Consider the following 72,089-nt stretch of genomic DNA (forward strand, 5'->3'; position numbering starts at 1 on the left):
CCGACTCAATAGGAATCCCTAGTCTTATATCAAACTGGGGACTAACGAAGAATCGTGCATCATATACATGCATGGCCAGCAGGAGGTGGCCCAAACATCCAGTTTTTGGATAAATTTTTTAGCAACGATCAGCTCAAGAGTCTCAAAAGATCGGGACACATCAAGACCATTCAACTCCTCAAACCCACATCATGACAAGTTATAACTTAGGGACTAGGAGACTAGAGATCGGCCTTCAAAATCATGAACGAAACTTATCTGTGACTCGATATATCAAAGTCCCCCTCTTTTCATCCTCGTTGAATATGTCACAGTTAACATGCTCTCTGCAATCAGGTGGCCATGTTTCCGATCCTGACTAAAGATACGAAGATTCAAATCTGAATATTTTCATCTGTTTTAGGGTTTTATACGCGTGCACCGGGACTTGGGTTTGCAATGGGTTTAAAGAGGAGTCTACAGTTTCCACTCTACTCAGACGCGGCTTATACTTTAGCCACATAACTCGACGAGCTAGGAAAATGGGTATATAATTTGACAACACACCCTTGATAAGAAATACCCGTTTATGTCTCTCCTGCCACGTGTTCAAATGGCATGATGTTTCAAAATACGATCCAAGAGATATCATCAAAACACTTGAAGGAATTGTTGTTGAATCTCTGGATTCCCGAGTTCAAATTCACATGTGCTTACTACTGAATAAATAAGCTTAAAATCTATATTTGTCACTACTATATGAAAGGTGAGTCTCTTCGGTTCGTTAGTTGGGTCAACCACTGAAATGGGATGTCAAACGAAGTTTCTACAATCTCCGGAGTAAAGATCGCGCAAGGAAGAACCTTCTACTACGAATTTTACTTAGGGTTTTCATCCAATCGCACAACAACAGAGCTATCTAGGGTTTGCAAAAATTAAGAACTCATGAGGGTCTTCTTACTTTACAAGACGCATACAGAAAAGGTCCAAAAAGAGGAAATATCAACTCTGAAGAACAGAGGCTCCTAAAGAAAATCTCTTGATTCATGTTCAACTGCTTCACTTTGGCCTCTGGATCTCGATCCGACTGCTTAGCATGTCCCATATCTTCATCTACCATGTTTCATTCCAGATTAAGAAACTCTCTAAAATACGAGGAACTGAACTCAACTCACCTCGATGGATCCGGACAGAATTGAGTCACTCTCGCAACCAACTCATATTGAAAGTAAAGATTCTCACGGGTTTTCACTAAGCTTCCCAGGTTTACAAGATCATCAGAAGCAAGACCGTTTGGAGTTATCATTCTCATGATATAATCTTTCGGTAAGAGACATGGGTTCCATAAAATTACCCTCACGCCGGTAAGTTGTCTCTGCACCCGAATCTCTTACTGAAATCCTTCAGAAATTGTTGAACCCCGCCTCATCCACATTCTCCCAAGGTCTAGCTCGTTCTCACCATGAAGAGTAATCTAAAAACAAAGAGAAGATCAGATAAGGTTGCAAATTTCAAATTACATATGCTAAAATCAAGGGAGAAACAACACATGACTAGGGTTTGATTTACATGAGGACCGACCTTTCCCCCTAAAACCTTGTCCTCCTACAATCCCTTTAAGCTTTGTCTCATCCAATCCCTTCAAGCCTTGTCCTCCCTTAATCTCTTCAAGCCTTGTCTTCTCCTAATGCATACCCTCATGCCTAGAGTCCTTTACTTGTCGATAAATCCATCTCACATCTCATGATATACTCGTGGATTTTTTAGGGTCCGCACTTTAACAAAGGATCAAGGAAAAATATGTTTTCTTCACGACAAAGGGTATAAATATAAAATCAAGTGATGGGCATGTCTCTGACCTAGGGAGGCAAAACTCACGACCTATTCTAATCTAAGGAGTCTTAATGAGGTCATAAAACTCTAAGGAGCATGTTTGAAGCGTTGGGACATGTCAAAAGTCCGAACAACATAAGGATTCCCTTCCTAATTCGGATTGCTATACACCGCAGCGGGGAGACGTGAAAACTGATGACAATACATGAGGAATTTAAGGGTACTTTCTAAACAAATATGTTCCTATATATCTTCCCAACAACATATCAAAAGGGCGCCTCAAACGGATAAACGGGCTAGGATATGTGGCCCCAACACCAAAGTAACTGCAATATGAAAAACTCCTGAAATTTTATACGGGATTTCTGAAGTCAAGAGTATACATGGATTTGATTGGCCAAACGAACTCAGAACCGAGTAATTCTTTTTGCATTAGAAATACTATCCCCTTTTCTTTCAAAATTGGGGTCGGGGACTCAAATTGGATTCCGTATGAAGAATTCACAATGATGTTATCTAAGCGTCTTAAATCTGAAGTTTTCTGATGAACTCCTAAACGAAGAAAATTCTTAAAAATTAGGATTACTTTTATTCATTTAATGGTCGAAGAAGTATGCATCAGAGATAAGTAAGGATATATAAAGTTTAAGACTTACTGAGGATGCCGCAATGAAGACCGAAGGATGGGTATCTACATCAGCAAACTCAAGATGATAAATACTTTTGTTAACTTCTATGTCATCAGTTTGAAGATTAGTATCGTTTTGAAAGAAAAGAAAGTTTATCATATATGCAAAAAAAATATGTTATCACTCAGCACGCCATTATTAAGAACCCGATTCAAGTACACCAAGCATTAAAAGTTAGCACGTGAATTTCCTTCAGAGTGCAATATAAATCCTACTTCAAATAAAAGGATGAATCTCACTTGAAAAAGGAAACCAACTTCAAAAAGCGTACAAGACATGTTCTACTTATTTCTATCCTTACCCAAGCATGCTGAAGTTTCTCCACCTCATTGAACGCAGACTTATCAAGAAAAAAGGTAGAAGTAAACACAGAAGTGCCCTTAGTTCGATATTTTGGCTATTTTGAAGAAAAGGGGATTTGGCTAAGAGAAGTGATCAATTTCTTATCCAATCATGGAACCAGACCCATACACACGGATTTCAAGTTACCTCAGCGTCCAACTAGAGTTCAAGCCAAGCACGGAAAGGAGTTTTAAGAGAAGGCAAATGAATTCAACTTAAACAAGGAATTCTATTGTGAATAAAATTCATGGAACATACTGTACCGGTTTCTAAACCTAGAACACGTCCAAAATACTTATCTTTTCAATTTGATTTCAAAATGGAAGCCTTGAAGTAAAAGGAAAAAGATTTGGAGTTAAAAGAGGAAATTAGAGGAATTTTGATCAAATAAGGAAACTGAGGGTTTTCTTTCTTCTAAAAATTCCTCCAAACCGTGGACAAGCCCTTTTAATGCGTGAGGATGCTATCCTAGGCCAGTGGGACGTGATTTATTCTCTCAGAATTTTTTCAGAGGGATCAAAGTCGAAGAAAATAAGGGTTTTGACGAAAATAACCCTAATTTCAAGAATTTGGTGAAAAAAGGGATTTATTCTAAAAGAAAGGGGACCGAGCCTCTCCCACTCCCTTGGACGGTTCTCTAGGCATCTATAAATACCTTCTATCTCATTACCCTTCAACAAAAAACGAGCTCATAAGGGATTTTGACCAAAATACCCTTATATTGCAATTTTGATTATTTTCAAAGAAGAAAGCCTTAATACAGCTAGAGACCGACCAATCTATCATATAATAATTAAAAAGGCCTCATACAAGTGAATATTGAATTCTCTAAGTGTTTGAAGAAGAATGGAATAAAAAAGGAATCCAGGAAGGCAAAATTTCGGAGAAAATAAAGGGAATCTGGCTCAAAACAGGTAATTCAGATTCATGATTTCCAAAACCAGGACCAGAGACGCGCCAATACCTCTTTCATGACGTGACTCTGCCTATGGAGGCTCCATGTTTCTCTCATGCCAAAAGGGAGATCAAACTCATAGTGGTTTTTGATGAAAATACCCTTAGTTTCAAAGTTATGTACTTTCTCTAATAAAGAGGAGTTTGATTGGCACAAGGAATTAAACAAGCTCTCATCACACAAGGTGCCGACCCCACAAGATAGATGCACGCATTCTAAGCCTCGTCAAGACTCTTCAGAGTGTCTGAAAGAGTCAGACGCGAAGAAAAGAGAAATTAGGGTACAATACATACCTGGATTCAGAATTTACATGGAATAAGGACTATGTTATTTCAAAAGTAAGTATCCATATTTTATCACGGCCCTTCACCAACATCAAGGCCAGGCAGGAACCATTCAAGAAATTCTATCTTCCCCACATGCTCGCCTATTCAGAAACTCAAGGATGCACAAAGAGAAAAAAATTAGGGTTTTGGCCGAGTAAACCCTAATTAACAAATTCCATTCGTTCAAGACGGAAAATTTTGTCTCATCAAGACTTCATTATCATGTCATTAAAGTCCGACACAAAGTCCCAGGAAATTCCAAGGTCCAGAGTCGATTCCAAGATCATAGTCATAACAATCGAAGGCTAAACATCAATTCAGGGATTCTACAAGACAAAAAAGACGAACGAGTTGTAATTGCGTACGAATCATTTGTTACCATCTATATACTCATCATAAAACAATCAAGGTTCTACTCTGAATAGGGGACTTAATATAGATGGTGAAATTTGGACAAGGGGAAAAAGTGTCATTTCAACCCTATAGACACAATTCAACTCTCACGGGAGAGATTAAGCCCTTGGTCTTCAAGGCATCCTTAGCCACGATTTCTGGCACACGTTCCCACGAAACACTGCTGATCGTGATGCCGTGATTCCTAGGGCACATCCTCGAAGAGATACTGCTGGTCACGTAGGCTATGAAGAGTGTAAAACATCCCCGATAGACTTATGAACCAGAACAGACACAATTCCAGCATGTCTTCGCGACACGCAGATGATTGTGATTCCATGATTCCTAGTATACATCCTCAACGAGATGCTGCTGGTCATGTAGGCTCTGTAGATGCGTAAACACGTCCCCGGCGTACTTATGACATAGAGCGGATATTTGCATATCTCCTGTAAGAACGACTCACCCTATTTGAGATCAAGGACTGATTCCTAGTACATCATCGCGAGATACACTGGTCATGTCTGCTCTAGGCTCTGGATCGACTTACCGAGGTTTCCGAATAACTCCTAGGACATCCCCGCGAGATACACTGGTTATTCTGCCTCTGGGCCCTTTGGACAGACTCCTAGAACATCCTTTCAGGATGCACTGGTCTTTTTGGCATATCATATGGACACACAGTTGATTCCTAGCACATCTCTGCAAGATAAGTTGGTCAAAGACAATTGATCCAAAGTCTCGCAGAGGCATTAATTGGGCGTACAAAGCCTTTTTCTCTCTTAGGACGAGTCCCAACTGACTATAGAGAGATTCATATCCGTTAAGAAAAACGTCGAAAAGATTTTGATCCGTCTGCAAAATCTCGGAGAGATTCAAATCTCTTCGCAAAATCTCTCCGCAAAATCTCAGAGAAATTCAAATAAAATCTCGTGAGAGATTAAAATCTCTCTGCAAAATCACGGAGAGATTTTGATCCGTCTGCAAAATCTCGGAGAGATTCAAATCTATCTGCAAAATCACGGAAAGATTTTGATCCGTCTGCGAAATTTCAGAGAGATTCAAATCTCTCTGCAACATCGCAGAGAGATTTTGTTCCGTCTGTAAAATCTCGGAGAGATTCAAATCTCTCTGCAAAATCTCTCCTCAAAATCTCGGAGATATTTATATGATAGGCACACGCCTTACCTAGTGCTCAATCCTATTTCACATCCTCTCAAACAGACTCACGGATAGTAAATTGTGCCTGAACTATACATGTCTATCCAAAAACGTGGATAGGCTCTCTTGAGCTCCGCATGATCAACAAAGGGACCCAAAAACAATAATACGGTCTTTACATGACATATTTGACCAGCCATGTAGAGAGGGAAATCAACCTCAGCTCCTCTCACACTCTGCAGACGATTCCTGAGGAATTCCATGCCTTTTCATGTGAATCATTCTAGTCATTCTCACAAACCAGAGAATATCTCTCTATCTTGGCCAACTCGGCTAAAGAGAATATTTCTCTCTCAACACATCATCACAAAGGCTGACTCAGCTTCACACAAATAGGGGGATATCAATTAGGGTTTTGTACTGGCGGTCTACGACACGTGTGAGGAATACCCAGCTTATTTCTCACCGCAGAAGAGAGTAATGGCAGTGGAATAATGAGATAAACTCAACCTAGTTTATCCCTATTCCTGAAGATACGGGAGAATTGCTCCGCACGACACGGAAAGCAATCCTTATCTTCACCGACTTGAGATTAGAGAATTTAGCTATAAATAGGTCATCTATTTTCCAAGCTACGATCATCTTTTTCATAATCTCTCAGAGCAATAACTTGTTCTCTGATCTTTCTCTTCATCTGCTTCCCTCCTTAAGACCAGCCATAATCCTTCTTCCATGTGACTGAAGCATACTTTGAACAGCCACTGTGCATGGTTTAGGCGAAGACTGTTCGTGCTCAACCTCCCGTGACTCACTTTCAGAAACCCTAGAATCCCATTTCTAGCCTCTCTCAGATTTTAGATAACTACATCAACTACAGATAAAATAGTTGGATTTGGCTTCACGGATCCAAAATGAAGTCTTCAAGTTGTTAACCTATAATAGTTTTGGAAAAACCTAGGTTAAAGGAGAATAAACTCTTGTTTCAACTAGGACACAGGAAAGTGTCGGGATTAGGTTTTCCAGTTGCAAGAGTTCTCCCTTATGTAGTCTTTCAATTCAGTGTTTGATTTCAATCAAAGCTAAGATAGCTTAGTAACAAAGCATTCAATATTCACTGTTAGATTGATTTAAGATTCAAGCTAAGTCTTCTTAAAACCAAAGCAATATCTCTCCACCGTTAGATGGTCTTAGCTTGTTACACACAAATGAAATATACCTTCATTTAGATATGGGTAACCGTACCTAAACTTGTATATTGAGTTGGCTCAATAACAGTTAACCGAAGTTAGCCATATTAACGCTTTTGTCTTAACCACGTTCATCTAACACATCTAGATCAACTATGATGATCAATCAATCATGAAATATAATCAAATGAATCTAATTTTGTTTCACATAGAGTTGTTCAATTGTTCACTATCTAATAGAAATATATATGAACCAATTGAAACAAAATCGGATTGATTCGTAATCGTACAAAGTACTTATATAAGAATCAATTCATGAGCATTAAGGCACGTTTGCAAAGATTGCATTCTCTAATTGATAAATGTATTTGTTCATGAGTATGAAAGACATACTTAACCGATTTTATAACTTTAACCACTAAGTTTGCGAAAAGGTACGCAAACTATAACTTCCGGACTTCGGTCTTGTCCAGCCGTTTGCAAATGGTTATGCAAACAGCAGTCCCTGACCTAACTCAGGTAGAACCATTCGCATACTGGTATGCAAACAAGGTTCCCAGACTTTACAGTTAAAACCGTTTGCATACTAGGTATGCAAACAAGGTTCCCGGACCTGAATCATACCAAAACAGTTTGCATACTAGGTACGCATACTGTATTGTATACAACCAAAGGTTTTTGTTCTAAACTCCCACTTCAATCATTGAAATATACTTAGAAGACGATAATAGCTGTCTCAAACAAACTATTAGCTTATAAGTAATTTTCAAGTGATCGAATGATCAATACGAAACTTTCCGAGTCGGCATCAAATGATTGTCTCACACAAATCATGTAAGATGTTTCAAGGAAATTTTTCACATGATCATCTTTTGACTTATTATTTAGTTTCCAACAAATAAATTGTTCCCAACTAAACTCGTCAAGAATATGATGAACGTAGCTAAAGCAAAAAAAGCTTCCAACACATGTTTCTAGAAATAGATAAGCGAGATAAACTCGGCTCGAAATATCAAATGTGTATAATATAAAAGTCTATATAGTTATACGACTTAGTCTCATTAGGAGATAGAATAGAATAGACTTCTGAGTGATAGATAAGTTTTAGTCTCCACATACCTTTTGTTGATGAAGTTCCTCCAATCTCTCCTCAGTAGATATTCGTTTTCAATTGATGAACACCGTGAAGTCTAAAGCTCAACTACACATTTTATCCTAACCGAGACATAGCTATAAGTAGACTAGAAATCAAGACTTGTAGTTTTGATCAACTAAACTTGACAAACAAGCTTGAGATAGCAACGCTTGCGAGTTCGACCGAGCAATTCTCTAAAAATAACTTTTATCTCCTCATAATCTGGCATATGCATAAGAATAGTGTTATCGTCATCAGTAACCAAACAAGGTATCTCAGAGATTATATCTTCATTAATAACGAGTTTAGTAGTAGAAGACATATTAGTAACACTTCCTTAATCTGAGATCTACTTTCAACCCAAATGTTATTTTCATCTTTGATAGCATGAATTATGTTTCTCAACGCTCTAGTTCTCACTAGACCATGAAAGTAACCAGTGTTTTTATCTCCTAATTTGATTAGTGTGTCACCACTTTTTATTTTCAAAAAATATTCATTTATATTATACCATTTTTCCACCTCCAGACTCAATTTCTCAAAGTTTCAGACTTATCTGCAGCAGACATGTTGTTACTAAAGTTTTCAAACTCTTTTTTAGCATGTTCAAGTCTGAAATGTATATTACCAAAATAGTTGAAAAGACGAGGGTACCCAAATATACCACAATATTTTTGTTTCAACCTGTAAGTCCTCTTACCGAAAGTGATCATTTATGGACAGAGTCGAGACAATATAACTAATCGATTCATACTATGTGTGATTGTCCATGAATATGAGATCGAGACAATACGACTACCAAAGTGTGATACTTGATAATAGGTTCGGACTTAACCAAACTCTATAGGATTACTATCAAGTATATCGGAGTTAACGTTTGTGTATTTTACTTTAGTATAATAAAAAAACTATAATACGAAAATCAAAGCAAAAGACACAGCAAGATTTTGTAAACGAGGAAAACTGCAAGTGTAGAAAAACCCCGGGACCTAGTCCAGAATTAAATACTTTCAGAATTAATCCGCTATACAAAATCTATGCCAACTTCGTATAGTTGAGACCAAGCAACTACCCCTAGTTCACTTAGTTTCCTCAGTATCCCTGTGTTTCTGACTTCGAAGGTCATTCACTGGTAAAATTCCTTTGGATCGTATTCCAAACAGTAAGGAACAACAAATTTGTTTGGTAACAACTCTTTTGATTCTTTCAGGATAAAGATATCTCAAGTCATAAGCAAAGTCTCTTCCGTTTAATCTAATAAACTCCTTTGCCTGGTTAGATCAATTTATCCAATAATTACTAAAGCAGTTAAGTTTAAATTCGCAATCAATCAGTATAGATCTCAACGAGAAAATATTAAGTGATGCGATCTCACGCAACTAATCAATCAAATAAATCCGATTCAAGTTGGATACCAGCCGATCAAGGTTTGTGCACACACAAAGATATGAGAACTAATAAGAAATCTTCTTCGTCTTCAAATCTTCTTTAAAATAAAAACCTGCGCAATACTACTTGATTATCTTGTGATCAATCACACACAGAACGAAGTCTTTAATAATGGATTATCACAAGATGTATTTAGATCTAACAACAGTTCTAAACATCCCGTCGATACTTCGATCTAGTTTGATTAAATCTTATATCAGAAGAGAAGATTCTCAAGAATAAACAAACTAGGTGCAATCAAAGTTTCAACAACTGTTAGTCAATCAAATCAATGGAAAACTAATAACATTGCAATTATCTAGTTTCCCACCAACGGTACTCGTAGAGCTTCTTGATCTCACATAAGTCTTTAAACAAGCGGTCGTAAGAGATTTCACCTAATTAGGATACTTTCCTCTCTGAATAGACGGCTCCACCAGAAACAACAAGAAATGAAGTTTGCCTGTCCCTTAGGATAGTTTGCTAGAAATGCAAACTTAGGTACTTATAGACCAAGGATGTTTGGACATCAAGGAATTCCCAAAATCGAAAATATTCTCAAGATATGCAATGGATGGCAAAATTCGGTTTTCATAATTCTAATAAATGCTTATCCAAAATTTCCGAAATCTCTCAATAGAAAATTTACAATTAGTAAATGCACATACTAATTTTTATTCTCTAGATATATGCATTTAATTGCTGGTAATTAAAGCATATAAAACCAAAAACCTTAATTAAAAAGATTCTCAATTTATTTCGGCACATGATCTCCTTGAGTACTAAGGAATATATTTGAACGATAAATGATAAGAGTTACTGTTCGTGTTCAAAGTATGTTGACATCTCTTTACTGTAAATCCTTATTCATATTTACATGGATTTATACTCTTGGAATCGGTTATACCGCACTTCCAAACAAGTTTAGAATTGGTTCATATGTATTCCAAGATAACTATATGATTGATCAAATTTCAAATCATATACATGGGTTCAATCTGTTCTACTAATCACTAGGATCAGTTATACCTTAATATGGAAATACTTGTGATCAGTCACACAAGTTACCAGGACCGGTTAAATCAGTTACCAGGATCGGTTCCATATTCCCATAGTATTGCTTGTGATCGGTCACACCAGTTACCAGGACCGGTTACCAATTACAAGAATCGATTACTCAACACTCTATAATCGGTCACACTAATTACTAGGATCGATTATACCAATTAATAGGATCGGTCACACCAATTAAAAATATTGATTATACCATCTCATGGTGATTACTTAGGATCGGTTACACCAATTAATAAAAACCAGTCATATCAAAGCATAAGTCAGGCATTGTGATTAGTTATACCAAGATACATAACATAGTTACGATTGGTTCTGCCATCTCCACATATTGGTCATCCAAAGATTTGCAATGAATAGCCGAACCAATAAGCCTGATGATTTCCCTTTCGATTCACGAAACAAGTTCATGAATGTACTTCCTTTAAACAAATGTAAAACATTGTTTCCTAGGATGAAATCTTCACCATAACCCATTCACATAATCGTAAGAGTGTAACAAGATTATATCAATATTTACGAAGTTCAAAAGATAAGAATTATACTTCGTAGTCTAATTCCCTAATACTATGATGATAGAAATATGACCATGTCACATCACTAGAGTATTATATTATATGTATAGTACATCTTTGCAGTTATGTTTTCAATATAGCACGACTTGAAAGATACGTTAGGAATGAAACAGTTCAAGTCAATATTACTAACATCAAGTGGAATGATGATGTCGTCGTTGTAGTTCGCTACTTCTTCACATTCTTCAGGTCTTCGGAGTAATACTTGTATGTCTCAACATTCCTATACTTTCTAGTCTAACCAAAACGAAGTTGACTCTAGTATATAATCAAGCGACTCTAGATGAGTTTTGACACACTAAAATATGACAACCAAACTTGACATACCAAAGCTTGGTGAATTTAACCGAGCTATGCTATAACAATATCCCCCTTTGTCAATTTTAGTGACAAAACTCTTATTACATATGGATAAACAAATTACATAAGAATTCATTTTACATACGTTTGATTCCAAGTTTCAACAGCACAATAACCTGCGTATATTCAATGAATAAATGTCGTTGTTGACATTTGAATAACAAAGGCTTTTACTTCCCCTAAAGGTAAGCTAGGTAAATATTCAATCCGAACATCTTTGTTATTCCCCTTTTTGTTGTCAGAATACTACAACAATAATATGATATGTTTCTCCCCCTTAGTCAATGCTTTACTCTTTCGTTAGATATAACGTTTAAGCATAATTGTCCTTTCCTTAGTGACTGCAAATCACTTGTTTACTCCATATATTTTTCCCCATTTTTGTCATAAAATGAAAAATGTTCGAGCACATAAAGTACAAACCGAAAGGATCTTACAAATCTAAAAGACTTGTAAACAACCTATAAGAGTTAAGCACGAAGGTTTCATATACTACTTTAGATAAAAAAATATTAAAACCGAAACTACAAGTAATTTAGTTTTAATATCACATCAAGGAAACAATTGCCCGAAGAAATTTTCCCTAATAGTTTAACAAATCGACTAAGAAACTTAATTCCCTTGTTAAACTGATTGCGTATGCACTAGGATACGACCAAAATAAAGATCAGAATTAACTTTATTTCTTTCATCAGGCTCTAATTATTCAGACAATAACTTAGACCTTTCTTTTTAGACAATACAAACACTGGGTTAGTTAACTAGTTTTTCTTGTCAAGGCACTCGATTAGGATTGAATAACCGAATCCTCTAATTTGATAAGTCTAACTAAGATCAGAATTAACTTAGTTTCTCTTATCCCGAATCGATTTGGACTAAACAAATGATCCCGTATTTCGTTAAGCCATAAAAAATACATACAAACCAAAATAAATTGACTTGCACAATTATTTTTATAACCGGAAGTAATTGAAACAAACATGGACATTATAAAACCGCAATTGCACCGAACTTCGTTAAGCAAAAACACTTGATACCAACAATAAAGAAGATAAAAAATAAGACAAATAAATTGACACAGTTTTTCCTAACCGGAAATAATTGAATCATACATACACAATAGTGGAACATATCAATTATACCGAAATTTTGTTAAGCAAAAGAAAAATATATGCAATATAAACAAGCCTTTCTTAAACAGGAAAACGATTAACTAACAAATTCGTTACCTCAGATTTTGCAGCCTCTTCTCCCCAGAAAAATATATCATTAAGCGCAAGTTCAAATAAGTACTCTCCCTCAGTGTATTGTCATCCTCTCGCAAGAACAAAAGAACAACAACAAAAGCAACCTTTACCAGAGAAAGGTTGAAACGGTTTTAACTAATGCGTGCCAATAGCAAAAGCTGAAAACCCGAAACACATATGTTATGCTAAACACAACTCATGTAAACATAAATTGATTCAACATATTGTGACTTTTTACATATGAGTTTCAATCGGAACACCTTATGATCCTTTTATAAAGCCTACCAACATGGGATAGAACTTAATCCCGCTAAATTAAAAAGCCACACAAACCATAAGGGTCACATCATATGAGATCGAATATTAAGGTTGATGAAAACCTAAATCATACATCCCATAAACCGAGTACACATAGCAAAAATATAAACATTCATTCACGGGCTATGTAATCGGTAACTATCACGAGAAAATTATAAAATAATAATTTTAATTATAGGTAATGATAGTTTTATGCAGAATAGACCTTATACAATACTTGAAGTAAATCAAAACACTGATGTTTATTTTCTGTTTGAGATTTTAAGAAGTAGAACACTCCTTGTCTTCAAGTTCTTTTTGACATTCTTTTCTATTTCTGATTCTTGGTTACCTTTTCCCTTCTGCATCAATGTTCAGAATACCTTTCAGAGTTTTTGGATCTTTTCGAGTAGCAAAGGCTAGCTGTTTCTGAATACAATCTAATTGTCTACCAAGATTTTTAAGATGGACCAGAAGATTTTTAGACTTGTTGTTAAAAATCTGTGATTTTACTTCAAGGATTTTCTTTCTGGTTTGACCTCAAACCATCTGACTTATGGTATTTTTAGAGACAACATTAGTGTTTCTCATGTTATCAAAGTCATCTCCCATGATTGCTTCACAAATTTTGGTAATTATACATGGAAAACCTAAATACCTCTTGATTCCTGGAGATGAAATAGAATCTGATATCTTGATCATTTGACTGATAATGATTCCACATAGATCGATTTGAAAATCTTCTTTCATCAGAAAGTAGACAAGTTCTGTGAAATCCTTATTCCAAACAGACTTATCTCTTATACTTGCAAATAGAGCTGCTATAACAAGTTTTCCGAAAACCCTTAAGTAAAGATATATCTTTGGTTGGTAATCTACCATCTTCCCGGTCAATCTTTTTTCTAATGAGACGTGTTTAAATGGTATCATGTTCAATTTCAACTCCGGTAATCATGTGATTACATTCCACATTGTACTTGATGATGTTTGAAATCACCTTACGATCGACATAGTAAATACCACAACCTACAAGAGTAACAAAGGTAAGTTTTTCATGATCAATATTGTGAATATTAGCATAGAAAATTCTTACCAAATCAGGTAAATATTTTTCAAAATCAAAAAAATTCCCAGTTTCGATCTTGAACAAACTTCACATAATCATTATATCGGACTTCTGGATCAAATCTCTTTTCAGCGGTGAACTCTATTCTTTTGAGAGTTTTGTATTTCTCAAAACATGAACTATCAACAAAGGAGGTGACTTCATGTTTATCTTTTATTTTGTAAGGAAATCTAATCCTTTCAATTTCATCGTATCTAACAAGATCATTAGAAGATTTGTTATTTCTTGATTTCCTCTTTCTCATTTTTTCAAGTTTTGAAGAAATATGGAAAACCCTAGTTTCTGTTTCGAACAACTTCTCCCAAGATGTTTGTGAAAACAACACACAATAATCTTCTTTTACAGGGAATGAAGATCACAATTTCGGAAATAACTAGTTTTAGGAAATCCTTTCAAAATCGGAAATCTTAATTTGTGTGGAGACAACTCCGATTTTGCAACTAGGTACTTCTTTTGGAAAACCGATTTTTCTTGGAATAGATCTATATTATGGATCAATTCTATATTTATGTCCAAGTATTTGTTAATTCTAAAATTACCAGAGCTTGATAATTTTTGAAATTCATTTAAGATTTTTCCAATAGAGTATACAAGAATACAATTGAACATAACAAGATATTTGTAAAAAATATCTTTAGAATCACAAATCCAATAATACTTTAAAAGATCACTTGCTTCATTAAAACAATTGTGGGGTGTATGAAGCAATCCATTGTTAATACAATTATTAACTGAAAGATCATTCTTGTAATATTACAAAGATCCCAAAGTTGCATCCTAATTAGCGATACATTGACAGTTTTAGATCTGAATATATACACATATATATTTTGGTAACCAATCCAAAATATATATTTAAGATCCCAAATTTTTCAAGAACAAAATAGTCATGGTTCATACATAGAAAAATCTTATGTGAAATATTATGCATTTTCGAGATAAAACATGTCACATAGAGTATTGTATCATTGTTACTAAACTGGTTAGTATTTAATATCATGAGATACAATTCTATGACAGCCGAGGGATTATGTAAGTCGGTCAAGACATACATAGACCTAATCCAAATTCCTAACAAATTTAGGAACAAGAGTATCATATACTTCATTCATGTCTTCCACCACGAGTCTTTGAAGTAGTCAAATCCTGCTACTACGTTAACTGAATCAATCATTATGTTCAGTTCTTATAGGTTGGATCGCACCAAACACAGATTGCTAGATCTTTTCGTGTTTTCCCTGTTCTGATACCAATTGAAAAGACGAGGGTACCCAAATACACCACAATATTTTTGTTTCAACGTATAAGTCCTCTTACTGAAGGTGATCGTCTATGGACAGAGTCGAGATAATACAACTAATCGGTTCACACTTTGTGTGACTGTCTATGGATACGAGATCGAGATAATACGACTACCAAAGTGTGATACTTGATAATAGGTTTGGACTTAAACAAAATCTACAGGATCACTATCGAGTATATCAAAGTTAATGTTTGTGTATTTTAATTTATTATAATAAACAATTATAATGCGACAATCAAATTAAAAGACACAGTAAGATTTTGTTAACGAGGAAAACTGCAAGTGCAGAAAAACCCCGGGACCTAGTCCAGAATTAAATAATATCATAATTAAGCCGCTATACAAAATCTACACCAACTTCTTATAGTTGAGACCAAGAAACTACCGCTAGTTCACTTAGTTTCCTAAGTATCCCTGTGGTTCCGACTCCAAAGGTCACGCGCTGGTACAATTCCTTTGGGTCGTATTCCAAACAGTAAAGGAACAACAAATCTGTTTGGTAACAACCCTTTTGATTCTTCCAAGATAAAGATATCTCAAGTCTTACACAAAGTGTCTTCCATTTAATCTAATAAACTCCTTTGCCTGGTTAGATTAATCTATCCAATAACTACCAAAGCAGTTAAGTTTAGATTCGCAATCAATCAGTATAGATCTCAACGAGAAACTATAAAGCGACACCGATCTCGTGCAACTAATCAATCGAATAAATCCGATTCTAGTTGGATCCCATCCGATCAAGGTTTGTGCACACACAAAGATATGAGAAATAATAATAAATCTTCTTCGTCTTCAAATCTTCTTTAATCTTCAATAAAAACCTGCACAACACCACTTGAATCTCTTGTGATCAATCACACAAAGAAAGGAGTCTGTTAACAATGGATTATCACAATATGTATTTAGATCTAACAACAGTTCTAAATATCACGTCGATACTTCGATCTAGTTTGAGTGAATCTTATATCAGAAGAGAAGATTCTCAAGAATAAACAAACTAGGTGCAATCAAAATTTCAACAACCGTTAGTCAATCAAATCAATAGAAAACTAGTAACACTATAATTATCTGGTTTCCCACCAACGGTACTCGTAGAGTTTCTTGATCCCACAGAAGTCTTTAAACGAGAGGTCGTAAGAGATTTCACCTAATTATGATATTTTCCTCTCCGAATAGACGGCTCCACCAGAAATAACAAGAAATGAAGTTTGCCTGGCTCTTAGGATAGTTTTCTAGAAATGAAAACTTAGGTATTTATAGACCAAGGATGTTTGGACATCAAGGAATTTCCAAAATCGAAAATATTCTCAAGATATGCAATGAATGACAAAATTCGGTTTTCCTAATTCCAATAAATGCTTGTCCAAAATTTTCGAAATCTCTCAATAGAAAATCTCCAGTTAGTAAATGAACTTACTAATTTTTATTCTCTAGAAATATGCATTTAGTTTCTGGTAATTAAAGCATATAAAACCAAAAACCTTAATTAAAAGATTCTCAAATTATTTCGGCACAGGATCTCCTTGAGTACTAAAGAATGTCTTTGAACAATAAAAGATAAGAGTTACCGTACGTGTTCAAAGTAAGTTGACATCTCTTCACTGTAAATCCTTATTCATATTTACATGGATTTACATTCTTGGAATCGGTTATACCACACTTCCAAACAAGTTTATAATTGGTTGACCTGTATTCCAAGATAACTATGTGATTGATCAAATATCAAATAACATACATGGGTTCAATCGGTTTTACGAATCAGTAGGATCGGTTATACCTTAATAGGAAAATACTTGTGATCGGTCACACAAGTTACCAGGACCGGTTACATCAGTTACCCGTATCGGTTCCATATTCCCATAGTATTGCTTGTGATCGGTCACACCAGTTACCAGGACCGGTTACCAATTAAAAGGATCGATTACTTAATACTTTGTAATCGGTCACACCAATTACTAGGATCGGTGACACCAATTACTAGGATCGGTCACACCAATTACAAATATCATTCATACCATCTCATGGTGATTACTTAGGATCGGTTACACCAATTAATAAAAACCAGTCATACCATGTCATAAGTCAGGCATTGTGATTATTTATACCAAGATACATAACATAGTTACAATCGGTTCTACCATCTCACATATATTGGTCATCGAAAGATTTGCAATAAATAGCCAAACCAATAAGCCTAATGATTTCCTTTTCGATTCACGAAACAAATTAATGTATGTACTTCTTTTAAACGAATGTAAAACATTGTTTCCTAGGATGAAATCTTTACCATAACCCATTCACATAATCATAACAGTATATACAAGATTATGTCGATGTCATGTATACGAAGTTCAAAAGATAAGCATTATACTTCGTAGTCTAATTCCTTATTAATATGATCATACAAATATGACCATGTCACATCACTAGAATATTATACAATATGTACAGTATATACAGCTTTGCAGTTATGTTTTCAATATAGCACGACTTGAAATATACGTTAGGAATGAAACAGTTCAAGTCAATATTACTAACCTTAAGTGGAAGGATGATGTCGTCGTTGTAGTTCGCTACTTGTTCACATTCTTCAAGTCTTCAGAGTAATACTTGTATGTCTCAACATTCCTAGACTTTCTAGTCTAACCTAAACGAAGTTGACTCTAGTATATAATCAAGCGACTTTAGATGAGTTCTGACACATTAAAATATGACAACCAAACTTGAAATACCAACGCTCGGTGAGTTCAACCGAGCTATGCTCTAACACTGGTTTTTATTCCATAACTTAATTTCTTTTTTAGTTTTAGACATTTTTTTAACTACTTGAAAAGCCGGAGAACCATCATGACAAGTTAACCAAGATTTATTTATAACATCAATACAAGATTTATCTTCAAGCCAAGTACTAAAACATTTAAAAGGTTTCGCTCCATATCTCCTATCATGCTTTGTTCTCAAAATTATTGGACCATGATCAGAAGCTATTGGGATAAGGTGGGGTACTCTGACATCCGGAAGCAAATAAATCCAATTGTTGTTGTCTAGACTTGTATCTAATCTTTTTTCAATTAGCTCACTACCATTTCTATGATTATACCATGTGAAAGGATAACCTGAGAACTCCATATCAATTTGACCTTCCTGATTCACCGCCTTAACTGAATTCTCTGATTCCCATCTATTTATCTTTCCTACTCCCCCTAGTTTTATCTTGTGTAGGGTAAAGTTTAAGTCCCTCATTACCATCCACGGAAGGATGGTGGTAGAGGACATTTGAGTGAGAAAATTCAAAGTTTTGTTCATATTATGAGGATTCCCATAGAAGAAACTTATCATTCAGTCCCTATTAACTAAAAAAGAACATGTGCTGAAGATTTGAATTAGCATAACATAATCAAACAGTGTTGTGCTCGAAGCAAATTTTTTGATTTTTTTTTCCGTAAGGTGACTCGATAATTAACTTTATGGACAGGTGAATTATGCACTTGGAGTTCTTTATTATCGTTGTAACCCTGTGAATAAAGAAGATATCTTGAATCCCGAAGTAGTTGAAGTCATAGAAAGGTATGCTTCAGCTACAGCTGTAAGTGTAAGCTTTAGCAATTTGGCCAAGGCATTCTTGGAAAAGCACAGACCTGGGCAGACATGAGACGCAATACCATACTGACATTGCTCGCGGCTGCAAGCATTTCATAGGCTCCGCGAGGTGTTCAATGGTCCAAATTCTAATTGCATACAATCGAAAATGCGGAATTTTCTTGTGCCTATCAATGCACACCCTTTTGGTTTCTTATATAAAGAAATTTGCTGCAAAGACTAATTCAATTTGTGTTCTCTTGTACCTATCAATGCACACCCTTTTGGTTTCTTATATTAAGAAAATTTGCTGCAAAGACTAAATCATTTTGTGTTCTATTGTGTCTGTTTTGTTAAATATCTTTAAATTGTAAACTGAATCAGTTTGCTCGACTTCAACAAGCAAAGTAGTGGTCAAGCACCATCAAGATGGTTAAAGGGCATAGTCAAACACCACCATGATGTTTACAGGGTGTGGTTGTATAGTCAAGAATACAAAGCACAGTTTGGATAAGTTTTCTTATGTAAATGGCGTTCAGATCCTCGGTACATAAATCTACAGCCAAGGTCATCTAACTCATGGAAACCTTCATTAATTCAGCTTTTGCGTGATTCAGAGGGAGGCAGAGAGTTTCAAAGAGTTACATGGGTGTATTGGATTAGGATTTAAATAGATATTTAACAATCCTAAAAACTCCTAGGTATTCGATTAGGATTTATAATGAATCATTAAATATCCATGGTATTCAATTAGGATAGTTTTAGATTCCACAAATATCCTACGTATTCCATTCATTTAAGATTTTTTAGGATAGTTGAGGGCCAAGATACATATGGATTCTGATGGATATTTGTGGGCAAAATATGTATGTTATTATCTTATATCAATCTCAACCCACACCGCAAGAGTTTCATGGATTCTTATGAATTATTTTTTATTTTTTATTTTTATCACATCATGCTATGTTTTTACACCGCCCACCACCAACCACCGCATCACCACCAATAACAACCACTACTGACCACCACCACCAGTAACAACCATCACTAACCCACGTCTATCGACCACCAACTACCACCACTGAAAACAATCAACACAGTCACCACCAACCACCATCACTGCCAACCTCCACGCATCACCCACCACCTCAACTTATGGATGGTTTTTTTTTTTGAAAGGAATATATGATGCAATTTGTAAATCTGAACTAATCATAACTTATCTATTATAATCCAAAATTATATATCTATAAGAATCTATAAGATTCATTTAAGAAACATTATAAATCTACTAGATTCAGGCAAACGACTATCTGTTTTTATCCATACAAATCTTGATCCAATACACCCTGTTAGTTTTCCAATTGAAACCAAGCTTCGGTTCCTACGTGTGGCTTAAAAGATGTTGTTTGCACTTTCAGCTTTTTAACAAGGGAATTTTGATAAAGTACCCCTGTTTTTTGATATCCAAAAAATAAATGCCCCTGTTTTTTTACAATTTGTTAAAGTGCTCTCATTTTAGTTTTTTCATCTAGTGTTAGTTAAGTCTAATTTACTTTACATATTTGCCCTTTATTTATTCCCACATTGATTTTATACATCATTTTTCAGGCTTTTCGAGTCCGTTTCAGGATCGTTACCTCATTCCCCAAAAAGGGTTCATCATCTCAAGTGTTTTGGGGTTTTTGGTTGGAAGAAATCGACCGTCTACGACATATTTTTAGGTTCGTCGAGCCCGGTTCAGGATCGTGACAACGCTTTCAGGTTCGTCGAGTCCCGTTCAGGATCGTTACACCGTTTTCAGGATCGTCGGAACATTTATCCTCCCCTCCAAGGAGATGTAGTTCAGGGATAAATATGACTTTTAATCGGAAAGATAACTGCCACCTAGCACTTAACTGGATGGAATTTGCCTTTTGAATAAAACGGGGTACTTTAACAAATTTCAAAAAAAACGAGTTTTTAGTGTAATGTGAAAAGCAGGGGTACAAAAAAATCTCTTTTAGTTTCTCTCTTGAGTTGTATAGAGAAAATTCAAGAGACCCAAGAGTTATGAACCAAACCAGAGAAATAGGAAAGAAAGATAAATCTATTCTTTCCTTATTTTCTTTTTGGGTTTTTTCACTCGATTTCAAATCTAATGCGAATTTCTTATTTCTAAAAAACTTCTGATACTCTTTAAAATCTGAAATTGAAAGAGATAAGATGATTCACAAAGCCAATATTTGGAAATCAAGTTGGTGGCAATGGACAAAAAACTATCTAGGTTTTAATTTGCATCTTTTGGTATGGTGAGCAGTATCAACTGAGATTCGAAAGGTTTATTTTACAACTTCAACTCGATCATGCATGTTTGGTTTTATGCATCTAATTGACTGATATTTCAGTTGTTTGTTCTTGAAGGTGACTTTTTTCAATCAAGGTTTTTTTGGTGATATGGCTGAATTTTTGATGATTTTGTTTCTTTCTCTGCCAGAAATGAAGTAAGTATATTCAACTAGCTTTTTTTTGGTACTGTATGTGACTTCATTGTAGCAATAAGGTCATAATCAGCACCTTTCGCAAAACTATCAATAGAGTCTGAATCAACAACAAAGGGATCAGAACCACCCATATCAAAATGTGCTACGAAATTGTAATGCCTAGGATAGGAATATATATGTGCATTGTCAGAACCATCTGCAATGTGCTACCAAACAACTTACCAGGTTAGATGGAAGCAGATATTACTTTAAATAAACTAATGTTGTTATTGTCTAATTGTGATATTAAAGACTGCATACAAAAGTTTAAGCCATTTTTCATGTTTGCAGTCCTCTCCTTGCTGACAGATAAGTTGATTTATTCAGAAAGCTTAACTCAGTCGAACTTGATGGACCATGAGATCGTTAAAATGCTTCATTCCCTCATCTCTGCATAATATAGATCCTCCCGAGGAATCGTGCACGAAAACTATCTCTTCGAACGATGTGCTTGACTTCAATGCCAGTTTTACTGACATAATGAGAAGAATCAAGGTGAGAATTTGTCTGAAATTTCTTTTTGTTTCATGCTTTAGACATCTTTGCGTATATTAAGGATACAATATGAAATACCACTGCTCCATATGCAGGTTTCTTTCCCACCTGTGAATTAAAGGAAGAAATCGATCAATGATGTTGACTAAGATCGATATATCATTGATACCTCTTTTCAGGATTATAAACAGCCGAAAGGTTCTGGGACATCAGAACTTGGTGATGGGATGTGTCGACCAGTTAGTCTGCATGTTTAAGGTGAACTCTTGCATATGACATTTTCTGTTCTACTGTTAGGTTAAATTATTTACACCCATTTTCAATTAAAATGAGTTATTTCAAAGAAATTTCATAGTTCTTATTGCCGAAGTTTGAATGCTCTTTAGTGGTTATATATACTTAATTATATATGTTCATGAAAACCCATATTTTAGAGATTTACCATGTAATTCTATTTTAGAATGTGATTCATATGGGAAGATCATTAAGGTCCTCAAAACAATGTATTTCAATTGACGGAATTGAAAAATTAAAATACTCAACGGACTTTTTGACGTCCTTTTATAGTTGGATATATAGAGTCATCTGAGGTTAGGATAGTCTTAAATTTTTGCTCACTTAGTAGTTTAGCTCTATAGAGATAAAACACTTGATGCGTCCATTGAAAACACGAAGCAGGTTCCAATCACCACACTAGTGTGCTGATATATAGAATCACCTGGGCAACAATCAGGTGTATATATATCTTACCTCTACTTGCTTATAAATGAAGATGCATCATGGGACCAATTTGATGACATATTGTAGATAGTTGGGGTTGCTGGATATAGCGGATTTCTTTTACTAAATGTAGGAATTGTATGTTTAAATTGTTGTGTGTAATCCCACTACAGTCTAGACTCTACACTACTTCTGTATTTTTATTTCTGATTAGTATTTCCATAGGTTTCAATAAATTTTTCAGTAAAGGAATCAACACTTTGTGTGTTTTCAGACCTAATATAATTTTCTTATTTATTTTTTTGGGTAAAGATCAAAAGAACCCTCTTTTGTGGTTTCTCATTTAATTTTTAGGTCTGTAGTTCAGTAATTTGTGCCTCTTTACATTCCATGAATCCTGATTTATTTTTTTATTAATAACTGTTGATAAATCTTTGCTTATAAATGTTAACTGGAAATGAGTAGATTGATCTATTTGAAATTGTAAAGTTAAATACAAGTGATTTTTCCGAGTGAACAATTAACCATTCTGAATTGTTACTATGCTCAATTGATCATTTAGATGTCTTTCAGTTGTTGATATGTTATTCAAGCCGTATCGTTCTTACCATCCTCTGGGTTAGTGTTCGATAGTCAAGAAATTTGATGTCAAAGTAGATGTGGGGAAAAGATGAAGTGCTTCAGCATAAAGACGAGGCTGCTTAAGAAGAAACAAATCATTGTGAGGCTAGGACAATCATTTGCTAAAAATACTATTATGGTTTTCATAAAATTGTGCTAAGGAAATGTATTGGGCGTGGGCTGAATTAGACTTTGTGCTTAGTGTCAGATCCTCTGAGGAGGGTGTCTCTCTTCCTTCAGCAGTAAGTGTACATTATTCAAACGAAAAGTTACTTTGATAATTACTGAATTGTTTTCTTGATTTTAAATCTGGAGTTCAGACTGGCATTTTATATCCATGATTAATCTGCTTTGTGAAAATAAATAATAAATTATACGTAGAGCATTCACATATAACTTAGAATTATCTGGCATCTTAAAAATTGCTCTTCCAGCAGTAAATATGACTTGACACTATCTTATTATGTATTGACACTCAAAAATCAAACAAAAAACAATAAAGGGATGAATATGGACCTGCTTTTGAGGTTCCTTCGATGAAGACTCCCTAAAAGCGGTGATTGGTATATATTAAAGAAGACTATTATTGGGGCGTCACACTCTAATAGATGGGCTTCACTTGGATTTTTAGTGTCCAAAAAAGTGATTATGGATTATCCTAATACCAAAACAAAATGTCTAGATTACCTTTGAACTAAAATAAAAACTTTAAAACCTAATCTTTTCTATTCTAATTCAACAAAAAAACTGTTCCTCTTCATATTTCTTCTCTTCCTCTGTTCCAAGCATCTCAAGAATCATAATTTTAAACTCCACAACAACAACCCATGGTGTATGTTAGGTAATAATCGTTCAAACCCATCTTTGTTTACTCTTTTTTGTGCTTAGAATAGGTTAGATTGAACGAAATCAGAGTAAAATTAGGTTTCAATTATTCATCTGCTCGTGTTACGTCTGGGTTCGGGTCTAGGTTTTTAAACGTAAAATTCGAAATTGAAGAACTTACGTCTAGGTTGAATTCAATCCAACCGTAAAATAGGATTTGCATGTAGTCTTACGTCTAGGTTTTGTTTGAATCAAACCGTCCAATGTTGTATTACATCTAGGTTAGTTTACTAAATTTTCCTTTTGTAAACCTAGACGTAATTTCAATTTTATGGTTTGTATTTCTATAGGATCAACCTGGACGTAATTCTTCCTGGATGTTTTATAGAAGAAGTTTCAAATTGGATTACGTCTAGGTTCATGGTGCAACTTTACCAGACGTAATCTTCTACGTATAGGTTCGCTAAGTAACATTTCCAGACGTAACCTCCTACGTCCAGGTTCGCAAAATAAATTTTCCAGACGTAATACACTATGTCTAGGTTCGTGATTTCTTTTCAGACGTATTCTCCCACGTCTGGGTTTTTAAAGTGTTTTTTCCAGACGCTAACCTAACCTACACGTAAAATAAGTAATAAATACCCATGCAAAAACTATTTACGGATGGGTTTGGATGACAAATCTAGACGTAATCCACTTTTTGTCCTATTGGAAACCAGTTACGGTTTGGAATTCTTCCAAACCCAGACGTAAAATTGAATTACGGTTGGCAACGAAGCTCAACCCAACCGTAATTTTCCATGAAAATCTCAAACTTTTTACGTACTTCAGCTAGTCTTGAGCGAAATTGAACCCATGGGAGATAGTTTAGAGGTGTACCTGTTGATTTTCAACCATTGGTTCTTCATTTTGTTGATTTATTTCTTCAATTGGTTGAGATTCATCATCACTTTGTGTTAAACCCTCTCTACCATCTCACAAAATTCATCTTCTTAATTTAATTATTATCTTATTAAATTAAAATTAACTACATAAGGGTTGTTTGGTCATTACAAAATTATTTGAAATAAGAGATTTTTGATATTACTTGTGGGTGATCCATTTTTATCTTATTAGATGACGCCCCTCTAATGAAATGTGACGCCACAATAATAACCTTCATATTAAATATTGCATTTCTGTTTGAATTGTTTGGGACCTTGGATCCTGAATCAACGCTTGCGCTACTGGTGGTCTGGGAGGAATCCAGAATCTATGTTCATTTCACATTTCTTATATATGGTTTTTTATTTTTTTTGCATTTATTTATATTTCTCTATTGATTGCTTTCCAGTGCCCATGAACAACATATGTTTTACGTATGACAGTATTGCATACAGAGAATATGAACATTTGGGTATCCCATTGCAAATGCAGGGATTTGAGACAATTTTGATAGATGGTGTCAGAGTCGGCATGCTAAAAATTCATTGGGAAATGGTTCATGGACTGATACCTCGAATATAAAGCATCTCCAATGATAGGTCAAAAAAATCATACGTGAATGTCGTCGTTAGATCCTCATTTATTTAGATTTTATCCTTGGATCTTAATAAGATCCTTTATACTAAAAGTCATCTCCAGTAGTTAAGGTTATACAATGTATTTTAGATTTAGATAAACATTAAAAAAATAATATTTAACTTGATTCCATATTAAAAAATATTTTTTTAAAAAATAAAATTGATGACATGGAATTAGTTAAGGGTCATCCCGACGGTGTATTTAAGACTTTCTTTAACACCTTCATATTTAGTATTTGATCCCTCCTACTTTGTAGGACCTAACTGTTGGAGATGTTTTTATAATAAATGGGGTCTAAAATCCTATGTGTCATTCAAAAAAAATATTTTCACCCTCTGTCGGCTATGCTATAACTATATACATATCTCCGCGGAGAAACTTTATTGGCTTTACCATCTTCCCTTGCTCCATGATTTGCAAGTTGGAAAATTTCGTTGCATTGTTAAATATAAGTCTTCTCCGGATAATAATTTTAACAATGAAGTTTTAGTCTTTTAGCTCCCAGTAGTGATACACACACTGAAGGTGTATACCACGATCTGCACGTAAAGAAATTCAAGGACTGCTAGGGCAGTCCTGGGAAAGATTTACAGGGATGGGGTTAATGGTGGGGCCCATCTTTTTTTCCTCTCTCACGCAGTGCAGCCGTGGGAGATCCTTCATGGTACACCAATCATTTTCGTTTAGCTCCTAGCTAAGGTGAAGATTATTATTTTTTCTACTGTAGGTATTCTGTAGTTAATAAGCCAGCAGGGATCGTACACTGGCTTAAGCATAGTAAATATGCACAGAATGTGGATTGGATTGCAATGGTCCGATAGTTCTCTGGGAACTTGGTGCAGAGCTGGGAAAACCTGTTGCGCATTTAACATGTGTGAAAGAATACTTTCCTCTTAAGTAACTCTTTTTGTGTTAATTGTATCGAATCATAAACTGATTAGCAAAATGATGAATAATACCATCACTTTTAAGTTAACCTTTTTATTAGTTAATTGCTCATGGTTTTTAATCATTTTGTGCAGCGACTAGCTTAGCCATTCAGATGACAAGATCATAGAAGTACCTCACATGGGAGTAGAATGGATGCTTGTATACATCAAAGAGTTGAAGACCAGATTAGGTCGCTCGGGCATGAGTTGTGACAGTGCCATTACATTCCTTTATAGGTGATGGTGTTTTAAAACACCGCAAATTTGTAGAAACCATTTCGAATTAGTTTTTACCGGGACAACGGTTTTATTTTTATTTTTAGAGATCGTAACTACAATTGCTCCGCAAATAGTAAATTCAAGATTATTCATCATCAGTTTCAATAAGAAAAACTTCAATATGTATAACATTCTTTCTGTTGGTGGTCGAACATTGTCACTCATTGGCCTCGACTATCATGGTGGGAAACTAATCATTATAATAAAAACTTCAATATTTATAACATACAAGGTATACAATATGCATTCGCATAATAGTCATTCGACTTTATCAAGTACACAGGATTTGGTGCCATATGAACATGAGACACGATTTTGCAATCTTTATGTTCGGTTGCAGTTACATCAGTTGTGTTCGGTACACAACAAACTTCAGGAAGAGGTGGAAGTGATTAATCGAAAACCTGCTAGAACTTAAAAGACCGAAACAAAATTATCTAATCGCGCACCTTCGTAGAAGTATATTTCTATAAGAATGAAAAGTATAATGCAACCCCATGCCGTTACGGCACGGGTTAAGAGCTGGTATATCTATAAAACTGGGATCACAATTTTCTGCTCGACAGTATATCTAATATTAATGCTGCTGGTGCCGATGAGAATGACAGTCGTTCCAAATTAGTTTTTATTCTTTCTGATTTTCACAAAGGAATTCCTTAAGTCTACAACATTTTAAGATATCGAGATATCAAGAATGAATACAGTCATGCATCTAAAATTTTTTGAATGTAGCCGTTTTTATCAACACCATCCTCGTTGTGCATAAAAAATCAAGCCAAGATGAATATCAACCATATCGACTGTTTCATCCTCCATAGCAAAACAAACAACAGTTTGAGGGCCGCATCAACAGAATAACCAGATTCTTGACACGCTCGAGTTGTCAAACTCGTAAATCGAAGGTAAGCCAGGTGAAACGTCTTGGAAACCAGTTTCTGAAATAAAGAAACCAGAAAGAAAAGTTAAGTCTATTTAATGCAAATATTTGGCTTCCCACTAACGTTGCAATAAAAATGTGGAACTATCAGTTGCTAATACAAAGATAAAAAATGTAGCTGTGAAGATATACATACCGGTATTCTTTTGACTAAGAATCTTAAAATGCTTCAGTAATGCACATTAACTTGCACTTTCTCTGTGGATATATGACTTTGTATGGGGAGAAATACTATCATCTGACCTGACGCTGCTGCAGTGATTGAATTGCTCAGAACCCAATAATAAGTTAGTCATGTCATGTTCAGAACGCAAAGTTGCAAGTTCAGAACCATCGGTCACGGTAGTACTTGTTCCCAGACCTGCCACCTGCCTTGATGGACTTAATCTTGCAGAATAGGATCCTCCCTCTTGTACCCAGTGATCGAATTCAGTACTGATACTACCACTAATTAATACATCTCGAGATCGTTGGTCTATTAGATCTTCACACAGCTCTGCTTCAACAACTTCACGATTCAAGTCGATTTCAGGGATCGCAGAAGTTCGACCAGGGTAATCAGTCATTTGGTTCTCTCTATTGATTGAAAACCGATCGTGTACTTGACGGTGTACCCTGCGTCTCCCTGAGAGAGTTGACACCCCTGCTCCAGATGGAGAGGTAGCATGAACATGATATCTAGGAGACTGAAGATTCCTATATCCTTGAGAATATGATGGTTGCTGTATTGGAAAATGCAGGGGAGGTGGAAAGAGACCTTCGGTGTCGGTTCTATAGGCTGATACAGAAGTGGAGATGCTAACATTGCCTGATAAACCACGATTAACTACTGGGATTTGAAGTTGTATATTTGACGAACCAGCTTCAGATATCCTACAACCTTCACAGTACCAATTGCCTTCAGGTACTTCTCTCTGCAGACCAACACAATATGTATGTGCAGGGGAATCACAGATATCACATAATAACATAAGGCTATCATCTCCACCTTGGTGGCATTCCATACAAAGCACATTTTCATACGGATCAAAGTAGCCCCTCACTTCTTCCTCCGACGGCCTATAAACCTTTTAAACACAACAGCTAATATCAGGCCAAATGCCGTTGAGGTAACACTTCAAAAATATATTCAACTAAAGTTTATCTCTTAAATGGTTCCTACTTGTAAGTACATTTTGGTCATTCTAGGAAGGACCCAATTAGACATTATCATGTAACTAAAACTTTAATTAATTTTGACAACCGACGGTAAAAAGTACAGAAAGTAGTTACCTGATCACGCATTGGCACCTGAACCACCGTTGTCCTCAAGTCAATCCCTATGCTTGACCTTGGAGCCCTCGTAATACTCGAGAAACGTTGTTTACAAAGAGGGCAACGAGATTCTACCTTTGACCACTCCATTATGCAACCAAAACAAAAATAATGACTGCAACAATCTAACGTCCCCTTGACTATCGGATTCCCTTCTTCCGATAAACATATTCCACATACTTGCTTTCCTGAATCATTTATTAAATCGTTAACGGTTGCTTTTCCCTTTCTTAACCTCCTCAATGGTTTCTCTTCCTGGAGATCCAAAGCTTCAACATCCACCTGCGACTTCTTCACTGGAACCAAACTCCTAGTACAAGTTTTCAACTCCCCACAGAATTTCTTAGCTTCTTCCAAAGACTCTTTTTCTTCCTCAGAGATGGTGTATTCCAAATCGGAAGATTTTGAGCTAGCTGAATCTGAATCCCATTCTGTCACAACTCTTTTAGTTCTACTCCTCGTAGTTTTCTTACATTTCTCCCTACCAACACTAACAGTATCCACAAAATCATCATCAGAACTTTCAGCTGGCTTCGTCACTCCTAATATCCCCCTCTCTCTCTTCCTCTTCTTTAAAACCTTCGTTTTCCTCTTTCTATTCCGTCCTTTTACCGAGATCTTTCTACGCTTCACTGCTTTCTTATACTCCACCTCTTCCAAATCTTCCTCCTCTTCATCAACAAAATCAATCCCATCTGGCTCAAATTCTTCATCCTCGTCATTTTCATCCTCAAGATCATACTCTTCATCATCATCATCTGATGCCTTACTTCTTTTACTAGTCAACTGCCGTCTCCCCTTGGTCTTTTTCGCAACTAATTCATCCCCAAATTCACAATACTCCACATCCTCATCTGAAACCCTAGTGTCCCTATTACTCGATTGTATTCTACCCCTATTCTTCTTCCCACCCAATGCATCCTCAGATTCACAATACTCCTCCTCCTCCACCTCATTTGATACCCTACTCAACTGTCTACCCCTAGTTGTTTTCCCAACCAATTCATCCTCAAATTCACAATCCTCCTCCTCCACCTTCGGTACCCAAGTGCTTCTATTACTCGACTGTCTACTTCTCCCTCTAGTTTTTTTCCCACTCGATTTCGAACCGGTAGCAACCTTTTCAATCGCAAATTCATCATTGAAGACACAATAATCTTCATCATCATCATCACCATCACTATCATCATCATCAGAATCCAAAGTTTTTTTCCTCCTTTGTGGTTTAACCCTAGTTCTTTTTCCACCCGATTTTGAATCCTTCGATCTAACAATTACCTTTAGTTTCCTTTTCCTCTTACGACTACTAATAAACTCATCATCATCATCATCAGAATCGGAACCAATCACATATCCCTCCTTTTCCTCGGAATCATCAAATCCCACCTCTTCATCCTCCGATGGGTTATTATGATCAATAAATCCTTCAGAACCATTAGATTCTACATCATCATCGTCCTCTAATACATAATCATCATCTGAATCATCACTATAACTAGTTTTTCTCTTCTTCTGCTTATTATTGTTATCAGATTTTTCTCCTTTCTTCATGTTAAGCTCTACAAGAAACCCTAGATTAATTTGGGCATCAATTTCTCACACCCTATATCAATTGATCAAAGATGGATAGATTAAGGATTACCTTTGTTGTGTCTGAAGCTAAAACGGGATGTGCTGGAGAAATCAACGTTGAAGATTACGGAAGAACGTAATTTTATTTTTAGTAACTGAGTTATATAACTTTATTTAATTGACGAAAATACCATTTTCAGTTTTTTTAGAACGGAGCTGCTGTGTCTGTCTGTTTGGAGGATCTTTATGTCAAAGTCCTTGACAGTCAACCATCACCAAGAATGTAGATAGCCGGACTGCTTTTTTGCCATAAGTGTAAAAAATACTTTTTCTTTCCGCCTGACTTATCTTGATCAACTGGAAACGAGTCACTTGCATCTGGCTGCAATCACTTGACTCATCTGGATCTGACTCAATATATTTATTTTTAGGCAAACTCATAAATATGTGAGTCACTGGCTTAGTCCCATAAGTCAGGATTATTTCTATACCTGATTCAAACGTGTCTGAGTGAGGAATTAGGTCTGAGTCAGATTTGACTTGAAATAGATGACAAACGGTCTGACATCAGACTCGCGACGAGTCAGGAGTTGACTCATATTCAGATAGCGAGTCAGATGCAAACAAACATGGAGTGAGTATGCTTGAAAGTATTTATTTATTTATTTTTATCGGTAAAGAAGTTTGTTGATGCAGTTCTTGATACACCAAAGAAAAAAGACTAAACATGCTTCAAAGTATCCTTTGTTTATTTTAATCGATAAAGAAGACGTAATTTTTGATATTGAAAGGAAATGACTATGATTGTGTTTGAGAGTACAATTATTTATTTATTTTGATCAATGTGGTGTTCACGATTTTCGACTCAGGTTACTGTATTATCACCTAATAATTTTACCACCGGACTACAGTGAAATCAACACTTGAGAGTATTTATGATAATCAAAGAATCATTTCTTTATATAACAATGTTCTTAAGCTCATGTTTGTTAGCCGCTTCTACTGTCAGTAAGGCTCAATTGGCCTTTGCCTCTACCACAAGCTGGAAATTAATCAATTTATTTTGATAACCATTGAACTCAGCAGCATTATATCTGGCATATCCTTTTGGCCCTGCTGCTGTTTTTGATTTCATTAGCACTACGAGCCTCACAATAACTATTATGACTATAACACCATTTTCAGTAGGGATAGCCCTCATTTTCAGCAGGTTTGACTTAAAAATTGTATCAGTACATTGCTTCTTTTATGATAGACTGGTTACTCAGCTTGTTTTTGTTGAAGATGATGTTGTTTTAAAATTTCCAAATTGTCCGTAGCAAGTCCTTGTTTTAATTTTAATATGGACATGGTCTTGCACAGTAGTCTCGGTCATTTCACCAGTTCTGTAATTCAGTGCGAAAGCTAATATAACAACTTGAGTAGCATGGCAATAAAGAATTAGGTGCTCAACTGTCTCAACCTCTCTATGACAGAGTTTACACTTCACATCTATACCCTTCTTCTATCTTATAATACTACTCACCACTGCCAGTTTATTCTTTAGCAATCTCCACATAAACATTTGAATTTTAGGTGTAATATTACTTACTTTCCAAAAATAATCCATAGAAAGTCAAAACTAGCAGAAGTAAAAGGCATTCTATCATACAGGATTTTAAGAAAATACTTAGCCGAGAAAAATACTATTTGGGTGATGGTCCCTATCATATTATCCATGGAAAGAGTATCACCTTCGACAGGAATATGAATCTCCAGTATCTTGTTAATCCCATATTGATTGAAGAGTTGTTACAGCTTGACTTCATCCAACATATGTTCATCGTGCACAATTGTATCCATCATCTTTGTTATAGTAGTGAAAGTATTAGGACTTGGTTCGTGTGATTTAATAACAAGATTTAGATTTCTCCATTCACCAAAAACCAGCATCACCTGCCTTTCATATATTCTTTGCATTTGAGCATAGCATTCCAAGTGGATGAACAACTTAGAGGTTTCTTTGACTCCATATACAATTAGGATCATCAGAAAACTTCCACATCAACTTATCTATTGTAGCTTTATTAAAATTCTGCAGTGATTTTATCCCCGACCCAACCCGCTCCTTTGCAAGATCCAACTAATCTCGTTTAGTAAAATGCATTTTTATCCCTAGCATGTCCCACTAAAAATTCCTCTTGGGTTTAATTCAAATTTTTCTTAAGAATCGTTTGAAATGGCTACATGAAGTGGTATCAGTCCTAGCTCAGTCTTGATCAAAAATATTTTACCAACGTGATTTAAGAAACTTCTCTTCCAACCAACTATCTTACCATCAAAGTTATCAATCAAAAAATCACAAGAAGAGTTTTGGTGTGCTGGTTTAGGTAAGTTATGTCCTGGTACATATCATTTATCTCCATCTGTTGAACACCTAATCTGTTAGCCACCTCCATCCTTCTTTCTCCTTTGACTCCTTACTGAAAATCACAATGAACTTTTTCTTGTTAATTTTTTGGCCTGACCAAGCTGCATAAGTGTTCAGGATCTTCAGGAGAGTCTGCATAGTATTGTTATCCAATATGCTGAAAAGTAGAAGGTCATCTGCAAACATGAGATGATAGCAATACCATTTTTGCACACCTTACATCCATTATACAGATCATTGTTTTCCATAGTTCTCATAAACACAGGATAATCCTTGGGAATAATATGAATATAAAAGGGGATAATGGACACCCTTGATACAACCATATCTCGCCAAAAAAATAATCCTTAGCTTTCCAATTCATCGCTAAAGAAAACATAGCAGTTGAAATATATTTCATGCTTAATTCGTGAATTTTTCCTAAAATCCCAAAAGACTGAAGGCAATGACTCAAAAATCTCGAACTATTTTTGTCATATGCCTTGTTAATATCAATTTACATAGAAAATGCACTTATTATGGAACTAGATATAAACATAGAGTGAATAATCTCTTTAGCAACCACAATATTATCAATTATAAGTCTACATGGTATGAATATAAAATGAGCTCTGTCCACCAACCCACTGAGGTGGATTTTCAATCTTTGAGCAAGAATTTTAGTGATCACTTTATATAAGATGTTAGTCAATGTGAGGGGTTTAAAATCAAATGGTAAGTGGGATTCTTCACCTTGAGTATCAACATTATGTTAGTATGGTATGACTGATGGGATAGAGGTAGAAGAGATTTTATGAATTTAGTTACATATTCCACCAACAAACTCCCAACATAGAAGTGTATGCATTCCATCTGGCCCTAGAGATTTTAAACACTTTATTCTTCCGGAACTGGACCATATTTCGTCAATAGGGGATCATACAGATAATGTTGTTGATGGAGTTGCCGATATTCGAAGGGGCCTGAAACTGATGTCCTTTTGAAAAGATTGGTGAAGTGACTCACCAAATAATTCACTTTATCATTACGATCGGCAACCTGATTAAAGATTTAATGGGGGTTGTAGTAGTGAGGTTCAAACTCTCGGACTTGTGAAGGATGATTTTTTTAGACTTAATAAAAAAAGATAAATATATATAATAAAAATATTAACAATGGTGAGAGGTACTGGGACTAATGATTCGGCCAATTTTCATAACATAGGGCTCAATGATTTATTCTCAACAATAATCGCTCAAAACATAAATTATATGGACTCTTATTTTGCCAAAGTAGATTCTCAAAACATTGATTGTAAATGTTAAGCATGGAACATCAAATCACCTAAGCTAAGCATGAGCCATCTAATCAAATAACAACCAATTTAATTAAATCATATTTCAAATAATTTTTAATGCAAAAGTCTTAAAAAGAATTAACAAAATTACCCATGTATGAAGCTCGGCCACCTCCGTCGTCCCAGTGATGGGTTCTAACTCCGCATATTGGAAACACGCTCAAGGGAATTTTTCATTGCTCAAAAGAGGTGTACAAATGATGAAATGGAGATAATAATGAAAATCGGGTGTTTGCAACGTTTATAATTGTTGCAAACACCGTTACAAAGAACGACAAATGAAAAGTGCTGTAGTATACAGAATATTACGACCCTCAAGTGACAGTCGTTGTTACTGTAGTATGAACGACTGTCTCTGGTTGTCTAATGTTCTTCGTGTTCTTGAGTTGCAGCAGCAGAAATGGTGGCTCTGCAAGTCGATTTTTCTTCACTCTGTAGCCTCCAAAGCTTCCCCAAACTCTCGACAACCTTCGCTAGGATACCTCAACAACTATTTATAACCCAACAACACCGAAATATCTCGCCATAACTTCATACAATCCTCCATTACACGGCATTGATGAAGAAAATATTCTCGGATATATTTCTTCCAAATTTCGCTCTTCACGCGTCTGTTGGTTGTAAAACTTCCTAAGATAGAGCAACAATCAAAGACAAGATATTCTCTAACTAATTGGCCACGTAAATTCCAAGTTAGAATCAAACAGAATCGATATTATCTTCTCTTCCCTGTTTAGCTTTATCTTCATCCCACGGCTTTGCTGGCCCATTTTGCTCGATCAAATTGACCATACTAATCCGGTCTAGTATATTCAGGCCCAGCCCAATCATTTACAGCGATTGAATCTCGTTAAAACAGCCCGAGAATTCAACTCCAAAATCTGCAGCGTCTGCATGCGCCAAAATCGTTTCAAATGGGGAAGAAACTGGTAGCCCCCTATCCAGAGTAGGGGTGCGAATAGCAGCTGCCTTAGGGGTGACCTGGGGGTGCCCCTTAGTAATTAGGTTACCCCTTATCCAAAAGCGAGAGTCCGAATAACACTTGTCCTCCGGGTGCCAAAATCAACTTTTCGAGCCGAATTTTCCAAAAATGTTTATCTCCTAAAAATACATAAAAACACAATATTAGTACAAAAATAGAGTTCCAACAATACGGACATTGAGGAAAAATTAGACACAAAAATGTGTCTATCAAATATCCCCAAACTTATTATTTGCTAGTCCTCGAGCAAAACTAATAAAAAATAAATAGAACCGAGTTAATCTAGGGAGGGTTTACCAGAGGTGTGCCCACAAAACCATTACTCCAGACCCTAGCTATCTACGCAGAACCTTGGAAGGCACTAAAGAATCTCCTTGGTTGGCATACAATCATTGACTATAGGAGGAAGTACCCTGATGCGAAATTCCAATTGTTGTACACGAGTTTGCACTCAAGTATACTAAAATTCATATAAAGTGACAGAGCTCTACTCAGATAGTTGCACTATGGACATCATATTCGGAGTCAAACTAATCATATGGATAGAAAAAGGAGATGGAAATAGAAAAATGTAGATGGTTTTGATGTTAACCAAATGATTGATGTTTCACATATCTGTATGAAGGCCACTGCCAGAATGAACCTATCCTAATGGACTGAGATACCGGTCTGACTAATATCAACACAACTGGCAAATACAAGGGAACCAGTGGTCAATAACCTAAATCTAGATCAACAAACTGGAAAATACAAGGGAACCAGAAGTTGACTACACAGAACAATAACCATTGTTTTTAACTTAACGGCATGAATAAATCTTTTTGATCCAAGCGCATGCTTCTTGTCAGCAGATTACACGATAGTTCCCACGGGTCCTGCATTCCACGCTTGCTTAGGCGACGGAAACAGGGAGAACACACGCATATTGCTATCCAAGTGTTAATACTTATTCCGATTGGTCTAATTGGTCCGGTCTTTTTTTTTTAGTAACTCAGACACTCTAATTCACCCTAGCAGTGGTAACAACTTGAATCGTGTGCCCCACCTAATCACTTAGAGAAACATAGTTTAAAATGAATAAAATAAAAAAAAAGAAATGAAAAGGACTCAACGAGATATGGTGCAACTATCATGTTATTTCTAACACCTGAGCTCTGTGCTTTTATGAATAGACTCTATAGATGTTTCCATCTAATCAGATTGGTTCCTCAACTCCTAAAACCAAGATGCTTCCATCCACTTAGATTAGTTAGTGCAATCCTTAATAAGCATAAATTTCTAGTCTCTGGAGCTTATTTATTGCAACTAAAAAGTTTCTCCCATACCCCAAAACTTAAATCTAACATTGTCCTCAATGTTCTAAAGATAAAATTAAAAGCACGAACAAGGAGAAACTGTTACCATTTGAAGCAAAAGAGTTGAGGAAAGATATTACCGTGTTGCATGAGATTGGGTTACCTCCCAAGAAGTGCTAAGTTTAAAGTCATCAGCCAGACTTAGAAAGGTTTAATCACCTCGAATCATATAGCAATAGCCGAAATAATTGTGGGTTATCGAAACCAAAAAGAGCTATCACAAGTAAAAGGAATCTGCAACAAGCCAAGAAAATGAACATGTACTGCATACCCTTATCTAGTTTCCTGATTAAGATACCTATGTCCCATTTTGGTTCAGGTTCAGGTTCTATGAAAGGATCTTGATAGAATATTTTCATTGGATGCACTTCCTCATAGCTAAGATCCAACAGTTCAGGTTTAAAAGTCTGGAAAAACTCAATTAAAAATAATAACAACCTGAATAACCGGGGATCCTTAAAGTCAATCAGATTTGACTTACACAGCTGACCACAAAGAGAGTGGTGGTCTTCCTTAAACAGATGTGTCGACCCTAATCTCCTAAAGTAATTAGGTTTAGTCTCAAAACTTAATAATTGACACATCTGAAATTTATATGTTCCCGCAATTGGTAGAAAAGTTTTTGGTGGGAAAAAAAAGTCAATCTTGGTATTATTGCCTGGGCTAACCTCATCAACCATAGGATGGGTTTCTAACAGTTGAGACTCGTGTTGAATATTATTAAGTTCGGGAAAACGAGTACGAAGATAGTCTTGTAAGATGGTTGAGGCATTGATGTCAAGTCCCACGTGAGGGATTTTTGTAAGAGTTAAATAACATGGAGAATGATAATCACCCCCAAACTTAGAGTTTTCGGCGTCTCTAGGTAGAATGGTCATAATCTCCCTAATTTCTAGGTCATCAGATTCCTGAAAGTGGGCGATTGATTTTTCTAAGTCAGGTTCATCCCCGCTAATCTCTACGAGTTCATCTAAGACTATTGTTTCTAAATCGTTTGACTCGAAAACAGTACTCTCAAGATAAACTGGTTCCTCTAAACCATCATCGGTTTCGTAATCATCTTCTAAAACGGGGGTATTTCTAGTCAAATCCTCATCCTTTTGAATATGTAAATAATTATTAAAATTATTTGAATTTGAACTAGAAATATCATTATAATCATCATCACCATCCTCCTCCTCATCATCATCACGATATAATTTTTGATATTCACGAATTCTCAAGCTTTGTTCCCAACTACATGGTCTATGTTTATAATATTTCTCATAGATCGTTAGAGGTGATTCCTCAATAAAAGTTGGAGTATTCATATATCGCTGCCCACGCATATATTCACCAAGAGTCATTTCCGAAGACGTCTCTTGATAACGAGAATTTCTAGACATACATTCTCGTAACATCATCTCAGGTGGCGTCTCCTGAAAAGGATTCATCACCGAGGAAACACAAACTACAGAGGAATTCTACACAATCACAAACAAGGCTGACTCGACCAAATCAAACCTATAAATTCTAGCAAACAAAAAGCATGATGGCTCCACTTAGATTGTTTCTAGACCAGCTTCTATCTTTCGAAAGGGAATTCGTTGCAATTTGAGCAAACCCCTCTGGAATCAATCCGAGTCAAAGTAAGTTGAATAGAGACGAGGGAAGCTTAGTAGAGCTTTGATACCCAAGGCCTCACCGCATTAGAAGGCGGCGCAGTCACGCATTCAACTCACAAAAACCATCATGAACTTTGAAGTGTGCTTAAAGAGCAACCAATATTTTTCGAACGAGTTTCCTATTAAGCTCGTTACCCTATAGGTCTCGTTCTAGTCAAAATTTTAGAGCTTGGGTTCGCGTTAGGTTTTGTTTTCCTAAAACGGGCAAGAAGGGAACGGTGATGAAATCCGAATCCTTATCTTGTTTAGGCCAGGCCTTTCCCTTTACTAGGAAAATAAAGACAGTCCGGTTCGTCCTCAAACAAATATCACCTTAAGGCATACAGTAACTCGCTTACAGGAGATTCGCGAGTGTTTCGATTGGACTTACCTCCCGTACCAGACGGGGGATGAACCGTTATCGTCGACTCGGGCCACGACTCCTACGCCGTGTACGAACCCGAGGGGCCGAGACGATATAGTAATCGTCGTCCTTCCCTCCACACAATTTATATAATTTTTTTTTTTAATAATAATACCCTTCCGTAGGGTTAAAAAAAAGAATAAAGTCCAATTGTCCAGAATAAAGTCCAAATAAAAAGTCCAAAAATTACAAAAATTATGATAAATAAAGCCTATTTACAAATTCTAAAAATAAATAAATAAAAGCTATATACAAAAAAAAAATAATAATAATAAAAATTAAATCCTAAAAAAAAAATTATGTCTTTTTTTTTTCTTCTCCTTTAGCTTTTAGCTTTAAGCTTTTTGTTCCCAAGTCCTTAGTATTCCACTTCGAACCTGTAAATCAAAGACGCAAAAAGAAACGTAAAAAGGAACAAATAATAATAAAAATAAAAAAAACCTAAAAATTCTACCTAAGCACAAATCCGCGTCGGCGGCGCCAAAATGATTAAAGATTTAATGGGGGTTGTAGTAGTGAGGTTCAAACTCTCGGACTTGTGAAGGATGATTTTTTTTAGACTTAATAAAAAAAGATAAATATATACAATAAAAATATTAACAATGGTGAGAGGTACTTGGACTAATGATTCGGCCAATTTTCATAACATAGGGCTCAATGATTTATTCTCAACAATAATCGCTCAAAACATAAATTATATGGACTCTTATTTTGCCAAAGTAGATTCTCAAAACATTGATTGTAAATGTTAAGCATGGAACATCAAATCACCTAAGCTAAGCATGAGCCATCTAATCAAATAACAACCAATTTAATTAAATCATATTTCAAATAATTTTTAATGCAAAAGTCTTAAAAAGAATTAACAAAATTACCCATGTATGAAGCACGGCCTCAAGTGAATTTTTCATTGCTCAAAAGAGGTGTACAAATGATGAAATGGAGATAATAATGAAAATCGGGTGTTTGCAACGTTTATAATTGTTGCAAACACCGTTACAAAGAACGATAAATGAAAAGTGCTGTAGTATACAGAATATTACGACCCTCAAGTGACAGTCGTTGTTACTGTAGTATGAACGACTGTCTCTGGTTGTCTAATGTTCTTCGTGTTCTTGAGTTGCAGCAGCAGAAATGGTGGCTCTGCAAGTCGATTTTTCTTCACTCTGTAGCCTCCAAAGCTTCCCCAAACTCTCGACAACCTTCGCTAGGATACCTCAGCAACTATTTATAACCCAACAGCACCGAAATATCTCGCCATAACTTCATATAATCCTCCATTACTCGGCATTGATGAAGAAAATATTCTCGGATATATTTCTTCCATATTTCGCTCTTCACGCGTCTGTTGGTTGTAAAAATTCCTAAGATAGAGCAACAATCAAAGACAAGATATTCTCTAACTAATTGGCCACGTAAATTCCAAGTTAGAATCAAACAGAATCGATATTATCTTCTCTTCCCTGTTTAGCTTTATCTTCATCCCATGGCTTTGCTGGCCCATTTTGCTCGATCAAATTGACCATACTAATCCGGTCTAGTGTATTCAGGCCCAGCCCAATCATTTACAGCGATTGAATCTCGTTAAAACAGCCCGAGAATTCAACTCCAAAATCTGCAGCGTCTGCATGCGCCAAAATCGTTTCAAATGGGGAAGAAACTGGTAGCCCCCTATCCAGAGTAGGGGTGCGAATAGCAGCTGCCTTGGGGGTGACCCTTAGTAATTAGGTTACCCCTTATCCAAAAGCGAGAGTCCGAATAACACTTGTCCTCCGGGTGCCAAAATCAACTTTTCGAGCCGAATTTTCCAAAAATGTTTATTTCCTAAAAATACATAAAAACACAATATTAGTACAAAAATAGAGTTCTAACAATACGGACATTGAGGACAAATTAGACACAAAAATGTGTCTATCACAACCCACTTCACATATGACAATTTGAGAGAATATATTTGGGTTTTATTCCTCCTTTGCTACACATAGATATGAAAAACATGGGTATTTGTGTTTGTATTAGGTATCCAATCTACCTTGCTTCTATGTTCATACTATTTATGTTGCATAGCATTTAAGTCCTCAATCTTCTTGCAGCGGGTAATTTTATTCAGCTCTAGTATCTCTTATGTGAGCCTCCGTTTGAACCTACAAAACCTCCTTCTTGGTGTCCTTCACTGCTCTAAGAAGATTACCACACACCTTTTTGCTCGATGTATTGAGATCCTTAGCCACCTTATTTATCTTATTTATAATATTGTCCTCTCTAGATATATAAGAATATTACACCACATCAGAAGGATGTTCCACCCAAAAGTATTCAATTTTGTTTGAATTTTTTATCCTCCTCTTGTTAGTTCTATGAGTATTGACAAAAATTGGAGCATGGTCACTATTGATCCAGATGAAGGACACCATTATTTTGAAGCATAAAGATCACTCAGGAGTACACATAGATTTGTTCAGTCTTTCATATATGGTCCCCTTTATCATTGTACTTCTAAAGCAGGCCATACAAATCCCATATCAATTAGACTACTATTTTGTATGAAAATCTTGAATTCAGAATTCACAGGATTCATGGTATGGATACTTCCTCGTTTCACAATGATTTAGAAAATAACATTTAAATCACCCGTAAGGATTGGTTATGTGAGCAGTGAGTTGAAATAATTTGGACCAGAAAATTGTTTCTGAGGTGAAGTTGAGGTGGCCTACACACACAAAGATGATCCCAGTTCTTGTCAATAACATGATGAATCAGACAATATATCACATTTTTATCCGCATTATAATAATTTCAAGATCAATATCATTGTTCCGCAGCGCTACTTTACCACCACTTTTACCAATAGCAAGAATACTTTAATAATTATCAAAATCCAAGAGAATAAAACATATTTTGAGAATTAAACTCATCAGTTAAAGTCTCAGTTAGAAAGGAAAGTTGGGGATTGTACCATGATAAACCCCTTCAAAATACAGACTGTCGAGATGTTTCTCAATCCTCGATAGTTCCAAGAGAACATTAACACGGATCATGTGGTTAATTTTGGAAAGAAAACACATCCATTTGAGAGGAACGTAATTAGTGAATATTCTTAACTGGAATGTAAATATTCATAGGGCAAGCAACTCTCTACGATTCACTGAGCATCCTCATTGGTTTTATCTTGATTAGCCTTGTTAGCTTTCCAAGTGGATCTCTTACATTACTTCTTCTTTGCAGAATTTTGAGATGAAGACATGAAAGACGATAAAAATTCCACTTTAGAGGAATCTTCCTTTGAATTAGGTTGAAATTGACCTGAAAGGGGATTTGGGTATACTGTATTCTTTTCAGTTGACAAATGACTTGAAATATCATAAGTGTTGATAGTGGTCTTCTATAAAATTAGACTTTCAACACCTGAATTGTGGGCTTGGTTGCCAATACAATGGTCCACCAAACTAGCGGTGTAGCTAACCCACTTTTCACATTATCATTTCCAGGTGGCTTAGCTTGATACTTATTTACGACACTGTTCACCACAGTCTGCTCAATCCATTGATTAGATGACAAAATTTTGTTGATTTGCTTAGTTGGTTTTATTGAAACTGCCAGTGTAACATCCGCACTTTCGCATGACGCATGCTCAAAGATACGTCATTGAAAAAGATGAAGCTTCATCTTTAGTTAGTGGGAGAAATAATCATGTGAATGAAATATTCCTCGAGGAATCCGAGTAAATGTTCCTCGAGGAAGCCGAATGAATGTTCCTCGAGGAAACTGTACTTGGTGAATGTCAAAGCGCATTAAGGAGGGGTAGTTGGTTGAAAGTGCATTAAGGAGGAATGTGTCAATAAGCTTATAGCTTAGCCGGTAGAGCATATATGATGCAAAAACATCATTATAACGCGTGCTTGCTCGGGAAAGCTTACTCAAAAAAATTTACTCGACGAGTTTACTTGAGGAAATTTTACCAAGGAGGTTACTCGAGGAAGTTTACCTAAGGAAGTTTACTCCAGGAAGGTACTTGATTGTCTGGTTGAATTTCCTCATGGAAACATCAGTTATGCATGAACTTGCGCATACCTTGCGAAAGTCCTTTGGGCTTATACGAACTAGGATTTACTTGGCTTTGGCCTTGCAACAGGAGTTGGCTTTGGTTTCTTTTCCCAACATGGATGAACTACACTCAGTGCTTGATCCCTTCAAGGTACGGAGGAGTGTACGTAGGCATCCGCAATGATTTGCAATATTGATAGTCCAGCATGTTGTTGCTCATATCATCTAATTGTGAGGTGATTACAACATTATAGTAATTCATATCATCTGTCTCAGTGATGTGATGAAATAAATGATTGTTCCCATACTTGATTAGGTAAGTTGCAATCCATTTCTTGGATGCTCATCCTTCCTTTCAAGTTGTTTAATATAGGTATACGCCGATTGAGAGTTAAACATTGACAAGGAAAGTAATCTAAAAAGGCATGCAAGTTACCGGAGCTTACATAAGCCACTGCTTGCATCACAAGGATGATGCAATAGAAGTACGACATGAGCCTAACTGATGCAATGATGTAGAGAACAAGCTATAACATGCGTACTTGATTATTCGCATGTTAAGGACCCTGAATGTCATAATTTAGCTTAAGAGATGTCTATTTTTGAAAAAGCGGGGGTCTAACAACCACACCCAATATTTCGTTTAGGCAATCTATATAGACTAACTCCAATATACTTTCAAGAGAATCAACTAGACATTCAGACTCAATCAAGTAAAATATATGCAAGAGTTATATCTATGAAATCCGCGAGCCTGATTATTATGAGAAACAACTTGAACGGTACCAAAGACCAATGTTCAAGTGTCAATCAATTTCAATCAACAACCAAAGGTTGGATTTACCAATTGATTGAACTAAGCACAACATGTGATATTTTAATTATATAAACAAATAAAATGCGGAAAAGAAATAACACAGACACCAGAAGTTTTGTTAACGAGGAAACTGCAAATTCAGAAAAACCCCGGGACCTAGTCCAGATTTGAACACCATATTGTATTAAGCCGCTACAGACTCTATCCTACTACAAGTTAACTTCATACCGGAATGTAGTTGAGCCCTAACCAATCTCACACTGATTAAGGTACAATCGCGTTCCTTACGCCTCTGAATCCCAGTAGGACTCTACGCACTTGATTTCCTTAGCTGATCTCACCCACAACTAAGAGTTGCCACGACCAAAAGTCGAAGACTTGATAAAAAAAATCTTTCTCACATATAAAAGTCTATTTAGTAGATAAATCTGCCTCCCACAGAAATACCTACAAAGTTTTGTTCGGTCTTTTGATAAATCAAGGTGAACGGGAACCAATTGATGATCCGGCCTTATATTCCTGAAGAACAACCTAGAAATATCAATCACCTCACAATAACTTAACTATATGGTAGTAGAACAAGTTATTTTGGAATCACTGTAAGGACCCTCAAGCTCGTCAACGCTATTTGACTGGTCTAGAGATGATCAAGAGACTATTTAATTACTAATGACTCGATTAGTTTAATACGAACGTTAATTTATAGGAATTAATATAACGACGATCTATATAAGAAACTAGTATTGTTAGATAGATCTCGAAAAGTTATGCGAGAAGGACTGCTCGATCGTGTCAATCGGATATCGGGCGAAGAAAATTTTATCAGATTAGTTAAAAAGGGAAAAATATTCTTTTTTCCTTAAACCGCCCTGGCTTCCCATATCCAGAGTTTTGGGTTCTGTAGTAAAACTATTTGGTTTTATCTCCAAATCATGTGAGAAGATTTTCATTTTATTTTCTTTCTTCTTCTTCTTCTTCGTTCTTCTTTTCTTCATTCTTCTCTCTTCTTCTTCTTGTACGAGTGTTTGAGAGTAAAATTAGAGAATTCGATTGAGAGAATCATTCTATGATGATGATCAGATGCAGTAGAAGTTGTTGTTGATGTTAATTGAGCACGGGATGAAGAGGATTGAGTTGCTGATGTAGATGGAATTAGGGTTTCGATATTTAGATTTGATATTGTTTAGAGTTGATTAGTAACTGAGTTGTTAACAGTTAAAGAACGAAGGGGTTGGTGTTTAATTGAAGAGGTATATTCGTTCTGGTGACTGAATCAAGAGTTAGGGTTTCATAAGAAGTTCAAAGATGAACCAGAAGACGAGGTTGTTGGTTTAGGGATTTTAATTAAAGGATGGGTTTGATTGTCTTGAAGAGTTTGATTGATGAATTGAGTCTGAATTTGATATTGGAGATAATTAAGGTTCATGTATTTCCCAAAAATTAGAATTAGAGTTTCCTGAGTTGGATGGGAATTCTAATTAGGTGATGAATAAGAAGAAATTGGAGGATGGGTTCAGTTGATTGAGGTAAGGGTTGGAGTTAATTGGATGATATAAAGTTACTCATGAAGAATTGAGAAATTAAGACTCAATTAAGAACCGTGGGTATATTTTCATGTTAGATGATCTGAGATGAGGATTCTGGAGTATTAGATGCATAAGATTATGTTGATTAGTTGAGATTGGGTTAGTGCATTTGAGTGTGTTCAACTGATATTTGTGGTGAACTGTGATGAGTTGCTGAATTGAGTTTATGAAAATAAGAACTGGCTTTTATCGCTCGAAAAAGACTAACTTGAGATAATTGTTCTTCAGCTGTAAATTTAGTAAATTTATTTTATTTATGTTTTAGAGTTGTGTGATTGTTCATGAACTTAAGTTTGAGTTAGATAAAATGAATATGTGGTGGATATGTAGTTCTAGTACAGAGTTGCGTTAGTGTTGATGGTGGTTTTTAGTTCAAGGCTATAATTGTAAAACCAATATTTAATGTGTTGTCACCCTGCAAGAGGTAAAGCCATTTGAAGAGCAACGAGTGCAAAAAACCCTCCTCGATTATTGAGCAATTCAATATATATATATGAAATTCATTCAGAATGGTGCGCGTATTAGCAATCCCAAATATTCAGTGAATTCTATTTTTACCAGCATTATTGACTAATGCATGACTCGCCTGGTATTTTTCCATGCTATGTTCCCAGCCGAACTCTCAATACTGACATGACATGACGATCAATGCTCACCCACAGCAGAGTAGCATGAATCTCCCGAAGTGCTAGTATTGGGATCTGCACAAAAATACTCATGCGGGCTACATCTCTCTGACAAAGAGATCAGCGTGTGCACACACTTTTTAATTAAAGTTGGCGTGATTGAACACATATTTATTCTTAAGAAAATCTAAACTGTTAATGTCAGTCTCAGAAACGATCATGGCCACACAACTTGGCCGCACGATTTAACAATCATATCTTACTCCTAACAGAAGTAGGCAATCACTGCAGTGACCACCGACGGGCCCACTAGTGCCCTAGATGATCGAGTTCCATTCCCTCAGCCGCAAAGTTCTTTGAACGCCGATCCCAAACATGGGCGATCAAGCTGTACAAGAATAGCTCGAACGAGCTGAGACTGTTAAGAAGAGTCTCAAAATGCATCATGGCCGTCCAACTTTTCCAGCCTAGTTGTACGGCTTAGATCTTCCCTCGAACGATCAAACGGGTACCCACGTGATCACCAGCGGCTCACCTCCATCTCTGACCAGTCGAACTACACACGGCAATCCAGGAGCGCGCCAAAACGCTTTCCCAAAGTAGGGTGATCGCACGTTCTTTTTCAATAAGCGGCATTACACAACTGCCGCAAATTAATCACGGTCGTCCATCTTCGCCTTCCTAGTTAGACGACCTAGATCCAAATTCAGGAAGCCAACGAGATGCTAACGTGTTCACCGTTAACCCAAATCCATCGTTGGTCGATCGACTTGATCATAGAAAGACCAAAGCGCATTAAATCGCTTCCCCAAAGTAGCATGAACACGTCGTTTCAAAAACCCTAAAATCACTTTGCGGCAACACATTACTGCCGCAAAACGCACAACCATCCATCTTTGCCAGCTGATTCGAGTGGTTTAGATCTAATTTTAGATGTCCTAGGAGATGTCAACATGCTCACTGGCAACCCATATTTGCACGAGGTTGATCGACCTGCTCGAAGTAGTAAGCAGTATCTCGAATCATTCGCCCAAAATAGGTTGGCTGCTCGGCCCCAAAGCCCTAAAAATTGCATCAACGACAATATGCAACTGCCTTAAATCATCTCATCCATCTAACTTTGCATGCATAGTTGTATAATGTAGATTTATTTCCAGCAAACTCGCAAAGCATCATGATTCGCCTGGTACGTTTCCATGCTATGTTCCCAGCCGAACTCTCAATACTGACATGACATGACGATCAATACTCACTCTCAGCAGAGTAGCATGAATCTCCCGAAGTGCTAGTATTGGGATCTGCACAAAAATACTCATGCGGGCTACATCTCTCTGACAAAGAGATCAACGTGTGCACACACTTTTTAATTAAAGTTGGCGTGATTGAACACATTTTTATTCTTAAGAAAATCTAAACCGTTAATGTCAGTCTCAGAAACGATCACGGCCACACAACTTGGCCGCACGATTTAACAAGCATAGCTTACTCCTAACAGAATTGGGCAATCACTGCAGTGACCACCGGCGAGCCCACTAGTGCCCTAGCCGATCGAGTTCCATTCCCCCAGCCGCAAAGTGCTTTGAACACCGATCCCAAACATGGGAAATCAAGCTGTACAAGAATAGCTCGAACGAGCTGAGACTGTTAAGAACATTCTCAAAATGCATCACGGCCGTCCAACTTTGCCAGCCTAGTTGGACGGCTTAGATCTTCCCTCTAACGATCAAACGGGTACCCACGTGATCTCCAGCGGCTCACCTCCATCTCTGACCGGTTGAACTACACACGACAATCCAGAAGTGCGCCAAACCGCTTTCCCAAAGTAGGGTGATCGCACGTTCTTTTTCAATAAGTGACATTACACAACTGCCGCAAATCAATCACGGCCGTCCATCTTCGCCTGCCTAGTTGGACGGCCTAGATCCAATTTCTGGCAGCCAACGAGATGCTAACGTGTTCACCGTTAACCCAACTCCATCGTTGGTCGATCGGCTTGCTCATATAAAGACCAAAGCGCATCAAATCGCTTACCTAAAGTAGCGTGACCACGCCATTTCAAAAACCCTAAAATCACTTTGCGGCAACACATTACTGCCGCAAAACGATCACAACCATCCATCTTTGCCAGCTAATTCGAGTGGTTTAGATCTAATTTTAGATGTCCCAGGAGATGTCAACATGCTCACCGGCAACCCATCTTTGCACGAGGTTGATCGACCTGCTCGAACTAGTAAGCAGTGTCTCGAATCGTTCGCCCAAAAGGGGTTGGCCGCTCGGCCCCAAAACCCTAAAAATTGCATCAACGACAATATGCAAATGCCGTAAATCATCTCATCCATCCAACTTAGCATGCATAGTTGGATGATGTAGATTTATTTCCAGCAAATCCGCAAAGCATCATGACAATCACCAGACACCTCTCTTCCACGGGGAGTGATCGACCAAATGATGGCTCGCCCATGCGGCCTTCAAATGATCACCCGAAGGTGGTCGGACATGCTGCTATTTTAAGACGCTCAATCCGCGACTTATTCAATCAAGCTTTAAAACAACGATGTTGTTATAGTTTTGAAAGTGGTAGTAAAAGTTCGTTGCTCGGACTTGTAAAGATTTAAAAATAAAAATATATACAAAAAATATTAACAATATGGGCAAGAGTACTGGGACTAATGATTCGGCCAATCTTCATAAAATAGGGCTCAATGAATTATTCTCGACAATAATCGCTCAAAATATAAGTTATATGGACTCTTATTTTGCCAAAGTAGATTCTCAAAAAATTGCTTGTAAATGTTAAGCATGGAACATCAAATCACCTAAGCTAAGCATGACCCATCTAATCAAATAACACCCAATTTAATCAAATCATATTTCAATTAATTTTTAATGCAAAAGTCTTAAAAAGAATTAATTACATTACCCATGTATGAAGCTCGGTCTCCTCCGTCGTCCCAGTGTTGGGTTTAGCTCATCATGATAAAAACACGCTCAAAATATTTATTTATTGCTCAAATGGTGTTTACAATGAAGAGAAAAGGAGAAAATGGTGTAAAACTGTAATCTGCGACTCACAGTAAGCGTCACAAATGAAGGATAAAAGAGAAGTGCTATTGTCGCTGTGGTTCTAAGACCCACACCTACGACCCACGCCTGTGAGTCTTTCTCACTGTTGGTAAACCACTGCCCTTGCGAGTCCGTTCTTCATGTTCTTCATCTTCATCACGAACAACAGCAGCAGCAGAGAGAATTCGTGATTCTTCCTCTGCATCTTCCTCTCTTCTCCTCCCAACTCTCGACAACCTTTCCCAAACTGTTTTGCCTTGTATTTATAGTGAATTGGAGCCAAAAATCCGACCATTGATTGCATATATTCTCCATTTTATCCAAATATTCTCGTCTGCCAATAATAACGAAAATTTCCAAAATTAAATCTGTCACACGTTAGAATTGGTTCTGCACACTCCAATTCAGCTCTCCCACGCCTAGTAAGTCGTCGAACGTCCCTTAATCACTTCCATGCATAGCCAAAACACACACAACAGCGTGTACAGGGTGTGTTCTGTCCGTGTAGCTCTGTTTTGAGCTCGAGAATCAAATCGATATTTCCAGCCAATTCCGATCAAATTTGACACCTAAACTTTGTTCCTTATGCCAAATCACATCTTTCTGCCAATTTTCAGCGATTGAATCGCACTCTAACCCATTCATTTTGACAATCAAAATTCTGCCAGTTGAAAACTTCATTTCCCGCCAAAAACACAAATTCAAATTGTTGAAGAATGTGCCCCTTGTCCAGAGTGTTTGGGTGCAAATATCAATTGAGGTTGAAATAGTAATTTTTATGGGTTCCTCCGGGATATTTCTGGGACGCTTCCGGTGCATTTCTGGGGTGCCTACGATACATTTCTCCGGGGTGTAAAACACTGCTTTTTGAGCCCATTTCGCCGCAATGGCTTATTTCTCTAAAATTTCCTACAAGAACACAAAATAACACAATAAGTACTTAATCGAGTCTAACAATACAGAATATTGAGAACAAAATAGACACATAAATGCGTCTATCAAATACCCCCAAACTTATTATTTGCTAGTCCTCGAGCAAAACTAAAAAATAAAACCGAGTTAATCTCGGGTGGGTTTAACAGAGGTGTACCCACAAAAACCATGACTTCTAATTGGTCACAAGTATCCAAAGAGCTATGAGGACATACATATTCTCAACCTATATCCAAGTAACTAGAATGCCAGAGAAATTAAAGGTGTCAGCTCTAAAGCTGACTGAAGAAAAGGGGAGACACATCCGCACGACTACTAGATAAAGAGATATCCGCTACACAGCTAGATAAACATTGTAAGATGCGTCCGCTGCTTTACAGCTGGATAAGATTAGGAGAGAGATAAAGATGAGAGGGACATCTGCTACACAGCTGGACTAATTACGTGTGATGAGTTAAACCAGTGCTAGAAAGATCTTGTGCCAGATTGAAAGCAGACTAACAAAGCAACCAAAATGCATCTTTCTTCGACTCTCTCACAGTGCTCAGTAGAAATAACGTCTTCTTCGGTCTTCAACTGTTGATGATAAACTCTCGAACCTCATAGAACCTTGACAATTAACTCTTCTCTTTGATTTCTTGCTTGACTTATAAATTTCTTCTTCCCTATGGCCTTATTGAACAAAAAGAACGTAATGATGTTTTTTTTTTGTTTTTTTTTTTCATTTTTCATTATTTTTTTTTTTGTTTTTTTACAAGACAAAAATTTACATGGCCATGAGAGAAGGACTTTAGAACTTGGATCTTCACAACTTGTGATGTCTTGGTATCATGAACTTCAACAACTTATATCATTTGCTCTTGTAACTTCTTGCAACTAAGTCTTCAACTTTGATTTTTGAATTATTCTTTTCTATTGTTGCTTCTAAACCTTAAACGTCTTCAACTTTTTCATAAATTTTGATGTCACTCCGCTTGTTGATGATGATAAGTTTCTACTGAGAGAGAGTCGTAATCCAGTAACTAAGACTACATTGTGAGGTTGCTCTGTCTTTCTGGCATTTCCTTCTGACCTACTTGCCTTTCCATCATGGATGGTTAGGTCCATCACGGTTACCCTCTAAAAGGAACAAGTTCTCTCCTGAATTTCAAGGATCTCAATGTCTTTTTCTCTAATGTCTCAATAGGTTGTTATCTCTAGCATTCCAATTTCTATCTTTTCGGTGAGAAACAGTATGTAAACTTAGCTAACAGGGTACTATGTGACGCTAGAATTTTCAAAAATGCGACTAAAATGTTTCTCCCATACCCCCAAACTTAAATCTAACATTTTCCTCGATGTTATAAAGATAAAATTAAAAGCATGAACAAGGAGAAACTGTTACCAATGAAGCAAAAGAGATAAGGAAAGATATTACCATGTCGCATGAATATTGGGTTACCTCCCATGAAGTGCTAAGTTTAAAGTCTTCAGCCAGACTAAGCAAGGATTAGTCACCATGTAGAATCATATAGTAGTAGCCGGAATAACTGTGGGTCATCTGGATCAAAAAGTGTTACCCACAAGAAGAGGAAACTGCAACAGACCAAGAAGATACCGAACATACCATTGCTTAAGACAACTACATATAGTTGTGGTTCAGGTTCAGGCTCTATAAAAGGGTCTAAATAAAAGGTTTTCATCGGTTGGATTTCCTCAAAGCTAAGATCCGGTTCAGGTATTATAGTCTGGAAAAACTCAACTAAGAACTTATAAGCACATAACAACGACCTGAATAACTGGGGATCCTCTAAGTCAATCAGATTTGACTCACACAGCTGACCACAATAAAAGAGGTGGTCTTCCTTAAGAAAATGTGTCGACCCTAATATCCTAAAGTGATTAGGTTTAGTCTCAAAACTTAATAACCGACACATCTTAAAATCAAAAGTTCCCACAATTGGTAGAAACGTTTTTGGTGGGAAAACAAAGTCAATCTAGGTATCATAGCCTGGGCAAACCACATCAACCATAGGATGGGTTTCTAATAACTGAACTTCGTTATGGACATCACTAGGTTCAGGAAAACGTGTATGAAGATAATCTTGTAAAATGGTTGAGGCAGATATGTCAAGACCCAAGTGAGGGACCTTTCTAAGAGTTAAATCACATGGAGAATGATAATCACCCCCAAACTTGGAGTTTTGGGTGTCTCTAGATAGACTAGCTACAATTTCCCTAATTTCTAGATCATGAGAATCATGAAAATGGTCAATTGCTTCTTCTAGGTTATACTCAGGTGATGACTCCTCACACATGTTTAAATGCTCTACGAGTTCATCTTCTTCGTCTAAGACTATTGTTTCTAAATCGCTAGACTTTACAATATTTTTCTCAGAATAAACTCGTTCCTCTAAACCATTATCGGCTTCGTAATCAAAAGGAAATACTACATCGTCTAAAACGGGGGTATCTCTAGTCAAATCCTTGTCCTTTTGAATAGGTGAATAATTGTTAAAATTATTAGGATCTGAACCAGAAATAATATAATCATTATAAGGCTCAATTGGATTACTAGATTCCTGATCACTATTCCTACATATTTCATGTTCTTCATCAATACTATCCTCATCATAATCATCATTATAACATGAAAAAGATCGAACCTCATCAAAACAAGTAGTGCTACCAATTCTAACCTTGTTATCTTGATCATGTAAATAACTATCTTCATTCTCAAGGGTATTATTGGATACACTATATTGGCAATTCAAGTAATTTCGAGCAATTCTTTCGTTTGTCTCAGCTATCCGCTTGAGGTGGTCTTCTAAAGAAGGTTCACTCATTATTGTAGTTCTTTCGTCTATAATTATACTATTCATATCATCTAACTTACGCGTCGACTCAGCTAACTTACGTGTTGACTCTAGTAAAGAGGAATTATCAGAAGGATCATAAAAGGACTACTTTTCAATAGTTTGATTGTATCCTCTAGAGACGAAGAACTAGTACTATAATCTTCTTGCTCGTAAGACTGATGCATGTGTGGATAGTAATTGGGCTCACCAGGGTATGACCCATATCCTTCCAAAGGATGGCGTTCCCAACCACTATTCCCAACATGGTCATAAAAAGGATGATGTCCATATTCAAATTCAGGTCGATAATCATTGTATTGGCTTCTATCATACCAGTTCGACATTCTTAATTGCAAGGGAATTCTACACAATCACAAACAAGGCTGACTCGACCAAATCAAACCTATAGAATCTAGCAAACAAAAAGCATGATGGCTCCACTTAGATTCTTTTCTAGACCAGCTTCTATTCCTTCGAAAAGGAATTCGTTACAATTTGAGCAAACCCCTCTGGAATCAATCCGAGTCAAAGTAAGTTGAATTGAGGCGAGGGAAGCTCAGTGGAGCTTTGATACCCAAGGCCTCACCGCTATCACAAGGCAGCGCAGTCACGCATTCAACTCACAGAAACCATCATGAACTTTGGAGTGTGCTTAAAGAGCAACCAATATTTTTCGAACGAGTTTCCTACTAAGCTCGTTACCCTATCGGTCTCGTTCTATTCCAAATTTTAAGCTTGGGTTCGCGTTAGGTTTCGTTTTCCTAAGGCGGGCAAGAAGGGAGCGGTGATGAAATCCGAACCCTTATCTTGTATTGGCCAGGCCTTGCCCTTTACTAGGAATTTAAATACAGTCCAAATTTGTCCTCAATCAATGAATTACCTTACTGAATACAGTAACTCGCTTGCAGGGGATTCGCGAGTGTTTCGATTGGACTTACCTCCCGTACCAGACGGGGGATGAATCGTTGAAGTCGACTCGGGCCACGACTCCTATGTCATGTACGAACCCGAGGGGCCGAGACGATATAGTAATCGTCGTCCTTCCCTCCACACAGTTTATATAATTTTTTTTTTAATAATAATACCCTTCCGTAGGGTTAAAAAAATAAAATAAAGTCCAATTGTTTAAAGTCCAAAATAAATTAAAAAAAAAATTACAGTTTTCCTCACACACTCTAAAAAAAAATTAAAAATTAAATCCTAAAATTGTCCTTTTTTTCTTCTCTTTTTGCTTTTCGCTTTAAGCTTTTTCCTCTCCAAGTCCTTAGTGCTCCACTCCGAACCTGTAAATCAAACAAAAAAAGACAAAGTAAAAGGGAACAAATAATAAAAAAAAAATAAACCTAAAAAAAAATAAAAAATAAATCTATATACAAGTCCGCGTCCCCGTCGGCGACGCCATTTTGTTGTGGTAATAATATTGCGATAAGTAAGGGTTTTCGTTTCTCGGACTTGAATAGATTTTTAAAACAAAAATATATACAAAAATATTAACAATATGGGCAAGAGTACTGGGACTAATGATTCGGCCAATCTTCATAAAATAGGGCTCAATGAATTATTCTCGACAATAATCGCTCAAAACATAAGTTATATGGACTCTTATTTTTCCAAAGTAGATTCTCAAAAAATTGCTTGTAAATGTTAAGCATGGAACATCAAATCACCTAAGCTAAGCATGACCCATCTAATCAAATAACACCCAATTTAATCAAATCATATTTCAATTAATTTTTAATGCAAAAGTCTTAAAAAGAATTAATTACATTACCCATGTATGAAGCTCGGTCTCCTCCGTCGTCCCAGTGTTGGGTTTAGCTCATCATGATAAAAACACGCTCAAAATATTTATTTATTGCTCAAATGGTGTTTACAATGAAGAGAAAAGGAGAAAATGGTGTAAAACTGTAATCTGCGACTCACAGTAAGCGTCACAAATGAAGGATAAAAGAGAAGTGCTATTGTCGATGTGGTTCTAAGACCCACAACTACGACCCACGCCTGTGAGTCTTCCTCACTGTTGGTAAACCACTGCCCTTGCGAGTCCGTTCTTCATGTTCTTCATCTTCATCACGAACAGCAGCAGCAGCAGAGAGAATTCGTGATTCTTCCTCTGCAACTTCCTCTCTTCTCCTCCCAACTCTCGACAACCTTTCCCAAACTGTTTTGCCTTGTATTTATAGTGAATTGGAACCAAAAATCCGACCATTGATTGCATATATTCTCCATTTAATCCAAATATTCTCGGCTGCCAATAATAACGAAAATTTCCAAAATTAACTCTGTCACACGTTAGAATTGGTTCTGCACACTACAATTCAGCTCTCCCACGCCTAGTAAGTCGTCGAACGTCCCTTAATCACTTCCATGCATAGCCAAAACACACACAACAACGTGTACATGGTGTGTTCTGTCCGTGTAGCTCTGTTTTGAGCTCGAGAATCAAATCGATATTTCCAGCCAATTCCGATCAAATTCGACACCCAAACTTTGTTCTTTATGCCAAATCACATATTTCTGCCAATTTTCAGCGATTGAATCGAACTCTAACCCATTCATTTTGACAATCAAAATTCTGCCAGCTGAAAACTTCATTTCCCGCCAAAAACACAAATTCAAATTGTTGAAGAATGTGCCCCTTATCCAGAGTGATGGGGTACGAATATCAATTGGGGTGGAAATAGTAATTTTTATGGGTTCCTCCGGGACATTTCTGGGACGCTTCCGGTGCATTTCTGGGGTGCCTACGATACATTTCTCCGAGGTGTAAAACACTGCTTTTTGAGCCCATTTCGCCGCAAGGGCTTATTTCTCTAAAATTTCCTACAAGAACACAAAATAACACAATAAGTACTTAATCGAGTCTAACAATACAGAATATTGAGAACAAAATAGACACATAAATGCGTCTATCAGATGCTTCATGCATATCAATTGTATTGAGCTGCTTGCTTAAAAGAGATGCATTACATGCATCGAACACATGCGATATTTTATGAATATCGACTCCATAAACAACTTAGTTTTTTCACCTAATAGCACTGTATGCGATTCTTTGCGGCAAGTCCAACGACTTGACCCAATCATTCGAGACATCAAACATGTCACAAACTGGGGGATGCTTACTGGGTATTGGTCTGGCGGTTTACAGCGTGCGGCGTGCAACGCGTCCATTACGAGAACGTGTCAGGAAAGATGGGCGGTTAATAGTAGTGAGAGTGGTGGAATAACATGTAATCAGTTTTCCCTCATAACGGAAACGCGATGATCACTACCTTCCGTACAAACCCACTACTCCACTAATTCATTTCCTCCACTTCCTAAGAGATCAGAGGTTTGCGCTCAATGACTTGTATAAATAGGCTTTCAGCCTATTTCAAGGACAACTCGAAAAACGTAAGTGTTAACACAAGTATCCAGAAAACACCCAGAACTGATAGCTTACATTATGCAAGCCAGTTCCACATTTTGATACAAGTAATAAATAGCCGCACCTTCAAAGTTCAATATTTTTGATCTCAACACCTTCTTCGTTTCCCTCCCTAAGATCAACCCTTACCCTTCACTTTGTGACTGAAGCAAGTCTGGAACGACCATTTCTTGGTTTAGGCCAGAATTGTACAGATTGATCTCTCGAATCTAAAGTACTCCCGTGCAGTGCATTTGTTTAGGGTTTAGATTCGCTTCTCATCAGCACACCCTAAATTTACCAAAAACCGCAGAAACTGTTTTCACCCCAAAACAATTGGCGACCACAGTGGGAGATTGGATCTTAGATCCAATTCAATCGTTAAATTCAATTTAGGTTCAACAACCAATTTTAATTTTGGTGTTCCATTCGCTAAGAAGCTTCATGAAAATGCGTTTTCAAGTAACGTTGTTGGAAACGCCTTGGATAGCTGAGCACCAGTAAATCTCCCAGAAATCCCCGTGGAGACACAAGAAGACGTGACTACTGCTTGGAAGAACGCAACGGCTTCTCTGGAGATCCGGATGGATCAACCGCCTTTTCTGAAAATACCACAAGTGTTGTATGAAGCAAGCCAGAAATGCCTCAAAGGGTCCACACCCTGAAAGATAAAGTGAAGATTCGCGTTGCTGTTGTTCCAGTATGGAGATAGTCGACAACAAATCTCAACACCATTGGAGTCCTAGGGAGACACATGCAGAGATCACAAAAGAAAAGGTCTATCTCTATTCCACCATTGCTACCAATTTAAAGTCAGGAATATCCACTACCACTTCATCAACAAAACATGTAGATCCAGAACATGGCGTAATTCCGAGAATTCGTACATCTACAACAACAAAGGAGGCTTGACCCATCTTCAAATCATCATAAAGGGTTCACCTATTATGTCAACTCAGACAACAGCGTGACACTCCCTTAGATGTGACACCTCCGATTACCAGAGCCAGAGCCGCTGCCACCACCAATATTTCTTCGAGCATAACGCCCCGGTCGTTACTAGAGCTACTTCCAGTTCCCCATCAGGACGAGATACCGGAGGATCCAGAGGAGGCCAACCCCTATCACCATTGTTGATTTATTGGAAAGATGATAATTTTTCGTTAAGGATCAGATGGACATGGCTACAACTCAGAATTAGGTACTTACTTTCCTCAAGGCGCTAATGGAGCGACTTCCACAAGAGCCGCATCACCCCATAGAACCAATGAGGAGTACTTTCAACACTCTTGGCACAAACACTTCAACAGGGCGTGCACTCATAGATGAAGAGATTCGTGTTGCTCCTGAGCGCTCAAGAGAAAGGAATCAGCCGTTCAATTTCATCACGCATGAGGATCTAGAAAGACTTTTCCAAAATCGAGGCAAAGAAAATCAGCAACCCTCCTGAGTTCACAGAGACCCTCTTCCCATCAGGAGCTGCATGATTTGTAGGGACTCCGTCTACAAAATCGTGCAGTCTATGATGAAACATTTATGTGAGGTTCTGTATTTCTTCAAGGCGCAGCGTCAAGACATATTTGTAGCCCTCAACGGCACTGTATCAGGAAAGCAGTTATTTCCAGCCAGGGAAGCCGTTCCCAAGCCCCAACCTCTCCTGGAAAAGCACGATTGATAGATGGAACTGGGACTCCTAACCACTGTTTACTTGAAGGATGTAGAGTTTGACAGCACGACGCGGCCTCCGAATTCAACATTGTAACCGTCAAGGCTCTGAGAGTTACAAGGTAAAATCAAACAGAAGAAGCGTATCCTTTCCCATGAGGAGGAAAAACACAACTTGCCGACCAGCACTATTTGTGTGCCGTTTTCCCATATGCCATATCGTATTAACTCGCTTTTCGAAGTCAAGGGTTAATGGCGCCCTCACTGGAGTTCCCTCCAGGATCCGCTTCGACGTTTCTCTCCAGGAGCCGCTTCAACGTTCTCTCCAGAAGTCGCTCCGCTTCAACGTTCTCTCCAGAAGTCGCTCTGCTTCAACATTCTCTCTAAAAGTCATTCCGCTTCAACGTTCTCTCTAGAAGTCGCTACGCTTCAACGTTCGCTCCAACAGCTGCTTCGCTTCAGCGCTCTGCTCCATAAGCTTCAACGTCCTCTCCAGGAGCTGAAGTCGCTTTAACGCCTCCTTCCTGCCAAGGATCGTGCCTTAGCCGACACTTCTTCCTGTCAAGGATCGTGATCGCAGCCATCCAAGGTTCATAGTTGTGGCCACCTTTTATTTCATCCCATCCAAGACCTGGGTACTTTTGTCCGTCTATCAACCCGTCATCATCCTGACGTCATCACTAACGCCTGATGCTTCTCACTCACGGGGGAGCCTAAAATACCCAAAGCCCAATCATGCGCGAAGGACATGCCTAGCGGAGACAGAGTTAAGTAACTATCCTTAAACTAAATGTTTTATATCTATTAGGAATATTCAATAAATTTTAAATAACTTAGTGTTGAGACGTGCAAATTCCTCAACACCACTATTATGTTGTCATGCATACTGCCTCAACACGTTTTTCTCTTAGTGTTGAGACGTGCAAATTCCTCAACACTCACCACTATGTTGCCAGGCATGCTGCCTCAACACATCCTTTCTCTTAGTGTTGAGATGTGCAAATTCCTCAACACTCACTATTGTGTTGCCAAGCATGCTGCCTCAATACACCCTCCTCTTGGTGTTGAGACGTGCAAATTACTCAACACCACTATTGTGTTGCCAGGCATGCTGCCTCAACACATCCTTCCTCTTAGTGTTGAGACGTGCAAATTCCTTAACACTCACCACTGTGTTGCCAGGCATGCTTCCTAAATACATCCTTCCTCTTAGTGTTGAGACGTGCAAATTCCTCAACACTCACCACTGTGTTTCTAGGCATGCTTCCTCAACACATCCTTCCTCTTAGTGTTGAGACGTGCAAATTCCTTAACACTCACCACTGTGTTTCCAGGCATGCTGCCTCAACACATCCTTTCTCTTGGTATTGAAACGTGCAAATTCCTTAACACTTACCACTGTGTTGCCAGGCATGCTGCCTCAACACATCCTTTCTCTTGGTGTTGAGACGTGCAAATTCCTAAACACTCACCACTGTGTTTCCAGGCATGCTGCCTCAATACACTCTCTTCTAGGTGTTGAGACGTGCAAATTCCTCAAAACCACTATTATGTTTCCAGGCATACTGCCTCAACACGTTTTCCTTTTAGTGTTGAGACGTGCAAATTCCTCAACACTCACCATTGTGTTGCCAGGCATGCTGCCTCAACACATCCTTTCTCTTAGCGGTGAGACGTGCAGATCCCTCAACACTCACCACTGTGTTGTCAGGCATGCTGCCTCAACACATCCTTTCTCTTAGCGTTGGGACGTGAAAATTCCTCAACACATCTTCATCTTAGTATTGAGACGCGCAATCTCCTCATCACTCACTCGTGTTGTCAGGCGTCACTGCCTCAACAAATCATAGTGCTGACGGCTCCACCACCTCAACACTGATCTTTGTATTCCAGGATCAACTTCCTTAAGACTCATCAGTCGAGACTCCACTACATCATTTTAGTGTTCTCGGCCTCAACGTACCAGAAGGTGATTTCTACTTGCCTCGACGTTTCATTAAACATGTCCTACTCAAATGCCAAGCCGACCCATCTCTCCTGGTAACATCTAACTTTTTCTCATAAGTTTTATCTTTATTTATTACCATGTAGTGTTTACCCAGCAATAGTTTAACCATTACGTGCTAAGCAGGGGACTCAATGTTGATGGTGGTTTTCAGTTCAAGGCTATAATTGTAAAACCAGTATTTAATGCGCTGTCACCCTGCAAGAGGTAAAGCCAATTGAAGAGCAACGAGTGCAAAAATCTCTCCTCGCTTATTGAGCAATTCAATATATATATATATGAAATTCACTCATAATTGTGCGCGTATTAGCAATCCCAAATATTCAGTGAATTCTATTTTTACCAGCATTATTGACTAATGCATGACTCGCCTGGTATTTTTCCATGCTATGTTCCCAGCCGAACTCTCAATACTGACATGACATGACGATCAATGCTCACCCACAACAGAGTAGCATGAATCTCCTGAAGTGCTAGTATTGGGATCTGCACAAAAATACTCATGCGGGCTACATCTCTCTGACAAAGAGATCAGCGTGTGCACACACTTTTTAATTAAAGTTGGCGTGATTGAACACATATTTATTCTTAAGAAAATCTAAACTGTTAATGTCAGTCTCAGAAACGATCATGGCTACACAACTTGGCCGCACGATTTAACAATCATATCTTACTCCTAACAGAAGTAGGCAATCACTGCAGTGACCACCGACGGGCCCACTAGTGCCCTAGATGATCGAGTTCCATTCCCTTAGCCGCAAAGTTCTTTGAACGCCGATCCCAAACATGGGCGATCAAGCTGTACAAGAATAGCTCGAACGAGCTGAGACTGTTAAGAAGAGTCTCAAAATGCATCATGGCCGTCCAACTTTTCCAGCCTAGTTGTACGGCTTAGATCTTCCCTCGAACGATCAAACGGGTACCCACGTGATTACCAACGGCTCACCTCCATCTCTGACCAGTCGAACTACACACGACAATCCAGGAGCGCGCCAAAATGCTTTCCCAAAGTAGGGTGATCGCACGTTCTTTTTCAATAAGCGGCATTACACAACTGCCGCAAATTAATCACGGTCGTCCATCTTCGCCTTCCTAGTTAGACGACCTAGATCCAAATTCAGGCAGCCAACGAGATGCTAACGTGTTCACCGTTAACCCAAATCCATCGTTGGTCGATCGACTTGATCATAGAAAGATCAAAGCGCATTAAATCGCTTCCCCAAAGTAGCATGAACACGTCGTTTCAAAAACCCTAAAATCACTTTGCGGCAACACATTACTGCCGCAAAACGCGCAACCATCCATCTTTGCCAGCTGATTCGAGTGGTTTAAATCTAATTTTAGATGGCCCAGGAGATGTCAACATGCTCGTTGCACGAGGTTGATCGACCTACTCGAAGTAGTAAGCAGTATCTCGAATCGTTCGCCCAAAATAGGTTGGCTGCTCGGCCCCAAAGCCCTAAAAATTGCATCAACGACAATATGCAACTGCCTTAAATCATCTCATCCATCTAACTTTGCATGCATAGTTGTATAATGTAGATTTATTTCCAGCAAACTCGCAAAGCATCATGAGAATCACCATCCACCTCTCTTCCACGGAGCGCGATCGACCAAATGATGGCTCGCCCATGCGACCTTCAAACGATCACCCGAAGATGGTCGGACATGCTTCTATTTTAAGACGCTCAATCCGTGACTTATTCAATCAAGCTTTAAAACAACGATGCTTCATGCATATTGATTTTCTTGAGATTCTTGCTTAAAATCGATGCATCACATGCATCGAACACATGCGATATTTTATGAATATCGACTCCATAAACTACTTAGTTTTTCACCTAATAGCACTGTATGCTATTCTTTGCGGCAAGTCCAACGACTTGACCCACTCATTCGAGACATCAAACATGTAACAAACTGGGGGATGCTTACTGGGTATTGTTCTGGCGGTTTACAGCGTGCGGCGTGCAACGCATCCATTACGAGAACGTGTCAGGAAAAATGGGCGGTTAATAGTAGAGTGGTGGAAGAACGTGTAAACAATTTTCCCTCATAACGGAAACGCGATGATTGCTACCTTCCGCACAAACCCACTACTCCACTACTTCACTTCCTCCACTTTTGCGCTCAATTGATAAGTGTATAATTCATATGATTTTAGTGTCCATTCCATACTTGTTTTAGCTATTATTCTTGCATATTTTCGTATTATTACTTTGGTTTTCTCTTATTTGTCTCAAATAGGTGAATCATCCAAAAAGGAGATACAAAGTGCTGAAAAGATCTAGGAAGAGAAGTATTCCAAGTATACAAGTGCCCAAGTCCAAGGGAAAGTGGAAGAAGTACAACGAAAAGGAGCAAAACGCTCAAAATCAAGATAAGGGACAAAGACGGATCTTAACTAATCCAAATTAAGGATTTCTCATCATCATCTTTAAGAGAATTTAAAGATAAAAAAAAATGCAAAACAAATGAGGTCATTCCGAGTTCGGATGAAGAAGTTGTGGCCAAAACAAGATTTTATTGAAAATCGAAGACAGTAAAATTCGCGGACGGGTTTCATACTTTAATTCCGAAAATATATGCTGCAATTTGAAGTTTGCGGACTGGGTTCGAAAACTTAGGTAGTAGGAAACGTGTATTAATACCTTGGAAAGCCTAAGGGAACGATTGGGAGTCTTTATGTCGTGTTTTCGGGTCAGGTTCTTGAACCGAACTAAATACTTGGAGACCAAGCAATGTAAACCTATAAAAAGGGTATTAGGTTATGTAAAAATCCGAATCTCATATCACAAGTTCTACATCAAAAACCTAGGGTTTACCCCTTTAGGGGGAAACCACCATTATTCATCTTCTTTGTAATATGAGTAGCTAAATCCTTTGTCGATTAAGGATGAATTAAATGTTCTAAGCGTGAAGCTTTATTATTAATACAAATTTATTGAGAGTTTTAATCATCATCGTTTGTTTTCACTATATCTAGGGTTTATGATTGATTTCTAGATTGTTCAAGTGTATAATTGGATTAATCTATTGATCATTCTATTGCTAGTAAAGGGTTAGGATATCCGTGTAATTGTTGAATGACCCTTACACAAGTAGAGAACGTGAGACCTCGTAGAGGGATTCTATGGAGCAATCATGTGTGAAGACAACACTACTAAGTGGACCTTACGCTAAGAGTCTAACTGCTAGGATTAACCTAAGTTCACATAACTTAAGGCTTCCGGTTGGGTTACACCTTGAGTGCGCTACTACTTGGTGGTTCAGTTGGATATAACTTGATATGCAAGCGCTTCGGTATCAAGTTACACAAGGAGCTTTGGGGATAACACTGCTCTAGATGTTATTCTACGGTTGGTGATGAATGGTTCTTACGAACGATAGATAGGTATTCTAATCCTGTTAACGCTTGGTAACGACGAAGGATTCCTTGATCATCCCTTTCTTCTTATTGTCCTTATATTTATTTTACAACCAAAACCCCCCTTTGTTATTTACTTTGTTTTGCTAATACAAATAACCTATCAATTACACAGCTCTCTGTGGGAACGATCTCTTACTACCGCTATATTACCAGTTAATTAGTGGGAAATATACATTTTTTTATTTTCTTCTTTTTTTCTTTCTTTTTCACTTTTTTTCAGCTCACTCTTGATGATTATAAGACAGTTGTCTTAAGGGGCTTTTATATGCTCAACCAATGATTACCTTTCTACAACATTCACGACAGTATCAGGATCCCACCAAATCACTTTAGAGAAACAAAAAAAAAAAAAAAAAAAGTGATTCAGTAATGATTAATAGCGAGGATAAATCTTTCAAACGACTACCATAGCTTAGTTTCGAATTCAATTATGAACGTATATATTTAAGGATTGAAATAAATGGAACTTAATATATAGCCGTAAGAACTGTTTCAACCTTAAAAGGTTTAGAGTGCCATCCTAAATAGATCATAATTAACTCCAAAAGATGAAGTCACAAGAATACAAGAAATCAAAGAGTATGATTATTTATTTATGCAAGCCAAACATGCTTAAATACTCCCCCACACTTAAACTCAACATTGTCCTCAATGTTCAAAACCGAAAGTTCCGATTTCTGATATAACAGCCCTGAAAAACTCAAAAACTGTACCAATGGGTAGGGATCTAGGAAAAACATCCTAAACGAAAGTTGTTCGCCTACGTCTTTTCTATAAGATATCAAAAGGGAACAATGTTTCGATAAATGGTCTAACTTTTATGGCCTCCGTACTGACTGACATGCAATCTGAAAAAGTTCTGGAAAAATTCGGAAACTCAAATGTTCAGGCTTATCGCTCCAACTTAACAGACTCCGAATTAAGATTTTCTTTTTTGTAAAAGAAATGTGAGTCTGTCCTCTTTAAAATTTGGGTCCAAACACTTAAATCGGACTCCGTATGAAGTCTCGAGAGCTGTTTTGGTGACAAGTGCGCAATCAGAATTTTCTGACGAGAATTCGTCAAAACTTTCATTATAGATATAGGACTGTAAAATTCAAGATGGGAATGCAATATATGATATGAAAATCTAAGAAAAATAAAAACAAAAGGGGTAGAGATACAAAACCAATGGTTTGCCTCCCACGCAACGCTTGGTTTAACGTCGTCAAAGCCCGACGTTATCGTTATCGTCCGTACACCAGTAATCTGAAAATTTGGTAATCCTTCCAAATAACAATCTGCAATTCACATAATAGCTTCACAAAAACATTAGCACAAAACATAAATATTGAAGCTATCACTTTATTGAAGTTTCCCCCACACTTAGTCCTTTCTACACTCAGAAGTGGATAAAGAACATAGAATTCGAGAACTTCAAAAGGTTCCTCAGCTTGGTGAACCTGCACAATACTCGAATCAAACATATCAAGTGGTGGATACTTAGAAGCAAAATAATCCGTTAAAACTTTGGAAGCATACAACTCCAATCCTAAGTGAGGTATTTTCTTAAAAATTGGGTTAACAACTCTTTTAGAAGCTACTTCAATTGGATGGAAAGGATCAATAAATGTAGAATTATGCAAAGGATTAGACAAACCTTGTTTCGGATCCTCATTCGTAATTAACAGTGAATTATTTACCTCAATTATATCGTGGTCCTCTGTTGAACTATTATTATCTAGCTCAATTGGGTCTTCCACAACTTTAATCAATTTGGTTTCATTCTCAATCTCCATATCTTCAACACTCTCATCATCCGAATCAAATTCCGCTCTCATGAACTCTTCTTCAGTATAGATTTTGGGGTATTCTATATGAGTACTCATTGAGGGAATAATCGGGTCTATTTCATGCAAATCAACCGGACTAAAAACATTGTGATATGGATGTTTGTTGTAACGTTGACATGCATTTGAATATGTCACACCGTTCATAACAATGGTTCGGTCATACCAAGGCTCCTCCTTTTGAATAGGCGAATGATCATAATTATGGTCCGGAGCTGGTATAACTTCATCATTGTTATAAGAAATTTCAAAAGGTTGCTCATCTTTAAAATGCTCGTTATCGCCCATAGGAATTTCATAATTATTTTGGTTTTGAGGCCATACTTCTTCTTCATCCCTATTTTTACCGAGTTGAGCAATTTGTTCATATAATTTCTCTGAATTCGTTTTAATTTCTCGATGTGATTCTTCCCAATCTTGGCGTTGTAGATTCTCAGCCATCATTTAGATCAGTTGATCAAGACGTTCTTCACAACCTACTGTTTTACTCACCACACTATTTTCAGACCAAGTCTCCCCTTTTTGAATAGGTGAATGATCATAAAAACGATTATGAGTTTGGTTAGATATATTGTAGTAAGATTCAATTGTTGTATTGTTCTCCGTGCGTTGTTTCTCATTAAGTGGTTCCGGCGTGGATACATTGGCCTTTAACTGAAGAATCAACCAATCAAGCTTTTGCTCACATCTAGGAGATAAATGATTAGAAGAACAACTATCCTCCCATCCTTGTGATTGTTCACTTACATGCCCGTCATAAGGTTGTTGACATGTATGAGAATATCCATAAGGTTCCGTAGGATATTGATCATATCCAAAAGATTGGTTTTGATTATATCCATAGGACGGTTGGTAGCTGTCATAATATTGAGATTGAAAACCACATTGATTACCACTATTATGTGATTGATCTTGTGCTTCGTACATGTTATTTCCGTAAGGAAACATGACGACTCACAAGAAAAAAAATCAAAACAAATGATCTAAAAAATAAAAACAAGCTAAACAAATAACAAATCAATTAGGACTGCTCCCCGGCAGCGGCGCCAAAATTTGGTTGGGCTGTCGTGGGCTCAACAAATTAATAAATATATTTCCCACTAATTAACTAGTAATATAGCAGTAGTAAGAGATCGTTCCCACAGAGAGCAGTGTAACTGATAGGTTATTTGTATTAGCAAAAGAAAGTAAATAACAAAAGGGGGTTTGGTTGTAAAATAAATATAAATACAATAAAGAAAAGAGATGATCAAGGAATCCTTCGCTGCTACCAAGCGTTAACAGGATTAGAATACTTATCTATTGTTGGTAAGAACCATTCATCACCAACCGTGGAATTACAGCTAAATCAGTGTTATCCTCAACTCCTTCTATCACTGGAGACGGAAGTTCTCGACTACCAGATTCTATCCAACGAACCGCCAAGTAGTAGATCACTCAAGGTGTAATCCAATCGAACGCTTTAAGCTTTGTAAATTTAGGTTGATCCCAGTAGTTAAACTCTTAGATCAAGGATTACTTGATGATGTTGTCTTCACACATGATTGCTCCACAGAATCCCTCTGTAAGGTCTCGCGATTTCTACTTGTGTAGAGAGTTAATCGACGATTACTTATCTCATAACTTCTACAAGCAATAGCACAATCAATAGACTAATCTAGTATGCATCCCAAATCAATCTAATAATCACTCATAAACCCTAGATATGGTAAAAACAAACGATGATGATAAAAACTCTCAATAGATTTGTATTAATAATAAAGCTTCACGCTTAAAACATTGAATTCATCCTTAATCAACAAAGGATTTAGCTACTCATATTACAAAGAAGATGAATAATGGTGGTTTCCCCCTAAAGGGGTGAACCCTAGGTTTTTGATGTAGAACTTGTAATATGTGATTCGATTATTTTACATAACCTAATACCCTTTTTATAGGTTTAGATTGCTTGGTCTCCAAGTATTTAGTTCGGTTCAAGAACCCGACTCGAAAACACGAACTAGCGAAACCAAACGTGCCCTTAGGCTTTCCAAGGTGTGCATAAACGTTTTCCACTTGCTAAGTTCGCGAACCCAGTCCGCGAAATTCAAATTCCAGAAGATATTTTCGGAATTAAAGTATGAAACCCGTCCGCGAACTTTAATGTCTTCGGTATTCAATGAAAGCTTGTTTTGGCCACAACTTCTTCATCCGAACTCGGAATGACATCATTCTTTTTGCATTCCTTTTATCTTTCAATTCTATTGAAGATGATGATGATAAATCCTTAATTTGAATAAGTTAACATCGATCTTTGGCCATTCTCTTGATTTTGAGCGTTTTGCTCTTTTTTGTATGATTCACCTATTAGAGGAAAATAAGAGAAAACGAGAGTAATAATATGAATACATGCAAGAATGATAGCTAAAAATAGTATGGAATGGATACTAAAATCATATGAATTATGCACTTACCATAGCTTAGTTTCGCATTCAATATGGTTGGACTGTCGTAGGCTCAACAAATTAATAAATATATTTCCCACTAATTAATTGGTAATATAGCGATAGTAAGAGATCGTTCCCACAGAGAGTTGTGTAACTGATAGGTTATTTGTATTAGCAAAATAAAATAAATAACAAAAGGGGGTTTGGTTGTAAGATAAATATAAAGACTATAAAGAAAAGAGATGATCAAGGAATCCTTCGCCGTTACCAAGCGTTAACAGGATTATAATACTTATCTATTGTTCGTAAGAACCATTCATCACCAACCGTGGAATAATAGCTAGATCAGTGTTATCCCCAAAACTCCTTCTATCACTGGATACGGAAGTTCTCGACCACCAGATTCTATCCAACGAACCACCAAGTAGTAGATCACTCAAGGTGTAATCCAATCGAACGCTTTAAGATTTGTGAATTTAGGTTGATCCCATAGTTAAACTCTTAGATCAAGCACTACACCATTTTTCAGGAATAGCAACAGTTGGGCGCGGTTGCAAAAGGGACTTGCTACAGCAGCAAGTCGTTGCGAAACGTGGCGTTGCATTTCTTTCAACAGCTCTGAAGCCGTTGCGGAAAAGCGAAATTTTTTCGCAACGGTTTTCGGTTCACCCAAGTATTTTTACCCGGATTTGCAACGCTTTTGGCTGATGCGAAAAGGTTTAGCAATTGCTTGTTGTTGTTACTATATTATCATCGCAACTGCTCCGGAGCTTTTGCGAAATTTAGAACTAAAAAACTTATAACGGTTAAACTTAGCCGGTTCGGGATTTATTATTCTGGTTCTAAATTTAGCAACAGTTTCTGGCCGTTGCTAATTTTTTGCAGAATGAAGAAAAATCTAGTCAACTTGTCGTTGACTTAGTCAAGAGTTCCCTGTAACATTAACTGAGACAACACTACTGAGAGACACATTGAATGCGCATTAAACAACAAAGTTTTCCATTTGAAAAATTTATTCAGGCCAATAACATACAATCAATATACCCAATGAATTTCAGTTTTTAAGCTCAGGCCAAATCCAGGCAGAATACCAATGAGAGACATATTGAGTGCCACACTGAACGACAAAGTCTTCCATTTCTCAAGTTCAGTTATGAGTTCACATATGAGTTCAAATTCCAGAGATGATATAAGCTTGCATAGAGGAAAATTAGAACCTCTAAGGCATACACTAACTACTACTTTAGAATCATATCACATAGGTCGTAGCATTTTTGTTTTCGGTTTTTCCTGATGTGTTATAACTAGTACATAGGTTCTAATATTATGTTTTCAGTACTGTGTATGAATAGAATTTCAGTATAACACATACCTGTCAGCAGGGGGTATGAATTTCACCATCTTTCTAGCATGTCCTGTTCTACCAGACCTATGAGAAAGATCTCCTAAGTGCTAGGAAGCTCGTAAGGTATCACCTGTATATAAAGAGATGATATTACTGAACAAGAGATTGATGATACGCAAGACATAATAAGGATGTACCCTGATTCTCAAATGGAAATCATCCTTCCCAGCAAACTTGGTCATGTACTTGTTGCCAACATCATAAATTCTAATGGACACAGAAAGGGAACTCACCAAATGGAAACATTCAGAAAGGAACTCATCAACTCCTTTCTTTTTCATGCCAACATCATAAATCCTAATCTTTGGGTTAGGTAAACCAAGACAATACTTTGACTTTGGGTAAGGCTTGTTCTTAATCTGCCTGTAACACCTAGCAGGTCCTGCAATATTTAACCAATGCAACAAGTATAAGAAAAAAAATACTCAAACCTTGCTCCAATAACTCATATTGTATGTCAATAGTGAGTAACAAAGATAACTTGCTTAAATTTGGTAGCACATAGCTCATGTCATATCATAAACCAGACAAATAAAATGAGAAAGAAAACAAATCGGTGAACGAGAGCTAAATAGCTTAAATGCACTGGTTTGCATGGTATTCCAATTTAGCTAGTTTTACATACAAGAGGAATTCTCAATTTGGTAAATAGAAGCATAAATGGAAAGGCAGTAGAACCACAAGAGGCACCAAGGCTTTTAATTCAGTCTGACTAAATAGATCAAAGCCAAACAATATTCCTCGGCCAAAATAGTTGTCAGCTAATTGGGGCATGGAGCCATGGTTGAATCTGGTCAACATAGTAACTACTAAAGATTATGGAACCAGCAGAAAATCTAATAATAAAAACAGATTATCAAGCAATAATCATGCATAAGAATAGAAAAAGGATTTGGGGGAAAACTTACTTCTACCCATGGCTGATTTCTTCTTCTTCTTCTCTTCCCAACGGCTGCTGCTGCTCTAGCTAGGGTTTCCTGGGTGCATTAACTGAATAATGCACAATGGGGCATAAGTTGATCCAGATCCTCATGCAATTCACTTGTCACCCAGCAATAATGATCATTACATCGCAAAAAATTATACAGAAGGTTAGTATTCAACCATGTAAACATGAAATCATAAGCATAAAGAAAAGTACGTACCAGGGATTGATATTCCCCTCCGAATTCAAAATATCCGAATAAAAAACTGTCGAAAGTGGGTTAACAATAACTCTTCTCGAACAACTCCGTTTTTTCACAGGGGAACTCAAACATAACTCATTCCCTCCAGTAACTTCATCCACCTTCGCCTTATTCTTCAAAGATTTCAAAGATTTTCCAGAACCCACATTACCATTCAGAAAAATTTGTACACAATGGGGTAATCTTTGACAATCTAAAGACATAGTACAACAAAACTCTACTGGTCAGACTTGGATTTTAAGCTTTCAATGATGATTGGTTGCAAGAAACTTAGTGAATCAAAGAAGAGAAATGCTAATTAAAGGAAAATACCATCACAGCTGACCTCGAAGTAATAGTCCAAGCAATATAATTTTACACCATATTTCTGTTCAGATTCTACTTTATACAAATTATTTTGAGGACCCAAGAACAAAGCTCATTTTCCTAAGAACCAAAAACTAGCTATCTTATATAGAGTCAACCATATGGTCCGCATCAAAAGCGAAAGAACATCTAGAGCACATTAGAGTATGAAAAAAAACATAAGGAAAGTTTTCATCATAATATACTAATCATTCATTTGGACCATCCAGGCATAGCCTACAAAGTACAAACCGCCTTTATTGCATAGATGAATCTAAAAAAGATGAAATAACGCAAGTTATTAACCAAATTTCAAAATCACATTGTTCTCGTACAAGTACTACCAGTTAAGAAATGATACCTTTCCCATGAAGAAGTAGAGTGAAAACATCAAAACCTTTTGGCTGAAACATTTTAAGATAACTCTTAGTCAGAATAACCACATAATCAAAACCAGAACTTACTAAAGTAAATCCTCATTGCGAAACCCTGGAGGTCAGATTCAAACTTGTGATAACATAATTCGAACCAATTTATCATTTCACCATTTTAGTTAGTGAATGAATAATTGAAAAACGATTAAAGCTAAAGTTGTTGTTGAACTATACACTTAACTTAGAAGAAAGATCTCTGCTCACATGGTTTGAAATGAGAAAAAGGAAGCTCTAGGAAGTTATTTAACAACCTTTATAGGACCAAGACACAAGATAGTTACCTTAATCTAAACCAGAAAAACTAGCATGTCAACACAAAACATACCAAATTTCATGAGCCTCCAAAACAGAATTTCAAAGAAGGAAAAAAGAAAACAAAAAAAAAATCAGTTTATGAGTCTTACCTCTGCTTGGTACTCATATGTTTCAGCTGGTGGTGAATCTATAGCATCTGATGTTGCAAAGATTGAGTGAGAAAAATTGATTCTCCTCGTGGTTGTTTCTGTGTACCATTTGTTTGTTGAGTGTTTAGGACAGCAGCAATGACAGGAGAAGCAGAGAAACAAAATTCACAGCAAATCTGAACTCCATCAATTGCTGAAGTTTACACACTTCTCAGAAAAACCATTCATCATCTCAACCACCACATTGCCTCAGCTCCATAGCAGCATCACAAACAGTTCCATTACCAACAACATCACAGATGCAACCCAATCGAGCTCAACCTCTCTCGATCTCAAAAACAACAACCAATACCTTCTCTATCTCCATATCACTGCCAACATGAACTACAACAACTTACCATTAAACCCATCTCCACTACTCGTTTCCCTGACTTTCTGTTACTCAGCATAACCATCTCTTCTTCATCTATTTCATCTTGAAATTACCCAAAATCAGCTTCCTGTCAAATACAACACCCACTCAATCTCACTGAAACAAAAAAATAACCCTAGTGACCAACGACGATGCTAATGAAGATGAAGAAGAAGGATTGCGAGCACGGGTATGAGGAAGAGAAGAGGAGGAGGAGGAAGAGGGAGTTTTTCTGTGAACGGAAAGAGAGAATGGGATAAAATGATAGAAACTAGGGTTATAAGGTGTTACCTAGCACACGGTTGGTTCGCACACCTGC

The 72,089-nt window shown here is 37.1% G+C and overlaps 1 protein-coding gene and 1 long non-coding RNA gene across 5 annotated transcripts; one reads left to right on the forward strand and one right to left on the reverse strand.

The window, feature by feature from the left end:
* The first annotated feature begins 21,020 nt into the window (after positions 1 to 21,020).
* Positions 21,021 to 23,657, forward strand: LOC113335016. Of its 4 annotated transcripts, none has more exons than XR_003353103.1 (5): positions 21,021 to 21,305; positions 21,390 to 21,469; positions 21,800 to 22,003; positions 22,099 to 22,261; positions 23,286 to 23,657. It is a non-coding gene; the product is annotated as an uncharacterized LOC113335016 (long non-coding RNA). The 4 variants fall into 4 exon arrangements; XR_003353102.1 differs by having other exon boundaries at positions 23,297 to 23,657; XR_003353101.1 differs by having other exon boundaries at positions 22,099 to 23,657.
* Positions 23,658 to 27,548: 3,891 nt separating this feature from the next.
* Positions 27,549 to 30,942, reverse strand: LOC113334741 (chromodomain-helicase-DNA-binding protein Mi-2 homolog). The gene is made up of 3 exons (XM_026580949.1): positions 29,150 to 30,942; positions 28,014 to 28,944; positions 27,549 to 27,875 (listed from the first exon to the last, which is right to left on the reverse strand). The coding sequence occupies exons 1-2, from the start codon at positions 30,740 to 30,742 to the stop codon at positions 28,060 to 28,062; spliced, it is 2,478 nt and encodes an 825-aa protein (XP_026436734.1). The 5' UTR covers positions 30,743 to 30,942; the 3' UTR covers positions 27,549 to 27,875; positions 28,014 to 28,059.
* Between the last annotated feature and the right edge of the window lie 41,147 nt (positions 30,943 to 72,089).

This window comes from Papaver somniferum, unplaced genomic scaffold (genome assembly GCF_003573695.1).
Source record: "Papaver somniferum cultivar HN1 unplaced genomic scaffold, ASM357369v1 unplaced-scaffold_137, whole genome shotgun sequence".
NCBI lineage: Eukaryota > Viridiplantae > Streptophyta > Magnoliopsida > Ranunculales > Papaveraceae > Papaver > Papaver somniferum.

What these genes read in the sequence shown, in the direction of transcription:
- LOC113334741 (XM_026580949.1), bottom strand. Translation starts at nt 30,742, where the DNA reads ATGAAGAAAGGAGAAAAATCTGATAACAATAATAAGCAGAAGAAGAGA. An exon ending in AGGTGCCAATGCGTGATCAG is followed by an intron (nt 28,945 to 29,149) that starts GTAACTACTTTC and finishes TGTGTTTAAAAG; the next exon opens with GTTTATAGGCCGTCGGAGGA.